At 33.7% G+C, this 72,089-nt stretch overlaps 2 protein-coding genes across 4 annotated transcripts in view; one reads left to right on the forward strand and one right to left on the reverse strand.

Annotated features, from left to right (window-relative positions):
* The first annotated feature begins 32,027 nt into the window (after positions 1-32,027).
* Positions 32,028-35,626, forward strand: LOC131033214 (pentatricopeptide repeat-containing protein At4g02750-like). 2 transcript variants are annotated; one of them, XM_057964376.2, is made up of 2 exons: positions 32,537-32,650; positions 32,752-35,626. In XM_057964376.2, the coding sequence occupies exon 2, from the start codon at positions 32,776-32,778 to the stop codon at positions 34,900-34,902; it is 2,127 nt and encodes a 708-aa protein (XP_057820359.2). In that variant the 5' UTR covers positions 32,537-32,650; positions 32,752-32,775; the 3' UTR covers positions 34,903-35,626. The 2 variants fall into 2 exon arrangements, with proteins under 2 accessions (XP_057820358.2, XP_057820359.2); XM_057964375.2 differs by having other exon boundaries at positions 32,028-35,626.
* Positions 35,627-71,516: 35,890 nt separating this feature from the next.
* Positions 71,517-72,089, reverse strand: part of LOC131033209 (uncharacterized) — a 4,877-nt gene continuing 4,304 nt past the window's right edge. For both annotated transcript variants that reach the window (XM_057964368.2, XM_057964370.2), the window contains exon 9: positions 71,517-72,089. This exon is cut by the window's right edge and continues 79 nt beyond it. In XM_057964368.2, the coding sequence (XP_057820351.1) occupies positions 71,681-72,089 (409 nt within the window). In that variant the 3' untranslated portion in view covers positions 71,517-71,680.

Below are 72,089 nucleotides of genomic sequence, written 5' to 3' on the forward strand. Positions count from 1 at the left end.
GGAATCCTTACAAGAAGAAAGGTCAGAGAAAACTCATGTATGATCTCTGAATTTGAGCCTAAATCATTCAAAGAGGCCCATAAAGATGAAGACTGGATCAAGGCAATGAGAGAGGAACTTGACCAGATAGAGAAAAATGGTACATGGTCCTTGGTACCTAGACCGGAGCATAAAAATGTCATTGGTACCAAATGGGTTTTTAGAAATAAGTTGAATGAGGATGGCATAATGATTAGGAACAAAGCCAGATTGGTGTGCAAAGGATATGCTCAAGAAGAAGGAGAAGACTATGGAGAAACATTTGCTCCTGTAGCCAGATTGGAAGAAGTCCGTATACTTCTTGCATATGCAGCTTTTAAAGGTTTCAAAGTATATCAAATGGATGTAAAATCTGCATTCCTAAATGGTTTACTTGAAGAGGAGGTGTATATTGAGCAACTAGATGGGTTTGCCCTATCTGAAGATAGAGACATGGTATGTAGGCTACATAAAGCCTTATATGGTTTAAAGCAGGCACCTAGAACATGGTATGAACGTCTGCATTCCCATCTTGTGAAGATTGGATTTGAGAGAATAACTAAAGATAGCAATATCTACTTAAAGTTTGAAGGAGATCAGATCCTGATTTGTGAGGTATTTGTTGATGACATTATCTTTGGTGGAGATGACAAGATGAGTCATGAGTTTGCAGATGAGATGAAGAAAGAGTTTGAGATGTCAGGATATCAGAGAAATAAAAGGAAACGATTGGCTTACCATCCATCAATGAATTCATATAATCATTATAGTTGGTTGCAATTTCAAACATTTGAGAGCATTTTTTAGGTAAGAATGAATGAAAAAAAAAAACATCAACATTTAGTCTCAAAATTATTGCAGGATTAAACAATTGAAAACACCTAATTCTTGATTTGAAAACCCAAAACTTGCTTTCTTGTTTAAACAATTCCTTGTCACAAAAATATTTGTAATTTTGTGTTTAGGGTCTAAGAGGGGAATGAAAAGAAAAGACTTAAACATTTTTTGTGTTTAGGATCTAAGAGGGGAATGAAGAGAATATGTTATATTAAAAAAGAAAGTAAATACCTATCTAGTCAGTTGATGTAGTTGAACATTTTTTGAATTCAATTATCTTTTCAAGAACAAATTGAAATATTAGGCAATCTTTTTATAGTCCCTTAGTCTCTATTTTTTTTTCATCTACTAGCAAAATAGAGGCATGGCAATGCTTGAAGACTAATACTTGAATATAAATTAAATCAAAATACATCTGTTGTATGCATTTGTAACTGAATACTCTTGCATTTCCATATTTTTAATATTAAATTTTTACTTCAACATGTATGTGTAACTGTCAGTAATTTTAATCAATTCTTTCTATTTACACGAAATATTCCATCATGTTGTGGCTGTAGAGAACACCTCTCAGCACAAAAATAGATTTAACACCCTATATAGATATCCCACAATCTTATCCCTCAACAACTTCTTCCAACTTCGAAAACTAACCTCATTGAACCTTTTTTGGATCTGATATCAAACCCCTTTCAAATGATGAGAATTTCCCTCATAAAGGCAATATACATGCAAGGAATTACATATCACTAATAACGTAACACCTGTAAATTGAATCCTAACATAATTTTCCTTGTGTATAACTACTCATGACACCTATTTTAAATTGGAGCATTCGATACCCATAGATAAAATGGAGGAAATGAGATCCGTAGTCTAATCAATGCAACCTAGAAGATCTTAATCCTTTATGACATTAGAGCATGAATAAGCCTAGCTACTATCTTTAAGGGAGAGATACGTGTTGGCATTTTGTTCCTTTATTGCAAAAGATTGAGATAGTGAAGTATGTGTAAATGAACCAGGCTAACAATGGCAATAATAGATAAGCTTGGGAAAATGTAGAAAATATAGTATAAAATACAAAAATAGTAAAACATATATCTAGGATGTAAACATAGAGAAGGACTTGGCACTAAAATTTGGAGCTGACTATTTTGGACATAAGAATGGGGCACCTATGTATGAAGGTGACAAATGCTTAGAAGACTATATCAAAAATAGAATTAGGAAGCTATACACACCTATCTCTTGAAAATATTGGTCAAACTAGCAAGACAAGAATGTTAGGTACCTAGGCAATCTTAGGGTTTTTGTCCATTTGAAGTCTAGCAATTTATATCAGTGTTTGTTCTACCTATCTATAAAATTTTCACTATTAAATTTGAACCTATGCACATAGAAAACAAGGAAAATGGTTGTGTTGTATAGGGGCTTACCTAAGTCAAACCTCATGTTGGTGTTCCCACCTTCACAACAACAATGATGGGATAGAGTGCATGCCCTTGTAAGGACAAAGGCTAAATCAATGAGAAATGTTAAAATGACAAGATTACCTTAGGTATGAAACCCACTCGTGGAGCTCCACATAAAAGGGGCGATGCAATATTCTTTTGTAAGTCATAAAAGTGTTAGTGTAATAACATAATTACAACAATAAATGAGAAACAAGAATTGATACTTGAGTTTAGCTTCACTATATAATGAAATTGTAGATGTAAAGTGTTGGTAACTTGTTTCTCTATAGTTTATAGATCATTCATTGTGTGATTTTTCTAGATGTTATGAAGGATAAAAGATTCTCTTTATATATGTATCACAAAGGTTAGTTTAGATGTAGGTTAATAAGTAACAATCAAATGCAAAGATCGACACTCCTTATATGTGTATCACAAAATTTATTTTAGGTGTTGATTGACAAGTAACAATCTAATACAAGATCAACAACAAATCACTAAATACAAAGGCTAACACTTACAACACCCCAAACTTCAGCCCATTTTGGTAGGACTAGGGTGATGGGCACTTGGGTCCACCCAAAAATGAGCCTTTGAAATGGAGAACCAAGATTCAAGACCCTTAACATGAGACTTAGTCTCATATATTCATGTTTAATAAAGATTTAAGCATAGGATCATTGAGAAAACTTTAGGGTAGTATAAAACATATAAATGGTCTTTAAATTAACTAGGAGAATGCACACTAAACTGAGTATCAAATGGAGCATGAGGTTGTTAAGGTAAACAATTGACAATGCCACATTAAGCCCCCTCTTTAGTGGGGGTATGAACTTATGCTTATACTCATAGTAAAGAAAAGAGTAGCTAAGAGTAAGGCACTTAGAAGATAGGATAGCACCAAGTTGAGGGACATGTGAGCCTCCAAACTTAGGATCCTATCAACCCACAATGTCACACATATAGAGCACACAAAATGGGTACAAGATACACACATGAAGAGTAACATATGACACACAAAGCCTAAAGTAATTATAGAATAGACATAAAACAAACAAAAGGAAAATAGGAAGCATACATGAAGAATACATGAAGTAAACATAGAGTAAACAATAAACACAAAGCATACATAAAAAGACACATATACAATAATGCTAGTAGTATAGCAAACAAAGGTTCCAAGTCAACTACGTGAAGAGACCTCAATGTAAAGGTTGTCTCAATCACTAAGTATCATCCCCAAAATGCTATTCTAAACACACAAGTGAACTTCTAAAAAGAGGCAAGATCATACACCAACAAACAAGGTTCCATGGTCTACAAGCTAGCAAGTTGTCTTATGCTAGGGGTCCATAAACATTCCAAGCTACATGAATTCCACTAGCTAACAAGTCATGTTATGATGGGTGATTCATGTATATGACATGGATTTCTTTGGCCTACAAATTATTTTATGTTGGGTGATCCTTTTGTTTTCATGTCTAAAATCATTAGGGAAATCAAATCTAATTAGAGTAAAAGGAAAATCATGAATTGCTTAACTAATCTAACAATCCTCAACATAAATCAATGAAATAGATGCAAATTGAATAATTAAACTAATGAAAAACTCCCTATTCGCATCATGGATTCCATTGTCCTTCTCCAATATTGTGTTGTGTGTGACTCTCAGACAAATATTTTCAAAGATCGTGATTGAGAGAAAATGGAGAGATATGTTGCTTTTATAGATTTTTGGGACAAATTGGGTGAGAAATAGAACTCAAGTGTTGATTGATAGTTAAACTGATTTGATTGACCAGTTAACTTCTTTTGATTGATTTGTTAAGTAGATAGATTGAAGAGATAACACAATTAATTGGATTGATAACTAGATAGATTAGCTAGTTAACTAAATTGACAAGGGAGATGACTGAATTGATTGATTTATTAGAAAAAGGTGATTGGGTGTTAAAAGTGGAGATTGAAGAGTTAATTGAGTTAACTGATGTGATTAATCAATCATGATTTTCAACATGTGTTGTAGGACTTTTGAATTGAAATTCAATTTATTACTAATTTGAATTTGAATTTTGATTTTCGAATGATGAAATTGAAATGCACATTAACTTGAAATTTGATGAAATTCAAATTTGGAAACATGAAATTAGATGAAATTAATTGAAAATCGAATTTGGGGATTTGGAGAATTAATTAATTAATTTTTTAATTTAAATAAAATTATTTAATCATTAGAAATAAAATTAATTAAATAATAAAAATTATTTAATTAATAAATTAAATCATATTTAATTAAAATATGAGAAAGAGTTGAATGATTAATGCATTGAGGAATGGAACTTGAATAATTAGTAATGTGAAGGATAATGAATAGGGTGTAATTTAGAAGAATTTAATTAGTTTAATTAAAGAATTATTTAATTAATAAGACGAATAATTAGTATGTTATCAATGAGACATTTTTAGGTGTCTACACCTTTTATCACAACACTCTACATGACTACCTTTCTCTGCCATTGGGATCATGTATATCCACACAAGCTCATGGGCTATCAAGTTGCATTATGCTAGGTGACCATGTGTAAAACATGCAAACTAAGAAGTTGTATTATTATAGGTGGCTTTGTAAGGTTCATAAATTCACACAACAAGTTGTGTTATGCCAAGTAAACATGTACAACAAACAATATATCATATAAATTATACATACTTGTAAGTTGTGTTATGCTAGGTGGTTCATAGACAACAAAAGTTCACAACCTAGCAAGTTGGGTCATGTTAGGTGAACACATATTTTCCAACAGTAAGCCACACGAGTCCCACTGGGTTACAAGGTGTGTTATGCTGGGTGATTCATAGACCATGAATGCTACAAACAATGTAGAACATATGGGATCACAAACTAGCAAGTTGTGCTATGCTAGGTGATCAAGGTGAATCATACAAATGTCACTGGCTAACAATTTTTTCTATGTTGGTTGATTCAAACACCATCAAGATTGCAATAGATAGGATTGATAACCACGCCTCAGGGGGTATTATGAAAATATAACCACTACAAAGGGGGAAAATTAATGAAAAAACCAAACAAAAAGGAGGCCATATGTCCCCATTAAGATGTTAGCATATTTCTATGCTAATATCTGAAGGTAAAGAATCGAATCCTTAGGAAGGATACAAACCTCCCAAACAAGGGAGGAGGGGATCCTCACTTAAAATACACTCATCCCAAAAGAATAAAAGGGAATCCTCAAACAAGTATACATACCTCTCCAAAACAAGGTATCCTTTCCCCTCAGTGTATAGGCAAGTATAACCATACATGAGGACTAATGTGTTGCTACCATAGATAAAGTATGGTTGCATGTAAGATTGTACCACCACAAATAATAATAAGCAAACACATAGAGAAAATAATGTTAGATAACCAGGAGCAACACAATAGAAGAAATTATTAATTATAAGGGACAAGACAAAGGTGCAACCCAGTGTCACTTGTCATATGAATGATACTAGGTTTAATAAGTTGTTATATTTTACCTATCAAAGTCTAGCATTCATTGGTGGAATGACCAAGGAATCAATGATCTGCATAGAAAGAAAGTTTGGTTTGATTATGTTTATGCAATTTCTTACATTTTAGAGGAGGAAGAGGAAACACGTGGGCATTGAAAAGTATCAACAAGATCTATTCTTTCTTTTGTATAGGATGAGGAACAAAAATAATCCTTTATCTTGTGAAGAAGGGTTTGATTGTGTACAAGATGAATATAGAGATATTAGACAATGGATGAGGGTGTGGGCAAAGCAGAAGATAAAAAACCTAAACCTCTTTTAGAAAAGTATGACATAGGTTTCATGAGATCCTTAACCTCTTGTTCCATTCACCCTAAACCACTTCTCGTGTATCCAAGTTTAGAAATAATTTTGAATCTGGTTCCACAACGTGTCTCCAAATTGCATGGAGGTAGAGAGGTCACACTACTAAAGAGGGATCATTCCTTTTGGAAGAATTCAAATCCTTAGTGGTTGTTGAGATGTTAAGATGAGGATGGTCAATTTTAAAATTGGTCTATGAAGGGTGAAATATAAAGAGCTTCAATCATCATAAAAATATTTGTTAGAAGGAGAAGGCACACCCTTAGTAGATTTTATTTGTTTAAAATAAATAGAAGCAAATTTTGGGGTCTTTGGTTTTGATTGTGAGACTTTATATTCTCTAATAAAGGAAGGTATAAAATCTAGAGAACTCTAACAATCACCAAAGAGCTCACTCATAGATGAATTACAATCTGTATCCACTATATTGTAATTAACAATAGGTGGTGGATCCATTAGTGTTGAAGATGAAATCAAAATGCTAAGAGATGTGGATATAGGAAGTTGACAATCAACGTCTGGTTGTATGAAATTGCTCATATTATTATCAACCTCAATTGTATGAATCTCATTGTTATATAAAAAAATTATATTTCAACGAAGAATATATTAGAGTGCCCCCATGGTATGAATCCATGACCTACTAAGAAGAAGAATGTATGAAAGACCTCCAACCATAGCATGGATGAGCATGGGTAAAGTCATGAGAACCACCTGAACTGGTAGTGTGATTTTACCTAGCAACTATCAACCCACATTATCAAAGCCATTAATAGAAATATATTTAGGAATAATGAGAGACATATCTACACCAATCTTAGGTAAAAGGTATATGATACAAAAATTAAGACTGAGATCTATTTTCAATTAGAGAATGTTTTATTCTAGTTCAATTAATGATGACCATAATCAAAGAGGATCACAATGATTTTGAACTTCTAAAGAAGGTAACTCATGTGATGAGAATATTATGTCCACCTTTCTCACATGCATACAATCAAACAAGGTCGCTACATAATCGATCTAACAAAAGGTAGAACCACTATGTTTTGTAGAGCCTTTTGGAGTTTCCTGTTGTAGGTATGAGAATTTTGTATTAATTCCCAAAGTGAGATCTTAGTTGAAGTATCAATAATTTGTTAAACAATATCATATCCTTTGTGAGTGTTATATGTGTGAGAAACCACATAACAATGAGGTGGTTGTGACACATGTTGACTAAGATTATTATTTTGAGTGAGGTGTTTTGCAAAATTTAAAAAGTAACCAAGAGGTAGAGATGGGTTTTTAACACCTCAAACAATAATAACAAGCTTATATTATGGTAGAGGAACATGAGAATGAATATGGACAGCACGTTTAGGCTATAGGTTCTTGGTAGGAATCAAAATCATAAATTATGTTGACTAGATTTTGATTGGCATCTATCCTCAAAGAATTCAATGCGAGTAAAGATTATGTATTCACCAATGCTTCATCTCTACAAGACAGAGCACTAAAGTGAGTAGGAGGTGAAGTAACATTGATATAATCCTCTTGCATCAAAATATCCTCATGAGTAAGACAAATATTGAGAGAGGGATAATACTCTTTAGTCACCAATGCCTCATCCCTGGAAAGGAGATCATTAGAATAAGTGGAAGCTAGAGTGGCATTAAGAAAAAAATGAATGATATCATCCTCATCCTCTTGCACGAAAAATGTCTTGATGGATAGGAGGAATTTTAGGATAGGATTAGAGTGACATAAGAGTAGTGACAAAAAAATTCAAAGAGATGTCCACTAAAGGTCGTGCTATTATTCCTCTTTTTGCAAAAGGAAAATATTTTTGATATATTTCTTTTTGAATAGGTTTTGAAAAATCGATAGAAGTGTTTAAATAATAAACACCATGTAGAAAATGAGAATAAGGTATGCAAGTGTAAGCTATATTGGATTGACCAAAATGAGATTGAGGAAATGAGATCCCTAAACCAATCAATACAACCTAGAAGATCTCAATCCTTCATGACAGTAGAACACAAATAGACCTAGCTACTATCCTCAATGGAGAGCTAAGCATTGGGATCATAATCCTTTATTGTAAAATATTGAGATAGTGAAGTGTTTATAAATAAACTAGGCTAACAATGGTAATACTGGCTAAGTTTGGTAGAACGTAGCATATATAGTATAAAAAATAGAAACAATAAGATGGATATGGGATGTAAACACAAAGAAGAATTTGGTAATAAAATATGGACTTAATTATGTTAGACAGAATCATTGGGTGACAAATGCTTAAAATATAACCAAAAATGGAATTAAGAAGCTCTACACACCTCTCAACTAAAATTATGGGTCAAACTGGTGGGACATGGGTGTTGGTTGCCCTAGTCTTAGGGTTTTCATCCATTCAAACTTTGGCAATGTCTGTTGTGACTATCTCTAACTTTCCAACTATTGGATATAGACATACACACAAAAATATAGGATAAAATGGTTGTGTTGTATGGGCATTTTCCTAAGTCAAATAATGTGTTGCTATTGCCACCTCCACAACAACAATGATCAGACAGAGTGAAAGACCTCACAAGGACATATGCTAAAGCAATGATAAATAATGAAATAACAAGATTACCTTAAGTATAAAACCTACTCAAGGAGATCCACAGAACAATGGTGATGCAATTCTCTTTTGGAAGTCCTGCAAGTGTTAGTGTAATTACATAATGACAACAATCAATCAAAAACATGAAGCAATAATTGAGTGTAGATTTGTTGCAATGAAGTTGTATATGTAAATTTCTTGTGTCTTGTTTCACTATCAAGTTTGATAGTTGATTCCTTATATGATTTCTCTATATGATATGAAGGATAAAATATGTTATTTATATAAGTGTCCCACAAAGGTTATTTTAGGTGTAGGATGATAAGTAATGATCAAATATAATGATCAAGACCAGATTACCAAAGACAAAGGATGACACTCATAACACCCTAAAATTCAACCCATTTTGGTGGGACAAGGGTACTTAGGTCCACCCAAAAATGGGCCTCTAAAAGGGAGAACCAAGCATCAGGGCACTTAACATAGGACCTTGTCTCAAATTTTGAATTTCATGAACATTTAAGAATAGGATTATTAATAAAATTTCACGGTAGCATAGAACATAAATGGTATTAAAATGAACTAGGAGAATGCACACTAAAGAAAGTGCCAAACATGGCATGGAATTATTATGTTAAACTATTCACGACACTATAATAAAGTGCCACCTTTTTGTGATGGAATGAGCATGTTCACAAGTATAGCTCAACATGCAACTAACTTCAACTTGAAAAAATAAATATTCCCATCATTGGCTTGAAAATAATTTGTTTTGCTCTTTAATCAACACTTCAACACAATTATAGCAATTCATCAGAGGTTTGAAGTCAACCAAGAACAAAATTAGGGGTTGCAGGGGTTCTTAGAACACCTAGAATCTCTAACTCTTAATTTTGTTGTTTTGTTTATTGGTCCTTTTTAATCTTCATTTAATGCCTAAGTTATGTTTCCCTCATTTTTGTTTCCCTTTGGTTAGGAGTTCCCATTTCAATGGGAATCGAGAGTTATTCCTCTTATGAAAGGTTCCTATCCAAGTAGGAATCATTCCTTACCTTATAAAAATGTTAAAGAACTTACCTTTGTTTTACTTCATCAAGGATTTTCACCCTATTAGGAACTTTTATTGGCCACTCAATTTTTCCCTTTGTATTAGCTAATGTGGACCAATAAAAACTTCAATGCAAGAAATAATCTTAGTGCAACTTCTATCTTGTGAAGGCCCACAAACTTGCATTCTTGCACTATCCTTCCATGTGGCCCTTTGAGTTGCTATTATAAAATTTATTTACCTTTTTGGGGTTTTTCTAACATCATAAATTACACCCCATTCAATTCTACGCTACATAAGTGACTTTTCTTTAAGTTGATTAGAGAGTTCCTTCACCTTCTTGTACTTTTGTTCGCTTGGCTTTCCCCAACACCCTTGCTTTTATCCTTTTTCTATCTCTATTGATTGTCTGGCTCATGCATGCCTAGCCACCATGGAGACATCTGCACGCTATGCTAGCATCCTATGAATATGCAGTCTGAAGGTGGTCATTGGAGATTTACACTTGCGATTGCTAGAGTTTTTAATGCCTCCTGTCACACACATCGATGTTGATTTCGCTTCCAAGCTTCATATCTTGCCTTTATAGCTTCATTTTGGCTCTCTAATTTTTTTGAAGGAATATCTCAACTTTCTAGCAATTCTCTAAGCTTTCTAATCACACTTTCCAACATTCTAAGCAATCTGTGAAGCATTCTTTTGGCTCTCATTGATATAATTCATGTTTGAGACTCATTGTTCCATGGAGGAATCCACGTTTCTTTTCCCATTTGGCAATCTCTTCATTTTTTGGTGTAATCAGGGGAGTTCTTCTCTTCTCATTTTACACATATCATTTTATTTATCTCCATAGCATATTTATTATCTCTTTTTATTTTGTATCTCATCTATTAGTTTATCTGTCTATCTACCTAGCTATCTGAAGCAGTCATCGATTAGGAGGGACCTCAAAGAGATCAATCCGGAACGGTCAGCAAGAGTAAATACAATGAAAACACAAGGATATGCTGGAGGTAATGCATAAAAAAATGAATTATATCATGAAAAATGATTACAATCAACCGGTAACAATCGGATTACAGAAACCGACTCATTGGCATGCTAAAACATGCTCAATTATAGAACAGGTCATGACCGAGACCTCAAATCTTAAGATCTAGCTTCTATGTTCTGTCTATCACTTCTATCTGAATTATAATACTTAATTACAATGATATATATGATCCAAGGGATCCGGTCGGCTCAAAAGGATCAAATATCGAAGAACAACACCTAATGTGTAAAAAACAACAAGGTCGACCTCCACCAAAGAAATTCCTCTAGAAAATCCAAAGGATGAAGTGTAGATCAAAGGGAAGGTCAACCACATGCCAAGTAACATTGGAATCAATGCTCAAGGCTTCGCAAGCTACAGAAGGGATCCGATAGGTCACAAATGCAAATAGGTCCAGACAACCGGTACCAGAAATCTGTCTCGGAAACTGGTAGGATAACTTGCCGAAAAATGATCTAAATGCTCCATGGTTTGGGAATAAGGTAGATGATCAAGTTCTTAAGAAAAATCCAACTGCTCAAGATCTGGTGAGCCAATGCTAGAAAATGTAGAATGAAATGGTGAAACTGAAAAACAGAAAGCAAAACAAAAAGGAAATATTTTTGGTTGATGCAAGAGTGCCAAGAACCGGGGATGCTCCCGCATCAGACATCCGAGGTTGTTGAAAAAAATGAGCCTCTCACTTTGCTGGGGTCAAAGGAAAACCAAGGCGATCTACCTCTGCCTGAGAAATCCAAGATGAATCTTCAACTGGTCTATCCTTCCACTTTATAAGATACTCCTTATATTGACTGCTCTTGGTACTACGACCAATCCTACTATCCAAAATGTCTTCAATCTAATCTGGTTCCTTCTGAGGCAATTGTTTCTCCAAGTTTACAATACTGTCCTCACTGAATTCTGGTTCATGATACTAATGTAGATCAACAATGTTGAATATAGGTGAAATACTCAGACTATCTGGTAACTCCAGTTCATATGCATTTCTTGAACTGAACTTTCTCAAACTCTTGCGAGTTCCAAACTTCCTCAACTGCAAATTGTTACAAGTTCCAACCGGGAATCTCTCTTTTCTCAGATACACCATCACTTCATCACCAACTTCAAATTCCTTATGTCTCCACTTCTCATTTGATTTCTCCTTATACTTGTTGTTCATGTCCTCCAAATGTTGCTTAACTTGAATATGTAAGGCTAACATGTGGTTTGCAAAGTCTTCTTCTTCTGAACTTCTCCGGTCTTCACTGTTGATATCTCTTAATTCTGATATACCTCTAGGGTGTTCTCCAATAACAATCTCAAAAGGTGTCCTTCCGATGCTCCAATTTACTGAATTATTGTAGGCAAATTCTGCTTATGCAAGAAACATCCCAACTTCTGATTTTGTCTCCAACTAAGCATCTTAACAAATTTCCCAAGATCCAGTTAACTACTTCTGTTTGTCCATCAGTCTATGGGTGAAAACTAGAACTGAACTTCAAATTTGTCTTCATCTTCTTCCAAAGTTTTCTCCAAAAATAACCAATAAACTTAGTATCTTTGTCTGAAACTATGCTCTTAGGTAATCCATGCAATCTCACTACTTCCTTGAAAAATAGGTCTGCTATATGTACTACATCTGATGTTTTCTTACAAGGTATGGAATGAGCCATCTTCGAGAATCTATCCACTACCGCAAATATAAAATCATTTCCTCTCTGTGTTTTAGGCAATCCTAGTATGAAATTCATGCTTATATCCTCCCAAGGTCTCTCCAGTACTGTCAAAGGTTTATACAATCCCACATTTTGACTACTACCTTTTGCAACTTGACAAACTCTATAACTTTTCACATATTTTCTGAAATCCTTATGAATATGGGGCCAAAAGTAATGCTCACTCACCAATGCTATTGTTTTATCAATACCAAAGTGTCTGACTAATCCTCCACTATGTTTCTCCTTTATCAGATTCTCCCTCATAGAACTCTTAGGTATGCACAACTGAACTCCTCCTAACAACATCCCATCCTAAATGAAGTAATCCAACCACTTGCTTCTATCCACCATAACTAATTCTCTACATGCTCTCCAAGGTTCTGCAAAATCCGGGTCATCATCATACAAGGTCTTCAACTCCTCAAATCCTAATATTGTCACTCTCATATATGTTAGAAAAATCCCTCCTTCTACTCAATGCATCAACAACTTTGTTAGATTTCCCACTTCTATGCTTCAACACAAAGGTGTAACTCTGCAAAAATTCTACCCATCTCATATGTCTCTGATTCAACTTACTCTGACTGTTCAAATACTGCAAAGCTTGATGATCCGTATACAACACAAACTCCTTAGGCAAAAAGTAATGTCTGCACTTCTTCAAGGCTTGAACTATGGCATAAAATGCATGATCATACATTGAATATCTCCTCTGGGCATCATTCAATTTATCACTAAAATAAGCTACTTCTCTCCCTTCTTGACTCAAGACTGCTTCTATTGTTGTTCCACTTGCATCACAATCCACTTTAAATACTTTGTTGAAATCCGGTAAAGATAACACAGGCTACTTAGTTACTTTTTGCTTTAGCAATTCAAAACTTTTGTTTGCTTTAGCAATTCAAAACTTTTGTTTGCTTTGGTGGTCCACTTGAATTCCTTTCTATATCCCTGTAATGTCCCAACTTCGCAAATCTAAGAAAACACGTAAACAATGATTTTTAATGACTGATTAACTCATCTAGGGTATAATTTGTCTAAATTCATTTGAGTTTATTAGTTATCAATAAGTCAACTCCATATTTAATTCCTAGTGGAATAAAAGGGATAAGCTACCTTAGGATGCCCGTAGCGCTTATCAGGCCCAAGGACGGTACATACCCCCTTGGCCCTCCTGCCAGAAGCCCTTTGTCAACTGCAGTGGGTGGGCTACCTGACAGAGGCCTAGTTCCTGCTATCCCTGTTGCCTAATTCCTCATCTACCCCACTAGGTTTAAATATGTAATTGCTTTATTCATATTGTTCATAATTTAATAGTAATGCATATTATATCTATTAACCCTTAATTACATAATGATGTTATTTCCTTAGTCAGGAGTTGTGGTTTATTAATTAGTTCGTTTATTAAACTGTTTACTAACTTGTTCATTCATGATGATTTATTCATATTGTGCAAACATATATACGTATATATATATATATATATATATATATATATATATATTTATTATTTTTATATTCACTATAATATTTGTCTATCTTTAATATAACATACAATGTATTTAATGAAAATCTTATCCTATTATTTAACATTAACATTCTATATATATTCTATCTGAATTACTATTTTTTTTATTTTACTTTTACTATGAACTAAACTCCATGGTTATCGGTCTTACCTGATTCCTGCGCGCAGTCTTTTCCGCCCAAATTACACTTGGTGGTGTGTTCTGCCTGCGTTCCTTTCTCCGCGTTTTTATCTTCCTTGCGTTCCTATTTTCCTTCTCCTTTTCTTTTCCCCCTCGTTTTCCGCCGCGCATTAGTTCTTTAATACCCTACGTGAGGGTTTGCGTGGACCCATCCAAGAGTCGCGACCCCTGAGGGTGAGGTGGCATTTTCGGGGAGTCACCCTGGTTCTCCCGCAACCCATTTAGGCGTCTTAAAACGACGCGTCGTGTCTGCTGATCCTTCGTTGTGTGTCATGCGAGTTGCACATACCCGATAGTGTAAGGTTTTATCGATATTATAATGTGTCTTGACTTTTTAATAAACATCCTTTTTAAATATGTTAATATCGCATTTTATCGCATGGTGATAAGTATTAGTCTTGTGTATTTTTATTATTTTATAGCACCCATTATATAATAAAAAATTATTAATAATTATATTTTTAATAATAATTATTAGTCTTGTGTATTTTATATTTATTATTTTATAGCACTCATTATATAATAAAAATTATGTATTAATAATTATATTTTTAATAATATTTTATAGTAACGTTAATTTTAAAAATTAGAGCATAATTATTAAATAATGAATCATTTCTTATAAATGGAAGGTATAAATAATTACAAAATGTGGGGTCATGACAATCCCCTCATTGTCTCAGTCATAGGGTTACAAACATAACTGAAATTTATGATAAAATTCTGGTAGAAACTAGCCAATCCATGAAATGATCTTACCTCTCTAATGCTTTCTGGCATAGGCCATTCAACAATTGATTTTACTTTCTTAGGGCCCATCTTCAAACCATCCTCATATATCACAAAACCCAAATAGACCAACTCTTCCTTCATGAAAGTACACTTCTTAAGGTTTATCAGTGCAACTTTTATTCTCTCAACCCCTGCAAAACTTATCTTAAATGCAACAAATACTCCTTTTTTGTCTTATTGAAAATCAAAATGTCATCCAAATATACAATAGCAAACTTACCCAATAATTTATTCAATACCCCATTCATCAACCTCATGAAAGTACTTGGTGCATTAGTCAATCGAAAAGGCATCACCAACCATTCATACAGTCTTTCATTTGTCTTGAATGTTGTCTTCCACTCATCTCCTTCTCTGATTCTAATATGATGATATCCACTCTTCAATTCTATCTTTGTAAAGTATTTGGCTCCACTCAAACAGTCCATTATGTCATCCATCCTAGGAAAAGGAAACCGGTATTTCATTGTGATCTTGTTTATTGCTCTGGAATTGGTACACATCCTTCATTATCCATTCTTCTTAGGTTCTAATACTGCTGGTACTGCACAAGGACTCAAACTTTCTCTGATCAAACCATTCTTCAATAGCTCCTGCACTTGTCTATTCAACTCTTCATTCTTTGCCAGTGTCATCCAGTGTGCAGCTTTGTTAGGCAAACTAGCTCTAGGAATCAGGATCATGCAATGACTGATACTTCTCACAGGTGGTAATCCATCAGGCACGTTATCTGATATGATGTCTTCATACTCTGACAACAACTCTTTTATCTCTTCTGGTTGTTCTTCTTCATGCTCTGGATTCTCAGTCTTCTTAAGAACTAAGGCAAAACACACATTCTCATGTCTTAGCCCATCCAGGAATTTCCTTCCATCCACCAAACATATTCTAGCATTCGTACATACTTCAATCTTCAAAGGCTCCTCCAAGGGAAAAAATGTTTGCTTCATCTCATTGGCCACAATAGTGTAAATATTCTTTCTCCCATCATGTATTGCATGTCTATCAAACTGCCAAGGTCTACCCAACAAAATGTGACAAATATCCATAGGCATACCATCACACAAGATTTCATCATGATAATTCCCAATTTTCAATTTTACCAAACATTTCTCACTTACCAACAACTTATGTTCATCCTGAATCTATGCTATCTGATAAGGATTAGAGTGTTTCAATCTTTCCAAATTCAACTTATTTGCCATCTCTTTTGAAACAAGGTTATCTGAACTACCACTATCAATAACAACTTTATAACACTTACCATATACCTTACATTTGGTCTTGAACAATTTTTTCCTCTGCAAGGGCTCCTCATCTTCTCTGGTATGACACAAAGCTCTCCTCATCATCATCAGTTCTCCATCTTCCAGTTTGTTAGCTGATCCAGTGGGGTTTTCTTCCACCACTGTTGTTCTCCCAGTGTTCTATGTCTTCTTACACTCGAAATCATGATGTCCTTCTCCTCCACACTTATAGCAAGTTCCTCTAAAGACTCTCTTCTCTTGTTTTCTATCATATTTTCCAAAATTTTCATTCTGGTAGCCATCCGGTTCTCTCCTTTGGTAGAAATTTCTATCATCCTTCCAATATGAATTAACTTCTTTGCTTACTTCCTTGTCCTTGTTCTAATCTATACGGGTTCCTCTTCCTCTAGTATATCCTCTTCCTCCTTGAAATCTTCCTCTAGAAAACCTTCCACCTCTACCTCTCTGTCTCTGCTCATGTCTTTTGTTTAGCTTCTTGTATGCTTTCAGGGCATACTGATAAGCTTCTTCAACACTCTACAATTTGATCAAACTGATTTTATCTTGTATACACATTCGCAATCCATTCAAATATGCAACTTGTTCAGCTTGATCATCATCAACATGTCTGGATTTGATGTTCAACTTGTGAAATGCTTTGGTGTACTCCTTCACACTAGATTCCTTCTGCTTCAAATTTTGCAACTGCCGGAATAGATTCACTTGATAATCAACTGGAATAAATTTTGATTTCAACTTAGCAATCATCTAATCCCATGTCTTTGTCTTCTCTTTACCTCTTATGGCACATCTTATGTTATCTACTGGCACTTGATAGCCTCTGTTCTTCGTGCTTATCCCAAGTGGAGAGGTTGATTAGTGAGTCTCCGAGAGGTTATTATCCACCTGTCAGAGTGGTTCACTTTTTCCTCTCTACATTTTAGTGAACCCAAAGTTAAGGCTTGTCTTGTGTATGTTTAGTTGGTTTTGAATACTTTAGCATCTTATTTAAATATTATTTCAATATCTTGCACATTTCCTTATCTCTGCATCATCAAACCTTGATTTGATTGGTGGCCCATAAGTTAACATGGTCACTATCACTTTGATCTTTCCCTCTAGCCAAAGGACAAAGAATAATGATATGTATTTTACACCTCTAGATGCTCCTTATAGTGAGGATCTTGCTGCATTATAAATCCCAACTAAGATAAATAGTCACATTAGTACAAGTGTGATTGTCAATCCCACATGCTGAGTAGATGTCATTGCAGAGAAGACTCTATTTATGAATAGTTTGTACATAGAGTGAGACATGACATGTGATGTGCCTTTTTTTATATGCATGACAAGTTGTACATTCCTCCTCTAGGTAACACCACTTTGATAGTCCTTGTGGGGACCAGGGCGGTGTTGAGTATGTTTGCTGTCATTCCTAAGTTGGACTTGTTTCGGGTTAGGCCAAGTATCTCCTTGCTAATTACCATGGAAGTAGTCCCATTGGTTATTCATAAATTCTTGAAGTTCACACACGAGGGCACAATGATTATTGTCCAGAACACTGAATTTAAGCCATTGGTTGCCCATGAGGGCTTTTTGTTAGATAATTTTTGGCCTGCTCCAATTGGGCCTATGCTTCCCCATGAAGACCTACTATATAAAGCTTATTACAAGTATAAAATGGGGGAGATGGCTTCTAAGTTAGTCCATCTTGTGGTTTCTCTATCTCCTCGTGCATCACTTTTTGCTCCTCCTTCCCTATCTAGTCTTGTATTGTAACAAGTTGTGTCTTTTAACCCTTCTTTATCGGGAGCTAAAGATAGGAATATTCCTCAAGGTATCCCTTCTCGCTCACCTAGACACCCTCAATGGTCTCTTTTATTCCTACATCTCCACTCGGTGCAAACAAAGGAAATATACTTGTGTTGTTAATGTCCACAACCTGCCCTACCTTTAAGATTTCGATCATCACAAATATCCATCATCCTACCTGGTACGGTAAGGGTAGGTATTCACCTTGAGTTCATCTATCACCTCTAGCTCCTACATCACAACCTTTGAGGGTACCCCCTGTTCCTCAGACAACTCCTAGTGGAAAACAAGGAAGGGTGTCCATGGCTGCAGCTAAATCATAACCTTTGAGAGTACCTACTGCTTGATCGATTGGGCCTTCCCCTTTTCCAACAATGGACCTATGAGCCTCTCCCATGGAGTATGATGTTGTTGAGCCTTCCTAGAATTTTGTTCTTGGTCCCTATTTGGACCTGAACCAGCGTAGGAGTGAGCATAAGCGTCATCGATGAGTGATGGCCTGGGAACGTGAGGCCACCTTGAAGGTTGTGGTTAAGTTGTTGGTGCCTACTCTTGCTCCTATTTTTTCCATGCCTACTCCTACTCTCATCGCTCATGTTGCATATGTGCTTGCTCCATCTTTTTTTCTACTGCTTGTCACTCTTAGGACCATCAATGAGCCTTACCCAAAAAAGGTACATGTTTTCATTACTCCCTCCTTGGAATCACCCCTCGTCACTTTCTTTCCTGATGTTCCTTCGTTCTCTCAACCCGTTGACAGGTTTCATACATAGGTGTGTCTAGTGCAGTATTGTCTTCCTCATTTGTTTCACAGTCTCACCTTCATCAGAGTTTTCCTGGGGCACTTAAACCCGCTACAATTGATTGGAGGCATTTTCCTCTGTAAAAGCCTAAGTAGAAGTTTGAGCTTGGCCTCATTCTTGAGTTTGTTCATTAGAAGCCAACTTCAACAACCTCTATTCTTTTTTCTTTTTCTATCTCAGTCCTTGTTTCTTTGTATGCATCTATTTGTGTTGTTGAGAAGGTCCCACCTTCTTCAGAGTTTGTCTTTGTCCCTCTCCTGAAGATCTACAGTGTGATTTTTTTCGCTGTCTCAAGCTGATTCACATGCCTCCTCTATTAAGGAGCATTTGTTTAAATATTTAGAGGATTCTAGCATTGTCTACGATCTTCAGACAATTGTTGACACTTACTTGTTAGGAGCTCTAGGGTGAGGATGTGGAAGTTGTATTATCCCTAACTCTTTTCGTTAGAAAAGTGCTTGGTGCAACCCTTGCAATTGTACCTCTTTAGTTTGGTCCTACCTCCTCATATGATCAAGATTGGGAGGATGATGATCTGATGGTGGGCATGACAACTAGGACAATAACCTTCTTATCTTGTAGATTAGGGTGTGCCTATTTGAGTTCCTTTGTGTTTTCTTTATATGTTTTGTGCCCCTCTGAAGGAACCAATATACTCTGTAGGTACTTGGAAAAAGGGGGTGATGACTATATTTATGTGTTTTTGCTCACTTGGAGGACCCAAGTCACTTTGTAGGTGCTTAGAAATAGAGGATTATATGTCGTGAGCTTCCTCTATTTGTCAATCTCCCTTCTTCTATTTATCATATCTTGGTTTTCAATTTTAGGGACAATGAAAAGTGTTGGGGGCATTTAGGCTTCATTCCATGTTGACTCGAATTTTTATTTTATCTTTCTTTTCATGTGCCTTCTTCATATCCGAAAACTTTGGGACCATGATGAATAACTCATATGTAGATATACAAAGTATTAATCTTTACTATTGTGGGTTCTTTTAATGCAAAACTATTGGATCCCCTTGTCTATTTGTGTTTTTGTTGATGTTGTGGGTATTATGTGTCATCTGTTGCAAGGTGGCATTATAGGGAAACATCTTGTTATGTTGAAGTGACACAACATCTCTTCTCCTTAGAATGACATTTCAAGCATACCATTCTAAGGGGAGGCTATCATATCTCTGCATTTGTATCATATTTATCTCAATATCTATTTATCTAATGATCTTATATTGTATCTTATTATCTTATAGCCTTCATGGAAGCCAAACCACTTGATCTTTATCACCTGTGTCAAGGGAAAACCACTTGATCTTTATCACCTTTGTGGGGACCAAACCACTTGATCTTTATTATCTTATTGCCTTTAGGGGTCCAAAAAAACTTGGTCTTTATCACCTTTGTGGGGGCCAAACCACTATCTAATCAATCTACAGTTGCCCTACCATATCGCTATCTAGCATAACACAACTTGCTACCCATACTGGCAAAATATTTTTATTTTATTTTATCTCAGTGATCACTATCTTGTTATCTTTGTCTGATTGTATTATTTAATAAAAAATAATTCTTTTTTATCTAGCATGTTTGTCTACAACTAACATGTTTGTGATGAAACAACCTAGTGGAATCTCACAAAGGTCCAGGTCTCTTCCCTAGGGGAAACGCCACATGGTTAGAGGATTTTTCTTCAGCTTCGTATCTCAGACCATCTTTTTAACTCCTTCTAATTTAGCTCACATCTCGTGATAACGATATGCTCACTAAAGTGGGGGAAAAATTTATCATTGTTAATTGTACCCCAAGCAAATCCACACTACATAAGCGCCTTCACTTTAAGCTAATTGGAGAAATTCCTTCACCTTATTGTCCTTTTGTCTACTTGGCTAACCCCGTCACACTTGCTTTTGTCCTTTTTTTAAACTCTGTTAACTGTCTAACTTGTGGACACCTGTGTGCCATGAAGATATCCATGTATCATGCTAGTGTCTTACAAATATTCAATCTAAAGGTGGTCATTGGATAGTTATGCTTACAATTGGTAGAGTTTTTAATGCCTCCTATCAGACACACCAACATCGATTTCACTTCTAGGCTTCATATCTTGCCTTTTTACCTTCATTTTAGCTCTCTAACAAATAGGAAAGAATCTCTCTAACAATCTAGCGATTCTCTAAGCTCTCTAATCACACTTATTAATATTGTAAGTAATTTATGAAGCATTCTCTCGGCTCTCGTTGATATACTTCATGTTTGAGACTCTCACTATTCCGTGGAGGATTCTATATTTCGTTTCCCATCTGAGAAGCTCTTCATTTTTGGGTGTGGAAGGAGAGTTCTTCTCTTCTCTTTTTCCATTGATGATTTTATTTATCTCCATAGCATATCTATTGTCTCTTTTCATTTTGTATCTTGTCTTTTGCTCTATTTATTTATCTACTTGGCTATCTGTCCACGACCCGCTCATGTGTCCTCGAGTAGAGAATTGATAAAGGTTGTTAGAAGATCTTTGTGACACATCTGATGTTATTTACTGGCAGTTGACAACCCCATGCTTTGTGCTTACTATAGCATCATAAAATTGCGACCCTAACAATTTTGATCACATCTTAGGCCCTCACTTATGCAATTGCATCTCTCTACTCGACTGAGACCCCTCTCTGCACCTTCATCCTAAGTCTTCTCCCATCTCAGCCCTGATGACACCTCAGGACCCTGTCTAGGCCCCAAGATAGGATAGGACAGGGGCGTGGCACCCCTGTCCCCCTTGGATAGGGGCATGGTGCCCCTATCCTTCCTCTTAGGTTGGCCCTAAGATGGGTCCCTCCGACCCTTGAACCCAGTTTGTTCCTCGGGGACTTAAATCCTCCAATGTCAGCCTTTAGTGAGATAAAAATAATCCTCCTAGGCTAGTATAAAAGGGGATCTAGCTCTCTCATTTGCATAACAAGGAATAAGCGAAAATATACAAGCATAAGGAGAATAAGCGAAGTTCAAGTGGAATGTCTCCATTATCGTCATCAAGAATCTATCAAGTTCTCTTCTTCATGTGTCTTCTTCATTAATCCATTGGAGCAACATTGCAACATTCATTTACAAGCATGTGTGTGTGTTAGGGTTTTGTCATCTTACATGCCATTTCATACAATATTTATGATTACATCCAAGAAGCAAAGCAACAATCATCAATCAATTGTAGATCTACAAGGTATACATTTCCATTATTTACATTTAAGCATTTGCAATTACTTTCTTTCAAGGTTGATTCCTCAATCGGGGTTTGACTAAGGCAAAACCCTATCCACAACCCTTTTCCCCTTCTTTTTTTTTGTGTAGGTTGTAGGTGCGCAACTATAATTGCAGGTTTGGACTTCATTTGCAGAGACGAAAAAACCCTTTTCTATGCGCGGGTTTCTCGGAGGACCAAGTACACTTTCAACTTGGTCCCGATGACTTTTCTCCAAATTTGCAGGGCAGATCCATAACAATCTAAATATCTCGAATCCAAAGTTACAGCGCAATCCTAAACTGGTAGCTTTCTATTTCATCCATTTTTGTCTCCTTTGCTATATAGTCAACAAGTCAACATATCTATTTACAAAAGAGGGTAAATCAAATTCCAACAACTTGCAATCCACTTGGTATTCACATCCTTATTTCCCTTGGATTTGGATCTAGTGGATTCAACCCCTCTTTTGAATGTAAAGTGTTTCCCAAGTGAAAATCCTCCTAGTGGTTTCCTTTCTCTCTCCTAGGTGGGGAACCACTAGGATCCAATTTTCCACTTTACACTTACCCCAAGTGGAGAAGCTAAATAGTGACTCCCAATGAGGTTGTCATCTGCCTATTGGAGTGGTTCATTGTTTCCCCTCTACAATTTTAAAGTCAACTAGAAACAAATGGAGACTTGCACATCGAATAAGAACCAAGAGTTCCTAGAACACCTAGAACCTACAACCTCCTCTTTTTCCTTATTCATCTCTTCTTTTAACTTCATTGTTGGGCTTGGAAGGAAACCAAGAACCTGTTAGACCTTGCACTTTCCTTCACTTCTTCACCATTTTTTTGTCTTCAATATTTACTTAACTACATCCCCTTTCTCTTATTGAGGGTTCACCTATTTCCCTTTATTGATGGTAGGGGTAGTTCCAAGAATTGCTATCGATATCGATGGTGGTTCCAAGAACACTTTTCCTAGCTAAAAAATGGTTTTGAAACCTTAAGAAACCTTTGATTTCCTAACTTAACCAATTTTTCTTTTGTCCCTTTTTGTGGTTCTAATCCTAATAGGAATTATGACCTTTTCCTGTGTCGATGGTTCACCAAGAAGTAGGAACCCATTGTGGGTTCCAATTATTTCTACATGCTCTAGTTGAAGATAAAATTAGCCATTTTTCTTTAAACTTCTCCAAATTGAAAAATAAAGCATCCCATTATATTCCCACTTTAACTTTAAATTTTAATGACTTGCATTTTCAAACTTAAATTTGCCTTATTAGGGTTTTTTACCTGATTAGGAACCATGAACTACCCCATCCTTCTCCAAGAACTCTCCAAAGTGATTTTGTAACTAACCCTTCCCTATCTTCTCTTCAAGTTTAACTTTTTCCATTTTATGTGGTCAAAGTTTCATCAGAAATAGGAAGTCCATCAATGGTTATTATGATTCTTGGAACCAATGCAATCTGCTATATCACTTCAATATTACTTTTTCTAATATTTCATTCAACATTTAATAATATTTGCTTACATTGGGGTCGAGGAAGAGAAGGAACTAAGAACCACCCACTTCATTGGAGATCATCAATTGATCAAGAACTACCACAATGATTGTTGAACTCTACTCTTTGTCGATACTAGGGATGTTTCAAAGAATTATTGTCAATGTCAACGATGGTTACAAGAACCTTATTGGGGGATAACAAAGGTTCTGGAATCCTTTGAAAAGGATTTGATACATAACCAATTTTTTAATGAACTTGGCAGGAGTCAACCATCTAGGATGCATAATATCTCATATTTGAAATAGACACAGTGAAAGAAAACACCAACATGTTGATGGAGCAAGCATTTAAAAGATTTAACAAATAATGATTAGGGCTTCAAAATCTAGAGAAAAATTATAACACATTCAATTAACAACATGAAGGTAGAGAGGAAAGTGATAGAACAAAACTCTCAAAGGAACTTGGTGGTCAAAGGCTTGTCAACACTTTTATTGGGATCGAGAACTGATTAGGGGTTCCAGGTGTTCTTGGAACATCCAAAATCTTTAACTTGTAATAATTTCTCATTGACCCAATTTCCTTCAAATTTGAAATGGAGCTACCCATTTGGTTGATTTACAAGATAGGAACCTTGTTAACTCTTATAGATAAAATATTGTCTTTTTAACTTTAGTGATTAGGTATGGAAATGAACATGGGGGCATGAAAGTTTGGTTTTACTATCAAATTGGAGATCACTTAACATGTGATGCAAAAAAAAAAGATGCCAACACCTGATCTACATCAACAAAACCTTGTATGGACAATAAATTTCACACACTATTTGAACCATGATAGCATAAGAAATAATCAATTTTTTTCTCACAAATATCTAAATGCCCTCTTACTATACGTCTAATGTTCTTTACCTAGGGTAGACATGAACCTATTGAGAATTCTCATTACTTGGGAAAATATCTAATTTAGTACAATGCATATACACATTTGACTACAAATAACATAGAATGAGGAAATTATATATATCCTCAAAATATTCATTTAACTTAGGACATATATTTAATGAAATATTAATGCCTACATGTAAAGAAACACTCACTAGTTTACAATCATGCATAACAAACCACCACAAAATAGTGTTAACATACTTACATTGAATAAGCCAAAGCTTTATATGAACTTGATCGCTACTTTGTTCTATTCCTAGTATAAATTTGTATGCTCCTATATCTTTTATTTTAAGTACACTAAAAGCTAACTTTCAAGCTTCCCTGATCACCATCATGTTGTCACATTTTCTTTATCCTTCATTTTCAAGCTCTTGAACTATCTTCTATGAGTTTAGAGCTTGTCCTTCTTTACTTTTTCATCACCTTCATAGATGTTTTTAAAAGTTTATCCCACATAATTCTAATAGATAGTGCATTAATTTATCAAAATTTGATCTTTCCAAACAACATAAGATGGCATCTGTGGCTTTTGCATTGTTTTCACTAGCTTTGTTTCCAATTGGATTTGTTGGTGGGGTTGATGGTTTTGATAACTAGTCACAATAGATTGCCAAATATCAAGCCCTAGATCCCTAGAGCCATCAGATAAGTCTACATCCTCACACTCCAGAATGCATAATCTAATCCATCATACAATGGAGCTCTATAACAGGAGAAACCTTCTTGACAAGTCATGTGTGCTTTAGATATCTACCTTTTAGCTATTAGGCTACCCAATTAAAGGAATTCGATCTAATACTGATTAATGAGTACACACTTATATTGAGAGGGGGTGGATAAATATAAGGTAATTTTTTACTAATTCAAAACTTAGCAACCATAACAAAAATAACACTAATGACACAAGATCCACACAAAGTGTTAGGAATTGCATGCAGAAAATATCAATTATATGAAAATAAATTATATTAAACAGAGGAATGAAAAAACACAAAAATAATAATAGAGAGGAGACAATATTAACGTAGTTCACCCAAACTCAGGTTACGTCCACCAAACAGAGAGTCCAATATTATTATCCAATAAATTGAACCAATTATAACAAACAATCTCTTGCAACTCAATACCGCTGCAAAATACTACAAAAATCTCTCTAGAAAACCCTAACCCTTAGTTGTTTTAATAAGACTTATGTCAGTTACAAAAATAGGGTTAGCAATGTCAGCCAATAGAAAAATAACTCTCGATGCCTTTATAAAATAATAAGTCATTTGAGCTTTCGGGGGCACTGCCCTCGAAAACCCCCACAAGGGGCGCTGCCCCCAAACCCCCATTCAATAATCTGAGGGGAAATTGCATCGATAAAAGGAGAAAATTTAACCTCTGAGTCTAATTAGGCTCCATACAACAAGACAAATAATAACACCAAATGTACGTGGAAAACCTTTTGGGAGAAAACCATGGAGAAGAACTGCTTTGATCTACTATCCAAATCCAAACTCACAAAATGATAAAAATTTCTTGCAATTTTCATAGGCTCCAACTACTAGAGACACCAATCACCACTTATAGATTTTGCAAGCAGTGATTTATTGGAGACAATGATCCCCACAATTAAGCACCAAATCAAGAAGAGACACCAATATCATTTCATTTTAGGAGGCACCAACCTTAGAAATACATGGTTTCATCTCCTAACATTGCATCTTCAACAAATGATGAATATTCTGCGATTGCAACAATATTTTCTATATTATCTATGAGTCTGGTCCAATATGCTCTACTTTAATTTGTTTTGTATTAATGCTTCTCTACTTTGCTCATGCAATTGATCTTACATTTTTTTGTACACTTTCTTCACTTGCACAAATTGCCTGAAGACATTCTCCTTTATATATCAAACGATGACTTAATTACAAAGATAAATCAACCTCAAAAATTAAATTAATTTATAGAAATGTGTCTTATGTTGGTCTAATAGAGATAATCTAAAAATTTGTCCATTAAACCCTTAAGTCGTCCAACAGAAAATAATCGACTGTAAAAATAGGGGCATTAGGGAATGAGGTTCACTCTTTCCTCATACCAAAAGTGACTGAAATGTTGAACTACTAAACCTCGTCGAGGATTGGGGTTCTGGGTTTTAGCATAAGTATTTCCATCGTTGACCAAACTTGTAATTCAAACATGTTGATTGCAAATTATCAAGAAGGTAGACCATTTCGAGGGTTAGGCCTTGGTGGTTTGCCTTAGCCTCTACAAACTTCAGACGTAGTGAGAAGACTCGATCATCGATTATGGATATCTTATTGAGGGTTGGGGGTTGGAAGTAAACCTTACCTCATCCACTCCAAAAATTTAGGCTTTAGACCAAGTTGTTGAAGCTTGAATATTGATATAGAACCTGATAGGCACCTATTGGGAGTTGGGGGTTAGGGGGTTGGGGTTTAGGGGTTAGGGATTCCCTTTACATCTTTCTTCACAAGAATTGAAACATGAAATAATTGATATGAACCCCACTTGGTGGGATCATAACTTTTAGCTTAGTGAACAAAATTTGAATTTGTTTACACTGTTAGAAAGGTCTCCAAGAGCTCTAATTTTAGTCCCTTTTTAAAGGATTGACAAAAGTTTCAATGCCAAATTTTGCTTTGAAGGCCTTTGAAAAATTGGATTTTTTATTTTTTCCATCTCTATTGGTTCCAACACCTCCTAATGGCTCCAGATCAAACACTTAACAATACTCATCTTTTTGACTTAGAGAAAAAGTGATTTGACATTAATGACCACTAACATTAAATAAAACATTAATGACAAGCCTAATAATCCTTACAACATGCTTATTTGACATCAATGACAATATTTTCAACATTGAATTAACATAATTGATCTAGCTTCACCATATTTATCAAGTACAAGGCTCATTCTTATAACTTTGACAATCAAATGCTTATTTCTATAGCTTGCAAAATTAACTTCTCAAGAAAACTAAAGAATTTTAATGTTTTGATTAAGTAAAAATAGGTATTTGAAAGGTACCCGAACCTTTTACAAGCTAGGAAAACAGAAATGCTAAAAAAAGTGCTTGATCACTTCAAAAAGTCAAAATGAACCCACTGGAAGGGCACAACTTAATACATCATTACATAAAACTCGGAATAGACAGCAAAAGGAAAGCAAAAGATAGCAAAGAGACAGAACCAAGGACAACAACTGGAACTAAATACTATTCAGAATCTTCTCAACGTGAACAACCATTTGTTTCATGTTGTTCGCTAAGGTCTTCATATCCTCCAGCTCACGACCTTCGATGTCGACCTTATTCTTTGTGTTGGCTCTGGTCCTCCTTTCATGACCCTTCTTGTTCACCTGCTCTTTATCACCATCCTTCTCTGCATTATTCTCGTACCTGTTGATAAAGATGTTCATGTTGTCCACAGAAGATTTAAGGATTTGGAAATTTTGATCAGCAAGCTGCTTGACATTGTGCTCTAGCTTGTCAATTCTGCTACCAAAATCTTTTAGTTTGTTGTCCATTTCCTTTCTATCTCCCATCTCATTGACCTTTTTCTCTGTGGCTAAGATTTTTCCAACCATACATTCAATAGCTTGCGCATTATGCAGAACGACCACTAACTCTTTAACATGCTCTGCCAAGGGCTTGTCACCAACTGTAATTCTTGCCATGGCCTGTTTATCAGTTTTCAAACTATTAATATCCTTCACCAAAGTAGTAATGGTCTCACAGAAAGCCTTAATGGTATCTTTGTCACCACTATCACTTTGACCCCCTTTTTCCCCGTTATGCAGACTAGTGGTATTCACGGTCTCCACGGTTTCCAAATTATCCTTAACCGAGTTACCCTCCCCTTCTTTGTCCTGACTATCAATCCTCTTATTGTCATCATCCTCCTCCTCAAACTCAACCAGAACATAATTGAGATCAGAATTGCTACCCTTTTTAGTGTTCTTTTTCTGAGCCTTCTTTCCAGAGGCTTTCCCTTTCCTCTTTTTAACAGGTTTTTCCTCAAGGGAATCAGTTTCAGAGTCCGACATTTCAAATTCCACAATAATCCTCCTCTTCTTGGCCCTAATCCTCCTTTTTTTGCTAGTTTCTTCCAACTCTCCCTCAGTCTCAGAATCAAAGTTGAAACCACTATCCTTACTTTCCGTAGTCTCATCTCTGGCATTTTTGCCTTTAATAGGCTTTTCAATGCACTTCCCCTTTAGCATTTTATAAACCAGGACCATAAGCCCCTGGTGGAGGGCATGATCGCCTTTAGGGTCCTTCTGGATCTCCTTTATAGTATGATCCATTGAATAGGCCAGGTAATAGGGAAGGCTAACCCTTTCTCCATGATGGAAATGGTTAAGAAGGATGAAGTGATGCCCATAAGCCCTGGTAAACCTACCATCTAAGGTAATATATTCAATAGAAGCAAATAAGACAAACCTCCATGGCCTGCAAATTCTCTTCGGGGAGTGGTAGGAGTTGTCAATTTTGATCATCTTTCTTCTCTCACCATCCGTAACAGGAAACTTGTCTGCGGCTTTATCTGATATCCCTCTGTCCCTGTAAAATTTCATACCCTCGATAGTCATCCCCATGGCCTCAGCGATAACCTCTTTGTCTACATTCATCATATGTGATCCAATCAGAACTTTTCCATTTTTCCAGTTCTTGATGAAGTAGCTGGTAATTGTGGGGTCCTTCCCATTCAGTCATTCCATGAAAACATTGAGACCCCCCTATTGAAGGATACTCCAGACTTCTTCATTCTTTCTCCATTCAGAGCAGGAAGCAGGTTCAAATCTCTTCTTGTTTCCTCCCATTTTTCCAGCACCTTCCTTGCAATGCCTTCTCTCATTTTGATAACTTTTCCTCTGGTTTATGTGGTTATTCTGTAAGAGCGCCCATAATTTGTGCCAAATAATGATGATATGACACCTATTTAATAGCTCATTATCTTCAAGAAAGCCCTGCATCGAAAAAGGCGGAAAGGTCATTAGAAATAATGATTAAAAGTACCACATTGCCTTGTATAGCTTCGGTCCTAATTGAGCAAGGATTTCATTTCACTTGCAATCTCCATTTCACCATAACTACTGATGATGTCTCCCGATTGGCAAGCCAGGTTGGCTGCCCAATCAACGCAAGAGTTGGCCTCCCTATAAACATGTGTAAAAACACACATTTCAAACTCTTCATTGATTTTCCTAGTTGCTTTAATAGCATTACTAATCGACCATGACGGTGGGAATTTCATATTTAAACAATTGATAATGTTTAAGGAGTCTCTTTCACACCAAACTTTAGTGCATTTGGCTTCTTTGGAAAGGATAATCCCATGATAAGCCACCATGGCTTCGACAACATGGTTGGTCTGTTTTCCTATAGGAATACATTTTATGATTTTACATATTCCCTATTCATCCCTTAGGACCACTCCACATCCTGCAACCCCCGGGTTTCCCTTGGAGGCCCCATCAAAATTGATTTTCATCCATCCCCTAGCGAACTGGTTCATATCACTCCCTCTCTAGGGTTACTCTGGATACTCTCTTGAGCTTTTAATCTCCATTTTTTATAGACAAATTGATCCTCCTTAGTGTTAGGATTATCAATACCACCTATAATATTCATATTTAAAGAATTTTAATGTTAACTCCACTATAAGAACAATATACTTAGATAGCTTATACTTCCTTTCTTTCCCACATGTAATAGAAAATAAAATATGCAAACATAGTTCATCCAAAAAATATATACTATTTGACATTTCTCAAAATGTATAGTTGATCTTTTAAAATATTATTTTCTCATATGCTAAGGATGGACCTATAGATCACACAAGTGAACTAAATGATGTTCCTATATTTGGATACATTGTCCAAGAAATGATTGGTGTTGTGGTCAATAATTTGCAATATCTATTGGTAGAATAAAAATTTGTTCACAAGGTACTAAATAATATTCTGTCACACCAATTCCTCTTCAATTTAAATATTAAAAAGATAAGAATTATGTGATGATAATAGACTTACTAATAGTATTATAAGGTTTCAACAACTATATTTCATAGACTTGAGTATGCTCCTTCTAGTGAAATTTTCAAAATGGCTTCACTTGCATAATGTAAACCCCATCCATTGTATACTTCTCCATGTAATCATATCATATAATAAGTACATGGTATATCATGTTTCTTTTATTTCAAGTTGTCTAATTAAAAGTATCTTTTATATTAATAGAATTCAACGTTTTCCATCCAAGTCTTCAAATTAGTGATTTTCATTTATTAAAAATTTAAAAGATATTTTGTAATGAATTTAATATTAGACATTACAAATCCATTGTTTTTTGGATCCATATTATTGCATTTACTAGATGTACATTTAATCTATTCAATTGTTATATTATATGATTTACAGTTCATCTAGAAAAAGAAGCGACTTCCAATTTATTCCATTTTAGACTTACTATGTTCTCTTAATATAGGGGTACGGTACAACCCTTATGATATTAGATTTGTCTTCAAATATTTTCTATACTTAAATCAACTAAAACTCTTAACTAACACGGCCTTGTCAACTAATAAATGCATTCTTAATACGTGTAATTTATATTGCTATATTTATAAATATCTTACTCTATCAAGTTTTCATTTATGTGCACTCATAAGTGCAGAGAAACATATTTCTTGTTTTTTAACTAGCATACGATTTTTTTTGTATTGATTATAACATGTTTGAGGATGATTAATTACTATAGTACAATATTCTTTGTAGTGATATAAACATGTTGAGGGATTGTTACTAGATTCATTGTATTTTTCTACTTTTTTTCTTATAATACTTTGTAGTTTATTTTTCTTATGTAAGATTTAATATGATAACATATTAGATAATGTGATCCAAAATGTTATAATTTTTCACTCTATTAAGTTATGTTTGTATAAGGTGATCCATATATATGGTGTGTCTAACACAATTGTATTTTAGATCAAAACAAATGCTACTTGATATCTTTTTATTACATAAACTTTAATATTGTAATATATCATCGTATGCGATTAAAAAGTACATGTTATTACAAAACAATTATAAAATATAGATATAAAAAATAACTAAATATATTATACTTTTTCGAAAATGATTCTAAATATTTGATTGAGTACATTTCATTGTGTAGACATTGAGACCAACTACAAGATTCAACAAGAACAATGTTCACACATCATCTACTAGAAAATATAGAAATGAATTATTCTATATATATCTTGTAAAAAGGAAGAAATTAGTACAAGGTTTCCAAGAGGTATGCAATTGTTTGATACAGAGTAATTCAGTAAAGATATCAGTGGTCCATAATTCATGACACTTCATGTTGTTTCTGAATTTGTTTTAGTCTGTTTTTTCCATCAACGTGTCAAATCACTTAATGATCCATCATGAAAAATGTTAGAAAACTCGAGAAATAGAAAAATAGATTGTTACAATTATTTGACATAAAGTAATGTTTAAGAAATGCACAACTCTACATTCAATGGTATTCCAACATCAGATCATTATTCCAATACCTCTAAGCTCTAATCCCATGACCTCATACATGTTTCACAACTCTGATTACATTGCAAGGCACAAATGCTTTTGTTTAAGAATAGATAAACTATCAATCATGCCTGCATGTTCTGGATTTGCATAGAGAGATACCTAAGAATTCTTTGGCAGGGGTTTTTCCCATGGATGTCTGTCGCAGGGGACTTCCATTTTGCTCCAAGACTTTATTACAAAACACACTCATCATCATGTATGATAAGTGTGGAAGTTTAGTTGATGCCCGCAAAATGTTCGATAAAATGTCTGAAGCAAACGTCTTGTCATGGAATATGATGATTGCAGCTTACAGAAGACATGGGTTCCCTCAAGAGGCATTAACGTTGCTTCAGGCAATGCAACGAGCAGAAGTCCAAGAGAATCAATTCACCTCTGCGATAATTCTTTCGGCTTGTGCCAACCTGGGAGCACTGGGACAGGGTATGGAAATCCACCAAAAATTATTTCAAAGTGGTTTTTTATCAGACGCTGTAGTTGTGAATTCCCTGATGGACATGTATGCAAAATGTGGAAATATGCAGAAGGCGCACCAATTGTTTGAGAAAATGCATAATGCAAATGTGGTCTCATGGACCACCATTATTACAGGATATGCACAAAACGGTGACCTTGACAATGCTCTAAGGCTTTTCAATGAAATGCCTCAACGCACCGTCGTCTCCTGGAATGTGATGATTGCAGCATATATCCAAAACGGTATTATTAATGAGGGTTATAAGCTTTTTAAGAAAATACCTCAACCAAATGTGGTGTCGTGGAATGCCATCATTACTGGATATGCGCAAAATGAGCTTGGTGAGAAGGCTTTGGAGATTTTTAAACAAATGCAATTGGCTGGTGTAAAACCAAACTCGGTAACCATTGCTAGCATCCTTCCAGCATGCATGAAAATGAGAGCTTTGGAACTTGGAATGGAGATCCATCGAGCAACACTTGAAAGTGGATTAGTATCAGATGCTGTAGTTGTGAATACCCTGATAGCCATGTATACCAAATGTGGAAGCATACAGAAAGCACGTGAAATGTTTGACAAAATGCCTACACAAAACGTAGTCTCATGGAATGCAATGATTGCAGGATATGCACAAAATGGGCTTCCTGCAAAAGCTTTGGAGATTTTTGCGCAAAAACAACAAATAGATGTCCAATCCGATCAGTTTACTTTTGCTACCGTCCTGCTAGTGTGTGTCAAAATGGGAGCTTTAGAACAGGGTATGGAGATCCATCAAAAAATAATTGAAAGCGGATATATGGAGGATGTTGTAGTTGCGACTGCTCTAATAGACATGTATGCGAAATGTGGAGCCATACAAAAGGCATGCAACTTATTTGAAAGAATGCCACAGCGAAACACGGTCTCATGGAATGCGATAATTGTAGGATTAGCACAAAATGGTTTTTTATACGAGGCATTAAATCTTTTCAAAGAAATGCCTCAACAAGATGCTGTCTCATGGACTACACTCATTTCTGCATATGCACAGAATGGGCTTGTTGGCAAGGCACTAGAAATGTTTAAGCAAATGCAATTGGCAGGTGTACAGCCAAACTCGACAACCTTTGCTAGCATCCTCCCTGCTTGTGCCAAATTTGGAGATTTGGGACAGGGTATGCAGATCCATCAAAAAATAATAGAAAGTGAGTTTTTGTCAGATATTGTAGTTGCAAATGCCCTCATAGACATGTATGCAAAATGTGGACGCATACAGAGGGCCCGCAACTTGTTTGACAAAGTGCATAATGCAAACTTGGTCTCATGGACTACAATGATTGCAGGATATGCACTGCATGGTGATAGCAAACATGCCTTTGAACTCTTTGAACTAATGGGGCACTCTGGATCTGACCCTGACGATGTAAGCTTTGTCTGTGTTCTATTTGCATGCAGCCATGCAGGCCTCGTGGATGAAGGCTGTAAATACTTCAATCTCATGATTGAATCTTATTGCATCATGGCTACAATTGATCATTACGTATGCATTGTTGACCTCCTTGGCCGTGCTGGCTATCTTGAGGAAGCTTTTAATTTTATTATTAAAATGCCAATAAAACCTGATGTGGTGGTGTGGGTTTGTTTGCTGGGAGCTTGTAGATCTCATATAAATATAGGGCTAGGAGAATTTGTGGCAACACTTCTATTTGAGTTGGATTCAAAAAATGCTGCACCCGATGTTCTTCTCTCAAACATGTATGCAGGAGAAGGCAGGTGGGGTGATGTCCAAAAGGTAAGAAAATTGATGGAAGATAGAGGAATAAAAAAGATGCCTGGATGTAGCTGGATTGAAGTCCACAAAACAATACATGTTTTTTGCGTAGGAGACAGATCACACCCACAAACCCAAGAGATCTATGCAAAGTTGGAAGACTTATCTTGGCAGATGAAGACAGAAGGCTATATGCCAGATAAAAGACATGCACTTAATGATGTGGAGGAGGAGGAGAAAGAATTATTCCTCTGCCATCACAGTGAGAAGTTAGCAATTGTATTTGGGTTATTAAATACATCCACTGGAACAACTATTAGAGTCTTCAAAAACCTTAGAGTATGTGGTGACTGCCACACTGCAACGAAATTTATCTCCAAGATTGTTGCAAGAGAAATTGTTGTGAGAGATTCAAGTCGGTTCCATCATTTCAAACATGGTCAGTGTTCTTGTGGAGATTACTGGTAATGCTTAGTGAAGCAAGCTATAAACATAGCCTTGCATTATAACAAGCCTCATGGGTTCAATTCTTGCTTAAAGAAGTAATCAGATTTTTCTCAGTTTCTGAAGAACTGTTGGTTGTAAGTGCTTGTGGTGCTAGCCATCCTGATGACTTGATGAAATCAAGTTGCTAATTGTGTCACTGCCTAGATATACTGATGCGGTATTTGCTATCCTCTGTAGCAATTTCAGGAGGATACATAATCGTGAACTGTATGGCTGTGGAAGTTAGAATGGGAGGCAGAAGAACAGAAAATGCCGGAAGAGAGGAATATGCTTGAAAGAAATAGAAGGCTGCTTTGCCAACACAAAATGGGAGAGGTGGTCTTATAATAGAAGATCCATCGCATTGGGACATTCAACATGAGCATCTTGAGTAATCTGTTTGAAGAAGAAAAGATACAAAAGTTGTAGATTTCCTGACCAAGATACACAGTATGAGATCCAAGATATAGAAGGAACAAGAAATCAAGTAGGCGTGGTGCCACTGGGCCTTTTTGGGCTTTTCCTTCTTATCTGTTTGCTGGCTATCTGTGGGTCCCTAAGCTGTTTGGCCTCGTGGACATTATTAAAGCATTCATTCATTCGATCAATCAATTTAATCCTCAGAGGTTGATATTTCTTTATTGTTCTGTATAAGTGGGTTTTTTTATTTTGATTAATTTGGCCAATAGGCCATTATACAATAAAATTTGCAAGCAAAGAAAATTTGGTCATAAAAAATGATCTTTTAATATAAAAATAATAAATTTGGTAGAGCACAACTTTGACCAAGAGACTATTTCAACTCCCATGATTATAGATCTCCTCAATCATTCAAGATCTATTCCTAAAGTACCCAAATTCAATTGAAAACGACACATTTTATATACCTCATTAACGCATTCAAGAGTTTAACAATACCGAATAATAGATAAATAAAAACTCTGTAGATGTTCTCCCTACAACATGTAGAGAGATAAAAAAGATGTGAAGCTTCTTATAGCTTAATAAAATTTGTCACGTAGATGTTATGGAAGGACTTAGTAGTTGAGCACCCTAATTTCGTGCTTCTCAAAATCATACATGGAAATTTCAAATCACTCCCAATTTTTTACAGCAGCTTACTTGGCAAGTCCCTTGCTTATAACAAAGGTTTCAGGGCCACATCATCAAATATGATGCCACATCAGCATGCTTTTTGCCAAGGTGTCCAAAACAACTCAAAAAACAAAGTGAGACCGATACTTGTGCAGTTGATGTGGCATCACATGATTTGTTGCTTTTAGATCTAAGGGATACATTTCATTCAATTATGGGTAGTCATCATCAGCAATAACAACTTTAAAGTCACAAGTATTGGTGCAATGTTGTCAAAGATATTAGGCATTAAATCAACAAGTGTGGGTATTAAGTTAACAATTGCTATCACAACCATTGGAACATGCTCAATTATTGGGTCATTTCCCCTAATTTGTCACCAATCAATGAATACAACAAGGAGGAATTGATTATAATAGCATTCCCCACTCTATTCTTCATAGGTCTTGCACTTTTTAAATAAACATGCATCAAAGACATTGAAATGCATGAATATGTTCTAGATCTTATATGATATGAGATAATAGATTCTTTCAATTGACCTATGTCTCTACGTGGAAGATTTGAATGACGATAAACTTGCCGTCCACCTTATGCATTTTTGTTTGAATCTATGTGGAACAAGCCCCTTTTAGACAAGGTGTACAATACATGTATCAAATATGATCATCCAAGTCAATTATACAAGTCTTTCATTCACACTAAGTGCAATAGATACCAAGTGGCCAAATTTAAATAGTGCAATGCCTATCATAATACCACATACTAAACCAACATAGGCCTATAAATAGAGTATCAAAAAAATAATTAACAACCTACATCTTACTATACACTTCATGAATATTAGGTTCACAACCTTTAACAAAATACATTGGAGAAGCTTTTACGTCTCTAAGGTTCTTGATATAGGTGAACTTGATTGATCTTCATTCAAATTTCATAATACTATAATTATTCAGCTTGGCACATTAATTATAACTCTAATATTATATCGTAGGTAAAAGTAGCAACATAGAGGATCTACTTATGTTTATGATTTCTTTTGGTTGCAAGTGCCTTACATTGAAAGCATGTATTTGAATGGTCTAGAAGCAACTCATAATATTGTGCATACATCAATAGGTATGTTTCAACATGCAACCCATGATGAAATAGTCAAAGTGAAAAAATGGTGCACCACTCCATCCTTAATGACCCTTTATTGTTGGTCACACTAGTAATCCTTGCATTCAACCCCTTTATATATTACACACACAGTAAATCATATTCAATGACACACTAAATCTAGTGAATAAACATGAATGCAAAGAAAGGGATTATCATTGATATGCCATTACAAAGCTCCTTGGGATTTATAAGTGTTGTCTACTTTGGTTGTAAATGATAGTGGCCACACAACATTCCTACCAATTTGAAATGATGATAGGAAGAACATCCACAATTGTCAATTTGGTGTATAATGGTTGATTGCTAGTATATTTTATCTCACCACATAGTGCTCAAATACATTTCCAAATATGCAGAAAAAGTAAAGAATATGTTTCAAAGTTACTACCAACATTTGAAACACATGTCTAGAACTATTGACACAAAACACAACATTGACTCTGTTTTGAGAGTATTAGTGATCATGATATTAATGTATAAGAATCTTACCACTTTTTAAAACTATAATTAAAAATATATAGTCGTTATTTTTTTTTAAACGTGAATAGGAATATCTTGTGTCATGTACCTTCAACATGAGAATGTATCATAACTACATCAAGTTTTCCTTAAAAATATATGACTTCACCTATAATATTAGAATCATTGTCATCTATTGAAGCAAGGAGGAATTGGAATTGTTCAAAGTCCTAATTAATCTAGAAGTTAAAAAAAGAGATTCCAAATATTGTTTGGGTTTCATCACATTTCCTAACTATTACTTATAGATATACTAACATGTCTGAGTCATTATGTTAGACTGAGATTATAATAAGTACCTCCTTGCAATATTCTTGTATGAAATGTTTCATGTATACAAGATGTCGTCACTTTCTAGAAAGGCATAGCTACTACCTACCGTACATGTCATGTTGATCATACTCCACTAAATCAATTATTGGCAATGATGAACTTATGTTTGATGAGCAAGAATACTTAGAACAACATGATGCGATGCGGTAACTTCTATTCTACATACACCCATGGAATGATGTTGTTATAGATGATATAGGAATGCTTGGAATTTGACTTTGACACATGCCATAATTGGGATGCTAGTATATTTCCCCCCTACTTGATGGATATTGTTATTGCATTCATTGACTATAATAATTTGAATCAGCAAGTTGAAAAGATTGAAACTAGATCAAGTACTACATAGGATATTTTTTCTTTGAGCAAATCAACATTAATGTTTTCAAAATTATTATGAACCATTCTTCTCGGGTTGAGATGTAACCACCACTCCTAATGATCATACAAAGAAAGTTACATGACATGTACAATATAATTTATTAATAAAATTCAAGTAGCTATCTCCCGAAACGTACCCCTTACATAAAATCCTTGCTTTTACTTGACCTAGCAGGCGTGGATGCTTTCAAAATGCATCACCCATTCATTCAACACTTCATATACCAATAAAAGACATGGAGCCTCTTCAAGGTCAAGCTCTATCGACTTTCTAAGAAAGCATGCATTTTGTTCATTATATTCTAATTGATGAAATGGGCTTCATTGGACCAAGGTTGCTATAATGCATTAACAAGAAGATTATGGGAAGCATTTCCATATCATAATCGAAGTCCACTTGGTGGACACTCTATTCTTCTTGTTAGTGACCTGTGGCAATCACTATTGATAAGTGGCATTTCAATGTTTGTTGGATTGTCACATGGGATAGCAATTCATAGAAGATTTTAGATAATGGTCACACTAGACACAATATCTTGATAACATGGGGATGGACTCGTCCCAATCAAATTTTGCAACATTCTTAAAAATATTAGGAATGTCAAGGCAACACATCTAGGTTGGTAATTCTTCATGTCACACACTAAAGACAACAAATTAACAAATGAACAAGATACATTCTATTTTTCCATACATTTGTTTGCACCACAACAAAAAATGTTCAAATTAATGGCCACACTAGTGATATGCAATGTTACTAAGAAAAAAGGGGCAGACTAATTTCAAATTTATATTATGCACATCTACAAATAAAGGTGTTATCATGCACTAGATAATAATTTATGCTAAATGCATATTGGTGGGTTGTAGTTAGACTTGTTAGTGGTATGATTGGCAAAGTAATTGTTATTATCTATAAAAATGAAAGTAAACCACTAGATCTACCCTTCAACATTCCATTGTACTTGAATGGAACAAACATACAAAAAGTGGTTCCAATTGCTCTAGTCACATGTGGTGGCCATTGAGAAATCCCACTAAAAATGCATGGACACTAACAATCCATAAAGTAGAAGTCCTAACTATGAATAGAGCAATAATAGACATTAGAAACATTAATTGTTAAGAACTCACCTTCAAGTAATGTCAAGAATAAGAAGTTTGTCGAAGATACAAATATTCTCTACATTTTTATTCCAAAATTATAAATCTATGAAAAAAATATATGTATGTAATCTTACATAAGAAAGAGGGTTGTCTTTGAAAACAAAATGTCTCCAAAAAATCTCTAAAAATCAAATTGATAAATCTATATTTGAAGTCATTTTGAATTTATTATCCACTTTCATATGTGAAATTATAATGAAATTGTCTTTGATTTTTAAAACTCAAAATTTATAATCTGTGAATGATTTGATAAACTATTATCTAAAATAAATAATAAAAATAATCATCTTACTAAACTATTATCTAAAATAAATAATAAAAATAATCATCTTATTGCTACTTTAAATATAAACCACATTTTTCAATGGGTCTTTTGGTTTGTTGGTGAATAATGGTTCTGAATGAGCCTACCAAGGGTCAACTCTTGTTGAGTGCAAGGTCCTTATATCGTAAGAGATGCCATTGAGATTGTACCTCAAGCAACTTTGGCAAAATAGATATCCCTCAGTCAACTCTTAACTGAAGATGTTTCAACCTATAACTCATACTCTCATATCAGATAACTAAACAATTTTGTATTTAGTAATCAACTGCTTCTGGAATAGATTGTGTGTAATTTTTTGCAAAAATTTACACAGAGCCTATTTCGGAAGCAATTGATTACTATCACATGGATTGTGGAAACCTAATGTCTATTAATTTTGTATTTGATATAAAACCTCCCACTAAAAACCAAGATTTTATATCTTTTCAGTATGATTGAAAACCTTAAAAAAGATTAACAAAATCTTCATATAATCAAAACACTATTGACATATCCTATAAGTCCAATTTCTGGTCTTATAAGACGACATATATATATATATATATATATATATATATATATATATATATATATATATATATATATATATATATATATATATATATATATATATATATATATATATTGTTCGGCGTAGATAAAGTCAAGCCAAAGCTGGCAACATGTCACTATTTATTTAATAAGAAAACTTAAGAAAACACTATAAAGAGAATTATTATAGGCCACCGCCAAAATGGTTGAATTAGCTCCCCCTTTATTAATTTTAAAATAAAAAAGAAGTTAAAAATCATAGATGTTTAACATTGCCACGCCTTGTTAATATTCAATTATAGATTATATTTGTTAATATAATTTTAGAATGCTTATGGCATGCAATGTTATATAATTAATTTATAATAAATAATAAATATTTTCAAACTTTTCATATTTTGTAAATATAAAATCATAAATTTATGAATATGATAATTGTTTTTTTCTATATTGCTTCATATGGTCATGTTAATCATGAATAATCATTATAAAGGACAATGTTTAAAAATTAAAACAATAGTTCTGGATTATGTTTGTTTAAACTTGGTGCATTATATCATGCTATTTTGTCTTTTTATTCAACACAAAATAAAGTGAAGGTTGTAATAAGAACTTAAATTATTAAGTCAATAGAAATTTATACAAATAGATATTAAAAACAATAATTATAAATTTGCATGTTGAGATTAATAAGAATATGTTTCAAAGGATACAAAAACCTTCAACACAATTGAATCCATAAATAATATTAAACATCAATATAGATTGTTGATCGACAATTAATAAGAATAGTTATAATAAATAGTAACTACTTAAGGGAAAAAACATACATTAATCATTATAACCATTGTCATGGAAAAACTAATAAGGGGATGGAGGGACTTAACTCTTAACTCTAAGATTGATGATTGAAGAATAAAGTTGATGCTATTATGAATTGATTCACCATTGGCATGAAATCATTTGCCTCGGTTTGATAAATGTCTTAGATTTAAATTGATATATAAAATGATGTTAATTGGTCTCAATTCTTGTGAGTTTGATCATGATCATTGTGAACTTGATTTGATGCATAGAATTAGTCAATGCCACACGAGAATGAAATCATTGAATGCGTGCCCAAAATGTTAGCTATCATTACTATTTAGATATTTGAATTTGTCAAGGTGGTGTCCAGAAATACCATAATTGAGAAGCTCCTCAACTTGATAGGTGAATGAGCTATCTTATGTCAAAATACTTGGCAAATTGAATTAATTATGTGACAATGATTGAGTTAATAACAATGAGAAATAGCAAAGACAATATTCATATACATAGGTGTTACCTTACAATGATGCATATTTATTTCCTTTTGATTCTCTTTAGAATTCAAATATGCTCTAATTATTCTCTTTTTCCTTGCATTCACCTTATTAAATTAAGTATATATTAAATATCTTTAATTACCATGGCATACCAACATGTCACATGGGACATGTGCCAAGTCATGAAAGCCAACAAATGCCTCCCCCTTTTTTATAGTAAAATCCTTAATGAATATCCTTATGTGAATTAACCTTTAATCCATGTGATTATTACTTACCTAATTAGTCCCCCTTATACCATGCAAAACAATTTTAATTGATGATATTCTACTATCATAACATCCTTCACAAAATACCCTAAGTGAGATCATACATTTTTAAGTGTATCTAGTACAATAATAGGTGGTTATCATATTTGAGCACCAATAGTCTTTGACATTCCTAGTGGGATAAAACTAAGATTTCAACATTTAGTTTTCCTACAATACAAAAAATAAAATTCTATATTATATGACTTGGTGAAAAAACATAAAAAACCCTTCTTCAAGGAGCATACACTATCCACCTAGTGATTTCAATAGGATACTATTTCTCTGTTTTGATAGACCATGCATGACATTTAACTCAACATTTCTAGCCTAAAATGTGAAGGCCAACCCTAGAAATTAATCTTTTGTAGCTTGGAACTCAATTGGACCTTTATGATTCCAACAATAAACCCATGTTGAAACCAACTTTAAGACCACTGTTTTATTTTAATGGCGATGACACAATACGTACCATTGACCATATTTCAAATCTGGTAAATTTATGCATAATGTTCCTATTAGACTGTTAGCTTCATATTTAGGAGGAAGAGCATTGGACTGGTTTAGAGGGTTGGCATCATCTTCACTGGGATCATCTTGAAGATTTGTTGCATAATTAATTCAAGGGTAATGTAGACATTTGGTTATTGATCTAGCATCTCAACATAATAAATAGAACTTCTATTGATCACATGTCTTCTTTCAACCTCAAATTCAGGAGGATGTGGGAGAGAATACTTATTGAGGCATATCCTTTACTAGGTTTTATTTTTCTCTTTTACCTAAAATCTTTTGATTGTAAAATTATTTTTACGTTTTATTTATTAGGTGATAACATCCTTATTAGAACATATAATATAGGTATATTGTTAGATTATATAAGAATGAGAATCTAAACCAATCTATTATTAGTCATCAATCACACATACTCTAGTTGATAGATGATCAAAGATCAAAATAGAAAAATGGAGAGAATATCCTAAAAGGTGGCTCAAAAGATACATATGTAAGATAATTTTGGTAATTATCACATTACTCCGTCTATCTAGAAAATATGAGGGTTGTAGATAGCAAAATAGAGGGATATACATCCAAGGGGAGTAATAACTCCAACAACCAAAAATAGGTGGGAACTTTACATACTTAATAAATGCCAAAATACATGGTTGCACATGTTTAGATAAAGATAAATAAATGGTTACACGAGGTTGTTAATATATCCAAAAGTGTGAGAGTTAACTACCCAAAGTGGGTGAGAATGATACATATAATTGATGGAATATGTCATGCACTCTCATAATAACCATGTCTAATTAACCTAATGAAAACCTACACAAACATATATTAGACGAGAAAAGATTCATACAAGAAATGATATTGTCCCTTCCAATTTTCTTAGTTCCTCAAACATAGAGAAAACAAAAACCTACACTAACATATATTAGATGAGAAAAGCTCCATACAAGATAAATAAGTGTTCCTTACAATTTCTTGAGTACCTCAAACACACAATCCTCCTCAAAACAATTTACTGTGGCATAATGAAAATTTGAAGTCCACCCCCATATCCCACCAAGTCCTTTGCATATAAGGCATCTCAACCTTGAAATCTTAATGTTCATGTGTAGTCTTTTGTATATATCACTATTTCATCTTTTGTTCCTTTTGTTTCCACCTGAAAAATTTGGCATCTCATATTGAGTGGCACATATTTCATCTTTTAGTGGATCTTTTCCTCTCATGAGGATGCAGGCACTCCACTTTGGTCTTGTCTTATTCAAACAAGTGTCGACATCTCGGGAGATGTATACAAGTATCTTGACTAGTCTTCATATGGGTCACATATGGGGAAATCTAATAACATGTAAGAGATCATAAGAGGGAGGTTATATTGGAATCTTGACTAGACCTATGATAATGTTTTGACACTTGTCATGAAGCATCTAATACATGAATAATAAGAGAAAATTAGACAATGAAGTTTGTCAAATATTCTATGTTATGGCATTGACATACAAGGACTATACTAATAATAGTCAAAACATTTTACAACAAGGGAAGTGTTGGGATTTGAATTTGACCAATTCAAGTTCCATAACTCTCTTACACTTGTAAATAGTTTCCAAAACCATCTTGTGGTTTCACCTTGTAATTCTTTTATAAATTAGATCTTGATCTAGGAGGTTGTACAAGTTGAACATATTTGTAGCTTGTAATAGTAACAAAGTGTTACATGATTTTAGAGGGAGAGATTGTATTGGTGAAACTCATTTGGAGGATTCATACAAGCTTTAAATCTCTTCAAGTGTGAATTTTTTGAAAGAGTTTCTTCATGTATATCTTGTGTTATGGTTTGTATCTCCTTTATGGTTATTATAGTTTTACTAGTGATTTATCATAATTTACATATACTTGGATACTTTCTCTCATTTTTGTCCTTTACCTTTTACCATGTTCATGACTAGCATTTAGTATTACTTTAGGCTTAGCTAAGGTACAAAGAAAGTAAACACTTAAGTTGTTGTAAATAACTAAATGATAATAAAAAATGTTGTAACAAACAAATAAGTGAGAAAGAAATCTTACTGCGCAACTATGACTGCAATATGATGCTAATCCAGAATGCCTTGGTCTTCTAAGATTAAGTTTTTGTCAAAAGATCCAGATCATTTGAATGTCTAAGTGCCACCACTAAAAATTGATATTTAATTATGAGGACCAGGGTACCGTAGCCCCTTGGTCTTGGGACAGGGGCACCCCACCACCTTGGTCCCTAAAAACCATGTTTAGATTCCAGCGACAAACCTGTAACAACTTCTTGATGCTTTTTGAGGCCTTTCAACTCCATTGGGTACCTGTATCTACACACAAGAGGAAAGAAAGGGGGTTGTGGATAGGGGTTTGCCTTAGGTCAAACCCTGGGTTTGGAATTAGCTCTATAATTGAATTAAAATTAAACTTGAATTAAATTAAAAAAGCTTTCCTTCTGAGGGCAAGGCTAGATTTAGAATTGAAATGCTTGAATGTAGATGATTATACCTTCAAAAGGTGATGCAATGTTCTTACGATAAGTCGTTCATGTGTTGATACAATAACATGATAAATCATTAAAAAAAAATCATGAAATCATAATATGAAGATGTCTTGATGTAGTTTGTTGCTCCTTGAATCAGGTCTGCTCTTGAGGAAGAAGAATTGCTCTTGAATTGGATGATAATGTTAGCATAAGATAAGATGGTCCTAGATGTCAAAACGAATTGAGAGAGATGCCTTATATAGGGATTTCATTAAAAAAATCACCTTTAGGTTGACTTAGATTTGTGGTTTATTTACACAAAGCAGAATTTGAATTAAGATAGGACCGACAATCTATCCTCCCAAAATTCAGGGAAAAAAGTGTAGGGCCATGGTGGTAGGTTGCCCTGGTCCTTGCAACATTTTTTTAACTTTTCAAGAATGCAAGATAAAGAGGTTCTAATGTTGATTCCAGCTCAGTGGCTCAAACCATAATGCATATATATGCAAAATATGCTTTGAAAGTTGAAATTGGGGTAGGATTAAGGATAACTAGGGACCTAGAATTAAGGGCCCAAATAAAAGTGTGATGATGTAATTGCAACATCGTAAATTGTAACCTGTATAATTCACACCTCATGTTTGTGCTCCTACCTTAGTGTGTCCTATCTCCATTCCCCCTAGGTCTGTTTTGGTCCTCTTTACTCCAACCTTGATGTCACCTATTGACACCTCTAAGTGGGCCCCATCCTAGAGTTTCCTTCTCTTGGTTTCTAATTTGATGGTCTTGTTTTTGGAGGAATAGGAAATAGAGCGCATATGTCCTATACCAAGGTGCCCCAAACTACCCAAGTCCCCCTTAAATAGGACCCAATTTGAATTTGGGCATGTGGTCTCCATCCATGATGGATTTTGGTCCCCGTGGCTACACTTGACCGTTTGAGGTCGACCTAGTTGGTAATTTACCTAGGTAACCCTATATAAAGACATCCTATCAATTAATTTGAGCATAACGAACATACCCCATCATTCATGCATTTGTTAAGCATTCATCAACCATCATTCTCAAGCATTCAAGGAATCATTTTATCCTTCAAGGATTATGGAGCAAAGTTACATCAATCTTCATGCAAGCATGTGTCTTTGATTAGGTCATTCATGTTCATGTGTTTTTCATGCCATTATATTAAACATTTGTGATTAAATTCAAAGAGCATTGCATCATCAATCTTTCTATCAACCATTGCAAATCTGAGGTATATCTCCTAGATTTTACTTCAATTTTACATTATTCAATTCAAGGTTAATTCCTAAACTGGGATTTGACCCAAGGAAAACCCCTATCCAAAAACCTTTCTTCTCTCTTTATGTGTGCAATGAATTGACTCAAGAGTTGTACTCAAAGATTCTAATAAAGTTAACAACGAATAGGTTTACCTTTCGACGAAGCAAAAATCGAAGTACTACGGTGAATCTTTGCTATCTGCTCTTGAAAAATTCACCCAAACTTTTCAAAATAGGTTTTGAATCTCTTCTTCTAACCAGATCCCTATTTGTGGCTCTGTTGGATATGCGTAGCAATATGTTTTTACTATTTAATCTCAATTATCCCTTGTCTTTCCCTAATTTCACAATTCACATCCAAATTTCAACTAGAAAGAGGGGGCAAAGTAAAAACAAATGATTCTAATCAAAATTTCAGCCCTTTTCTTATTTGGATTGTGGTAGATCTATTGGATTCACCCCTCTTTCAATGTATCGGTCTCATAGGTAAGATTAGTGGTTTTATTATCTTAATTAGTGAAACCCTAACTTTCTACACCTATACATTTTGGTGAATCCAACGCTTCTTACATTGGATTAATTCTGATTTTCAAATATGATTTGGGGTGTTTAGAAATGGAATTTACTAAATCTGATTAGTTTTCTATTTCACATATGATTGCATTGCTTCTTAGGTACATGTATCAAAATCACGTGTTGGATGATGGTTTCTTTCACTTTACATTACTTATTTTCATCAATAGCACTCTTTCATATTGCATCTTTAGAATTTCAAAGATATTTCCTACTTGCAAATCATCTCTCAAAGCTTTTATCCATATTGTATGTTTTTTTATGATGATATTTCTAAGTAAATGCATTACATATGTAGATCATAGAAAAGCTTTCCTAGACAATGATAATCTTAGAAGTTATAATGAAAAAGACAACACTTGTACCTCTCCTAGGGTATCTCTTGTGAAAGAGGAAAGAGTCAATGCTCCTATCAATGATCTCTCTAATGGAGAGAAAGCATTCAAGATCAACATGACACCATATTCTTCTCATGTGCATACTTTAGTGCAAGTGGGGAAAGATCAAAGTGTTAGTGTATCAATCTCTTTAGATCATCCTTATTCTCTTAGAGCTTGTCTTAATCATCAACATATTTGTAGGGACGATGATGTTATGCATTTTATTCATGAACTTTCTCCTCACATAACATTAACTAAAAAAGAAGATTTAGATAATAAGGACCCTACTTCCAAACCTATCAAAGAGGACATGAATGATGATAGAAAGGATAATTTCCCTACAAATGATATGCCTTCCTCATATAATTATCCCTTTGACTCCTTTATGTGTCCTTACACTACAAATTTTAAGAAATTCATGATAATGGTCCTTCTTCTTCACAATTGAAAAAATATTATAGGAATGGTTATAATATAATCTCAAAGCAAGGTTATAGTAGACAAGGACTTGGAGAATATAAACAAGGAATCCAAGTCCCTACAAACCCTCCTTCACAAGCTAGTACAAAAGGTCTAGGAAATCCTCATCATTCACCTATGGATGATCTCCTTAAAGTTCAAAGGCTTAAGGAGAATTTTGCCAAACGTAAAATCTATTGTCCATCTAAATGAGATTTTTCCTCAAACAATCCTTTATGCACATATCATCAAGCTAATGATCATCATACAAATGAATGTCCTGATTTTCAAAATAGAAAACAAGGACTCATTGATAATGGAGCTCTCAAAATAATAGAAAATAAGCCTTCTCATTATACTAGTACACCTTTTCCTACATCTCAAGGGACAAGACCTACCCCTATTTACAATCAAGACAAGTTAGCTACAAGAATATTTTGAAGATTGAAGTATGATAAGAATGTTGTTTTTCCTTTCATAAGATATAACAATAAGAATAAAGAAGGTGATGAGTATTATCTTTTTAATCGTTGTTATTCTCATTCTCTTGGAAATTGTAATTTAATTATAAATGATGTTTTCAAGACCAAAATGATCGAGCTCACATATCTATACAACTAATCTTGTAGTTTTTCTTGGTGAAGAGGTAGTGCCATAGCACTCAATCCGCCTTATTATGTTGCTCCTCACCCTATGGTACTAGTATTTTAACCTTATTGGGTGCTCTTTTTCATGTGTGGTGATGCATCTTCATTCATATTTGAATGGAAACATAATTTTTCCTTGTCTCCTCGCTTGGGGGCCAAGGATAGTGTATTCAATCCTCTCTCCTTTCGAAGATTGCCTCTTCTTTTGAGTCGTATTTGCATATCTTGATGTATTTTTCTTGCATTGAATTTTCCTTCATGTGTGTTCCTTGCTTAGTACCTTTTATTTGCTTGAAGTGCTACATCTTTTATGTATAATATCTATTTGGAGGTTGTGTAATCCTTCTCTTTGTCCCTATGCTTGGGGGGCATTGATTTCTCTTATCCTTATAAGGATCCACTTTTCCTTTGTCCAGTGGTGTTTGTTTATGATACGATGCTATTCCTTGTGTGAAGTTGTTTTTTTAATCGAGGATTCTCTCTTATACAATAGGTGTGTATCCTTAAGTACAACCTTTTCTTCACTTGGCAATTTATGTCTATTATAAACAAACCCCTCAATTTGGGTCAAAAGTGTGTTATCCTTCATAAATAATCCCTTTTACCTAGTAGTAGGAGGAAGGTATGAGTTCTTGTTCTCCTTCCTTTTGGTTAATGGTGTTATTTTTGTTCAAAATATCCTCATGGAGGTAGATGTATTCTAGCCAAAGATCTCTTCCCCCCTCTCCTCCAAAGGATCCCATTTGCACTTGTTGCAAGATATCTCTTTTACAACTATATTTTCCTTTCTTATAAGAGTCATACCTCTTTAGCTTGGATTTATGTACATTATTTCCTAAAGGATATATCCTTCATGTTGAAGGTTTGTATCCTTGTTTCTAGCTTCCTTAACACATCAACATACATCTATATTGACATCTTAAGGGTGGCCATACATATCGCCATTTGTACCATATTTTAATTTTGTATGTCTTATATGAGGTGTACATTCTCGAAACCAAACCTAACTCTTATATGTGATGTTCTGAAAACCAGACATATTTGTTTTTCAACTGCATGACTTATAAAAGATGTTGCATGCTTGAAACCAAACCTAACTCTTAGACAAGATGCTTAACTCTTGAAACCAAATGATGACAAACGCACCAGGGTGAGCTGAATAGCATAACATAGCTTGCTAGACCTTTCATCTCTTCCTTTGTCAAGATGAGTGGAACTAGCATAATACATCTTGCTAGATTATTTTTACTTTCCTTCTTTGCATGAATCATGCAACACAATATAGCTTGTTGTCCTGTCAGTATTCATGTTCTCGTGGGTCACCTAGCATAACACCAATTGTTAGCTTGTCAATTCCATGGCCTATTTGTCTCTTCTTCTCATGGATTTCCTAGCATAACACAACTTGCTAGCATGTGGCGTCCATGTTCTCTCTTTTATCCTCCCCATGAGCTCATAGCTTTTCTATTTGTGGATCATGAATCATGGCTTAATACATGCTCTTGATCTTTTTATGTGACCACTTGTATTTTTGTGATAACATTCTAAGAATGATATTAGTGGTTAAGACATTCCATTATTGAGGTCTCTTCAACTAGTTGACTTGGACCCTTTTTGTTTTTACTACTAACCCCTCATGTTCTATGTCTTTTGTTTGTTAGGTTTTTTGTCTTTGTCTTGTTTTGTGTGTCCTTGCACGTGATTGCATGAGTTAAGATCCTAATATTGGGAGCTTGGTTCCTCAAAATTAGTGATGTCATATCTCATTGTGATCTTGCTCCTAGTTGCTTCTCTCTCTCATATTTCTACTTTACCGTGAGTATTTGCATAGGCTTATACTCTCATTAAAGTGGGGGCTAAATGTAGCATCGTAAATTGTAATCAATAAAATTCACACCTCATGTTTTTGTTCCTACCTTAGCATGTCTTATCTCCATTCCTCCTAGGTCTGTTTTGGTCTACTTTACTCCAACCTTGATGTCACTTGTTGACACTGCTAAGTGGGCCCCATCCTAGAGTTGCCTTCACCCGATTTTTGATTTGTTGGTTTTGTTTTTGGAGGACCAGGGCATGGAGCACCTTGGTCCTAGACTAGGGTTCCCAAAACCAACTTGGTTCCCCTTAAACAAGACCTAATTTGAATCTGGGTGAGCTCTCTCCCTCCCTGATGGATTTCGGTCCTCATGGCTACACTTGATTGTTGGAGGTTGGCCTAGTCAACAATTTACCTAGGGAACCCTATATAAACACATCCTATCAATTCATTTGAGCATATGAAGATACACTATCATTTGTGCATCTGTCAAGCATTCATCATCCATCATTCTCAAGAATTCAAAGCAACATTTTATCCTTCGAGCATTGTGGAGAAAAGTTACATCAATCTTGATGCAAGCATGTTTATTTGATTAGGTCTTTCATGTTCATGTATTTGTTATGCCATTACATTCAAAATTTGTGATTACATTCAAAGAGAATCGCATCATCAATATTTCTATCAACCATTGAAAATCTGAGGTATATCTCCTAGCATTTACTTCAGTATTTACATTATTCAATTCAAAGTTAATTTATAAACGGGTGTTTGACCCAAGGCAAACCCCTATCCACAACCCTTTCTTCTCTCTTTTTGTATGCATGGAATTGACTCGGGAGCTATACTCAAAGATTTTGATAGAATTGACGATGACAAATAGGTTCAGCTATCGAATGAGCGAAAATTAGACCGTGGAGAATAACAACTACCTAGTCCCAAAAAATCAACCCAAAATTTTGAGAACAGGTTATGAATCTCTTGTTCTACCCTAATCCATGTCTGTGGCTCTATTGGATATGTGTAGCAACCTGTTTTTATTATTTCATCTCAATTATCCCTTGTCTTACCCTAATTTCATAATTCACATCCAAATTTCAACTAGAAAGAGGGGGCAATCTAAAAACTAGTGAATCTAATCATAATTTCAGCCCTTTCCCTATTTGGATTGTGGCTAGAACTATTGGATTCACCCTTCTTTCAATGTATTGGTCCCGTAGGTAATATTAGTGGTTTTATTATCTTAATTAGTGAAACCCTAATTTTCTACACCATTACAATAATAAAGTGGAATAATACCCATAATATTAATTTAAATCAATAAAGGTCTCATAATGCATCGAGGAAAGGGAAATACTAAAATAAGTGCTAGGAAAGTTTGAAATTGGACACACCACTAAAGGTGTACAATTTACAATACTAGAACTAGGTGACTAATTTTTATGGTTTTCAATAAAGTTATCCTATTAATTTATGATTTTATTTTATTACTTCATATATATTTTCTCTTAGCATTTACTTCCTTAGTCTATTCCACTAACATTCCTTAAAATTCATAAGGATTTTGATTCCTTTTCATCTCCTATCCTCCCCTTTTCTCTTTCCAAGCTCTAGTTTTATAATATTTTTCCATTTCCTTTAAAAGTGTTAGGAAATAATTCTTTAAACCCACATTCATTTAATCCATTTCCTACATAACCTGTGAGATAAAATAATTCATACAAGCTTATAGAATCACCATCATGCAAATATCAATTGGAAAAGCCACAATATAACATAATATATACCCTAGGAAAACCTTCATAAGGGAAAAACCTAACATCCTAAAGAATACATACTCCATCATATTAATTAGCCAAAAAGAAATACAAAACACTTATGGACTTACAATGAATACCCTCAAACCATCAAGCCCTCCAATGCATTCACACGTGTCCAAGCATGAATCCGCACATCCCATGCCATGCTCCACAAATACAACTAGTGGTAAAGTAAAACCATGTGCCACAAAATCATGTGCTAAATAACCCCTTGACCCAACATTTAATATTGGGTACTAAGTTTTATCTTTTTAAATATCTTTCCCCAATATTAAATAATTACAATACAATATTACAATGTTACAATACAACATCATAGTGGCCCCAAGAATATTCCAAATGAATCTCTACATGTTACACGTCCATGTGCAACATCACATAATAAATAAAATATTACAATTATAAACATTATTATGCAAGGTCTACAACACCTTATTTCCCAACAAAAATCTTACCAACCCTACCGTTCCCACATAACTTGCCTATCACAACTCCACTTTTTTTCTTTTTCCTCTCTAATCTTGCCTTTTTTACTTCCAAACCCTATTTTTCCTTGTTTTGTTTTCCTTTCCAATTTTTCTTCAAGCTAAACTAAGATTTCCCTAAACCTATGTTTTCCTCCACAATTTTTGTCTACTTCAAATCCATATTAGTTCTCTTTTTTGTAGGAGCTCTAATACCTTTTAGGAGTTGTAGACTCCAACATCACCTACAAAAACAATTATGCCTTCCACAAGAGAGTATGCAAGATAATGAGCTTGATTGAATATTATATGGGGTATGATCAAATTATGATCAATGGGATATATTACAATGTACAAGAGCCTTGCTTATTATATAGACAAGGTGTGATGCAGTATGGCTAGGTCCCTTGAAGCAAATATAAAATTCCTAGGTAACTAAAAGTAAATGAGGTGAACATGACCTCATTATGACTAACTTATAGAAATGAAACCTTGGACCTAAGTTAACTTAACATGTGGATATGTCCCCTTACTAGGAAAGTACAAGGTATAGGACATTTACTTGGTACAAGACATTGTTCACTCTAACATTTTTCCATGTTTCATTGAGTATTTGCAATCTATCCCCACCCTTATTTGCATGATCTCCTCTTTACCATTGTTCATTTCACAATAGGTTTTGCATATTTATTCTTTGAATACAAATGACTTCTTAGCATAGATTATATTTTCATATTATAAGTCATCATATTTTTTAGTGCACATATTTTATGAAATCCCACAAGAGAATTGATTAAGACGTATTCTCCTCTAACTATTTTTTTATAGGGTCTTCATATATTTGGATGTTGTAGTTCAAATATGAAAAAATAAAGATAAAACTGATTCTTTTTAGAAGTGACCTTAGAATCACCCAAGGAACCTCTATGCACATTTTAGAAATTTCTATGATACTAGACAAGGTTGACCAATTAGGAACATGTGTGCTTGGAGGTTGTGTCTTCTTGATAAAATCCTTAATTTTATTAATTTTTGGTTCAATTGTGTAGTGGTAAGCTTCGTTTAGTGTATGCACCCCACATCCACTCATAAACTAGTAAAAAGTTTGGTGAAAAGTGTTTAATCTTTAAATTTTCTTTCCATTTCTATCTAGTAAAATGTTATACCATTTTATGTTGGTTTTACTATTTGTTTTGGTAATTAGGTGTCTTTTTTAAGGATACTCTTATTTATTGTTACCTCGTAGCTAGGTGAAATAATTTTGTTTCTCTTTCTCCTTTATTTTGTTTTTAATTCTTCTTAATGATACTTTCCTCCAATTTCATATCTTCTTTCGATATCTAATAGATGCCCACTTTTGGGAGGCCTATATACACTAACATAGACCTCCATAAAAGAGCTCAAGTTTGTACCATCTCCCAAGAATAGGCAGCCCCCACAAGAAAATTGTTGCTAGATCGAGTGTAGGTCAATACCAAGCTATTAGGTTGAGTGTCCTTCGTAGAGTGATTGTGTCCTTTTGATTACAAAGCTCTAGAATTAGAGGACAACATCTTAACACATTATAAGAATTTTCTTGTTAATTATCTTCTCTCCATAGGTACACCTAAGCTCCATTTTCTCCTTTTAAGTACTTAATCATTAACTTTTCAAATTCTCATTTCTTGGTAGTATCTCTTGTTGATTTATTAGTCTTAGCTTTATAATTGTTAATTGATGTTGCGCTCGTTGGAGATATTTTTGGCACAAAAATTCTTTGTATGATAATCATAAACTAAAAACATCCAACAATTTTTTCCTCCATCTCCTTTTCTTTCTAGGTTCTTTCACGTAGGAAGAAATTAGGTCATTTAGGATCTACTAGCTTCACCAACATGTAAAGGAGTATTTGTCACAACCTTCCTTTATCACTTTTGGATTTAAATCACAATTTTATTTTATCTTTGGATAAGTTATTTAAATGATTGAGTAAATGTTATAAAAAGAATGAAAAATAATAAGACACACATACACACATGGAAAATACACATTATTTTTATTTATTTAATTTCCACATCCAATTATGGCACATGTTGTAGGAAGAATAAGAAGCTTCTAGAGGATTCTCCACCACCTTGCATGTAACTCCTCCACTAAGTCTAATCAATTTGCATGAAGTCCAAAATTGGGAAAGAATCTCCTTTTTAATTAAACTTTCTAGATAGTGGAATGGAGGGAATTTTCTTATAAAATTATATGCAAGTTTCAAAGAGGGGAGTTGATTATGTTTTGAAGGAAATTTTCCAAGTTTTAGAAATAGATCTTTTTGGTAGTCTCATTTTCGTTGCAGGAATTTTAAGTTGTTGTTTAGGATTTCTCTCAAGTTGCAAGGAAGGATCATAAGGTAGCTAGTGGATTCAACATCAAGCTTGATAAACCAGGTTCTCTCCTCGTTGTTTATCTTTACATTTACTTATGAGGAATTCATATTATCAATAGTTATAGATCTTCCTTTATATAAAGAAACTCTTTTATTATATTTTAAATCTTTTATTGAGGATAAATAGTAATGATGATGCTTTCATATAGTGCATGTAAAATATAGTTATTTAAATTATTTTATTTCCCTCAAGAAAATATGCACATGATCTTGCTTTTGTTTTTCTTCTAAAAATTTTAGCAAAAGAAAATCATATTCCTTTATTTGTTTAAAATCTCTTTTTCTGAAATCAAAATTCTTCCTGTGTGATTTGAATCTTTATTCCTCCCTCTGATTCTTTTCTCTGGTTCTTCGAATGGAAATCCGAATCTCATTCTTTAATCCCTCTGTGATTATCTTTAAAATCTCTCTGTGATTATCTTTAAAATCTCTTTGTGGTTATCTTTAAAATCTCGCTATGATTATCTTTAAAATTCTTTGTGATTATTTTTAAAATCTCTCTATGATTATTTTAATCTCTCTGTGAATATTAATTAAAATAAAATCTCTCTGTGAAATGAGTTGAATAAAATCTCTGTGAAATGAGTTGAATAAAATCTCTCTGTGAATATTGGTTGAAACTTTGTGAATATCAGTTGAATAAAATCCTCCTGTGAATACTGGAAACGAATTCTAGAAATAAACAATTCCCCTGTGAAATCTGGAACAAACCTCCTACCTGTGAATGCTGGAATAAGCTCTCTCTCTCTCTCTCTCTCTCTCTCTCTCTCTGTGTGTGTAAATGTCAACCTCCTGTTTACTGTAGAATCAATCTAAAACAATTGTTTGGTCATCTATTTTATCCACGTTCTTGTTTTCATAAATAAATTATCTTTTGTTTTTATATATCATTAAGTAATTGGGAATATGAAACCATATATATATATATATATACATATATACATATACATATATATATATATATATATATATATATATATCTATATATATATATATATATATATGTATATATATATATATATATATATATGTATATGTATATATATATATATGTATATGTATATATATATATACATATATACATATACATATATATATATATATATATAGACATATATACATATACATATACATATATACATATATGTATATATATACATATATATATATATATACATATATGTATATATATATATATGTATATGTATGTATATAAAGAAAGTTTATATTAAAATGTATTAGTGTTGCATTATAATTATATTAATTTTATTTCAAGTTAAAATATTTTAATGCTGCAAGTAATTCACGGACTTCGAAAATTATTTGCATGATGCACAGAGACGTCAGGGGCGGCAGTTATTGTAACCATCGGAGGGGACAGTGGTACCCCCCACTACCCCTGCGGTCACTGTCACGGCAGTGGCCGCAGGGGAGTGGAGGGGCCCATGGTGTCCCCTCAACCCTGCGGGACTGTGCATGCAGGACCGCAGGGGTGATGGGACCCCGTGGTCCCCACCCCCCCTATTGATTATTAAACATTAATCATTCGCCATGTTTTTTTTTGTCGTTATATTATTTAGTTTTGTTTTTTTGATAAATGTATAAAATACAATTTAGAAATTAATGTATAAATTGCAAATTTGAAATCGTTAATTTTCTTTTCCTTGGTATAAACTTTAAGTTATTAAATTAACTTACAAAATTAATAAATATTGGGGATTATTGAGGAATGAATTCATGATTAACTTATCTATAATAAATACTTGTAAATTGTATTATATCAAATGTTATAATTAGAATCATTCGATCTATTAAGATCCATTGGGCACTTAGTTGGCATTAAGCAAATAATTCACATTAATATGATTTGAACCAAATGCCTAAATTTAATCGCTATTTTTGGATTGTTTAATCATGCATGCAAATTACTTATAAATTAATTACATTTATTGACGTTTTCATGCAAGTTGCACTATTCTTATAGCATGCAAATTTCTTATAGATTAATTACATTTATTGACGTTTTCATGCAAGTTGTACTATTCTTATAACATGCAAATTACTTATAGATTAATTACATTTATTGGCATTTTTTTTCACATGTAATTATTAATATGCAAGTTTCATGATGGTCATTGTTATGCAAAGTTATATTTCAAGTTTTGAGTAATAAATAATGTTAGTCATGGTTTTTATTCCATGTAATTCTTCAAGTAGTTATTTCAAGTAATTGAGCTTTGCAATGTCTAAATTCATAATTATTTTTCAAGCACGATGTTTATCATAAGTCAGAAAATTAAATAAAGGAAGTTGGAAAATCAAAACCTAGTAGTGTTCAGTATATACAGTGCCTCTGGGTCACGCTTACGGGTAATGTCGTGGTGTTGAACTACTGCACTTAACGCCTAATAAAGCTACATCAACGACGTCTATGGCATCATCCCTATAAATCGTCGGGGAGTAATAAGGGACACTTGGAAGTTAAAATCCAAGGGGCGGGTAATCCCCCTTGGATCGATAATTTAATAAGATAATTCTAAACGATCTTTCATCCATGAGTTAAACTATAGTAAACCCCTATAGGGATGTTGAGTGAAATGCTTTTATGAAATTGTTTTAATCTTGAAGATTGTTGTCGATTGACAATTGGTCAAGGGTGACGCTCATGATAAGAATTAGGATCTAGTTGTTTTAGGCCACAAGCAATAGGCCATCTTGAGTCTTTGCTTAAGCGCTACCATCGTGGGTAGCAACCGCAGAGAAATTATCTGGGACATTGACCCTAGAAAGGGTTGCACACCCACTAATCAGTTTACATCAAACCATAGAATAGAAAATAGAACTACATACTTTACGCCTTGATCCCGTGCCGAAGTGGGTATGTAGGCAGTCTTGGGACGAAGTTGTCCCTCGTACTTAGGCGTTCGTGGGTGGGGTCTAGGCTTGGTAGAAGAAAGAATGAGTAAGAATCCTATTTTGAAAGATAAGATAATTAAATTGGAAAAAGTAATTCAATGCATACTTGGAAGGAATCCCATATGGATTCGCTTGACTTCCCGAGGCTTTAAGCCAAATTCCGAGGCGGAATTCAAGCTTGTATTATGTTATTTAATTACTCATAAGGATGGCGACCTTGGTACACTTCTGTTAGAAGAGTGTAGTACTTAGTGAGTGGCTGAAGACCCGAATGGTCCCGATGAGTCTAAGTCTCTGGCCAGAGCACCTCCTATCCCAATTGGATAGATGCCTACCTAGTATGGGTAGATGCCTATCCCGTATTGGATAGATGAAATCTTATGCCTACCCCATATGGGTAGATGCATATCCCGTATTGGATAGATGAAATCTTATGCCTACCCCATATGGGTAGATGCCTATCCCATATTGGATAGATGGAATCTTATGTCCTATATGGACAAATGCCTAACCCATATGGTTAGATGCTCATCTCGGATGGATGAATGCCTAATCCAAATGGATGGATGCCCAGAGTATGCAATTGAATCAAACACAATGATTAAATTAAACAAAAAAAAAAGAATGGTAAATTTTGTTGGGTTAATTAAGGTGGGTTATTACAATATTTTTTTCTCCTAGGTTAAGCATACACTAATCAAATGAAATGGTTATAACTTACCACAAATCAACTCAAGCTAATAATAGTGTTGTGGTATTTTTGTGTGCTAATGTAATAGATTAAATGTTTAATATACAAAAGTAAATGCAATGAAATATTAAGAATGAATTATCTTTAATACGATGTAGAATTTTAAGTTGTCTTTGACCTAAAAATGTTGTCTATCTACTAGTGTAATGTATTGGACTGTATGTTGAGATCTATCTAAGATTGAGTCTACAAATTAAGGTATTTTTTGCATCTATGGGCCATTTCTTTGTACATGGATTTGATCCTACTCATTATGTACTTCTACTATACTACACATTTGATTGGTCTGTCATTACTTTTCTATTTTTTTAGATTAAAGATTGGTAGTATTTAAAAACACTTTGGAGGCCTGCCATTGTGTTACAAGAGGACATGTGCAGCTAGGTCAACTCTTGGAAATATGTGTAAAAGTTTGACAAATAGTTAAGGAGCACCCTAGAACGATGTATAGAGATATGTTGCTTGTTTTAATGCACAAAGCTAAAGTTTTTCACCCTTATTTACTCCTTGAATGCTTCTAGGATAATAGAGCATGATCAGATGTGAGAGGATCCAGAAGGGATCAAAATGAATGCCTTTAAATACAAACACATAATATCAATTTGCACGTGTGTTTAGCTGGCTCACAACAAATAGGATAATAATGGATTAAATTTAAATTTAAATTTTGAACAAGAAGAGGTTGAATCCATGTTTGTGGGGTTGACCTTATGACTAAAAAAATGACCTAAGATAGACAAGGCGGGAAATAAATATTCAGATATGAATGGTAGAACAAATAAAGAGTGCATAAAAAATTATGTAAAGATAAATTAGACACAAATAAATATATAGAAATTTATGTCTATAAAATGAATAAAGATAAAAAAAATAAATTTAAAAACCACCACCTTTGTACAAAATTACATATTACCTATTATATATATATATATATATATATATATAAAATAATGTGAATATGTAAAATTGAATATGCAAATTTTAATCCATTTTTTTCTTAGGATTTTTAGCTTCTTATCTTTGTATGGAAATAAAGTGCCCCCTAATTAAAAGCATATGATACGCTGTCTTCCTTTATGTAGGATATGGGATGCATAAGTTTTTTTATGAGATTTTTTTTTTTAATATAAAGAGAATATTTAAAAGCACGAAGCTTCTATATTTTAATGGGCTCCAAAAATTATCGGTCAAGCAATGCTTCTTAATTATATTAATTATTGAACTTTAAATTTTTTTAAATTTCTTTAAGAGGTATTATTGATAAAAGTATTCATATTTTAGTGAAAAGATGATTTCTAATTTAGATGTACGTTCTTTCATAATATTCTAATATATTATATAAAGATGGAGATGCTAATATCTATAAAATCTAATTATTTTTATTAAAAAAAAAGTGAGATTGAATTGTGATATTTTATAATAAAAGTTGCAATCAACCTGTTTAAGATAAAAGTTTTTCTTAGTTATCCAATTAAATAAATTATAGTCCTATTTCTACTTATTGAAAATTTAAGGAAGGTGATTGATACATTAATAATATGGTCACACCAGTTTAACATCATGTAAAATAAAAATAAAGAACTTTTAAAGGTTAAAATGTTTAAGATGTTGGGTAATGGTGAAATTTGCATATTCGTGACAATTTCTATCTAGTTAAGAGAATGGCTCAATGCAATCACATATCAACAAATGGTGTACTCTTATGTGAAGTTGAAGTTGGGCTCTTTCTGCTATGTTATCAATTATTTTCATTACGTCAATCCACATACATTTATCCCCACTTTATCTACACACGCATGTATTGATCATTCATCCAATTTATTTATTTATGTCACATTTTCACACACTAGTTCCTAAATATTCCATTACCACATCGACTTTAGCATCTACCTTTGAATTTGACCCCTAAAATTTTACAATTCAAAATCAAATTTTAATTGACTCTTGCCCATTCCTTTTATACCTAGATCCAACTAAACACACATTGCATAATTTATTCCTCCATCCTTAAATTTATAAGCAATAATGCATTCATTTGGCATCATATGCATATTTGATTGTTCTGAGAAATTATTTACATAAAGTTATATAATCATTTCAAGGCATCTACATGTTTGAAGTTGGTTATTTACATGATCCTATCTTGCCTTATAAAGCTGCATCACCTAACAGACTTATTTATAATGGAGGAGAATTTATGTACCTTTACTAATATCTTCAATCCATGTGTTTTTCATTATTCTCATTTGATATGTCTTACTTGTTTGTCCAATTATGCATGCATGGCACTTATTAATTTACATAATTCATGTACTTATATGCTTACATCATATTTTCTCTTCATTATTGTTTTCACTCTCCTTCCAATTCCTTATATCTAATGCATAAATCAAATTGAAGGAGGGGCATATTCTTTCACTAACATATTTATTTAAGGATGTAGGTAGTTGTACGTGCTTATATGCAAAAAAAAACATTACTGGTTGGTCTCTACTATATACACAAGGTTGGCATTGTATATCAATGCATTCATCTTAATTGGAACACCCACACAAAGTAACCTAGTATCCTAAGAAGGGGCTCATTTAATTATTGACCAAGGATGCATCTACTTCGATGATGTTGGCACTATATGTGCAGCAAAGGATTCTTAAGCCATCTATCAGTTGCATAAGGGAAATACTATCTAACAGAAGCATAAACAATATTGGAATGGAAATCTCATTTATATAGCAGTTGTTGTAGGTAACTTGAAAAGTGACTTAACAGTGGTTGTGGGTAAACAGTACATTGAATTGCAACATGGATTGTAATTATTAACTATAATAACATAACATTAGAAGTAATTAATAATAATTCTAAAGAAGTAACAATAATCCAACTAATACTTGTTAGACAACTCAAATAACCAGAGGACAACTGAGAGGGGGGGTGAATCAGTTGTCACCGGATTATAGAACTTTAAGCATTCAAAACCTTATGACCGAAACACATAAACTCAATACCGGAATTCATAAAACAAATACCGAAATAACTGATATAGCAATTAAACATAAACATAAATCACATAACAGTTACTATCCATCCAAAAAACATGACACCAAGATTTGTACGTGGAAAACCCACTAAAGGAAAAAACCGCGGTGGAAAGCCTACCCACAGTCAAATAATACTTTTGTACTAAGTATGTGATACAATATGAGGGGCCTGCATATGCAGGAAGGCCAACAAGTTAACAACCTAGAGCGCACTGCTCATCACAAAAGGAGCCTCACTGACTACAAAATAAATCCAGACTACAATCTAGAATGAAGATTGAACTGCAAAGATATCATCTCCTATGCTTGAGATAGTTTTTGTTAAGCTCAGTACCAAAGGTCTTAAACCTCTCTTACCAACCCAATTCGATCACCTATGATCGACCAAAACTCCTGCATATGATTACATAATTATTTGCACACAGATAGTCCTATATCCCATTACCATGATCTACAAAGAGATCTTACATCCTATTTATACCAACCCGGGGACCTAAAAAATTAGGTCAGTCACCTAAAAGATAATACAATGAATTCATAACATAAACCCGCAATCCAATTATCAACCAAGTTGACTTAGGCCGAAAAAAATGTAAACCAATCATTAAATCCCATCGGTAACGCATCGGGAACATCCTCCAACACGTTACATAAATCGGTCCATAACCTAGATAACGTCAGACCCAAAATAGGTTGCCATAAACCAAATCCAACACCACCGATCAATAGGAACACGAACATGATGACCATCAGCATCTTGAGAACCATCTAGAAGCCGCACCAACACCACTTATCACATGCATCAAAATATCTTCAACAAAACTCTGTCGGTAAAACCCTTACCGGTGACCAAAAGTCTTACTATAACAAATTATAGCATCTAAGTCATCAAATCTTGAACCAAATGATCATGATACACATCTGAATAGCATGAATGACAGATCCAAAACAATTCCACAAACCAAAGCATACCAGATCAATATCATAAACCAACCACTCTACTGGAACCAACCGAAAACCAGTAAACAACCAAAACAACCGGTGTTGACATCAATGACAAAACATCAATGCAACACATAATCAATTCTCCAATTGTACGTAACTTGAAAAGTGACTTAACAGTGGTTGCGAGTAAATAGTACATTGAATCGGTTGCAACATGGATTGTGATTATTAACTATATTAACATAACACTAGAACTAATTAATAATAATTATAAAGAAGTAACAATAATCCAACTAATACTTTACATAAATAAAATTTACTAACTATAAAGAAAGAAAAGGAGAATTATACTACCTCAAGTGGCCCTTGCTTGAGAAAATGCAATCTCGAAAAAAAATAGTATGTTAACTCAAAGTGTAACAATCATTTCTTTATTCATATTCATCAGTTCATAACAACAACAACAACAATATTCAAAGAGCCTACACAAATAATCTAGAGACTTGAATCTAGTCTGCGTCATACATAAATGTTCAACTACTAAATTAATCAAAAGATGATGAAGAAGTTACTCAAACAAAAATATCTTTTAAAACAGTCTAAGAGAATGGAGCATTTAGTTCTTTAGAAGTAACCTAAAACATGTGGTGTTCCTTCATAGGACAACTTATTTCGAAAGGAAACTACAACATCAATTAATTCTAGTAGGAGTCCTAGTCTAGAGTGGACTCTTTATTAAATGACAACGTCAAATCAAGAACATGTGTAGATGCATGGAAAGGAAGTATGAGGTATTTCCTCATCATTCTTTAGGCCACTACAATTCCTCTATGTGTTTAATTGTCAGACAAAGTCTATAGTGCTTCAATATGGCCACATCTCAATTAATAATCCATTGTCTGCTTCTACACAAACAACAGGCTGAGTCTTGCTTTGGTTGTAGGTTGACCGTGATCCCTCAAACTGCACGTTAGTTCCTTGAGACAACCATTCATCCACATAAATAATCATTTATAACATATTGACAGTATATCAATCATAAAAAAATACATAGAATATTCATATATCAACATGTCATATATATCATTAGATGGATGAAAGTATGGTTCATGATGTAGTTAAAGCATATAAAAAGCAATAAACAAGTAAAAACATGACAATCCCAAGCCTAATCAATTATCATGTTGAAATGGATGTTGACCATATGATATGCTCATACCATCATAATATTGGTGCATTGGAAAATTTTCACCCTTCTCTTTCTCTTTTGTACACACACATTTTTCGTAGACATTCATATTGGCTTATGATTGTACTAATATCTACTTGTACAACATAAGCTATTCATTGTAAATATTTTATTTATTTTACAAGTTCCTCTAGAGTATGCATTCTGAGAAGGAATACATGAAGAGATTGAGTTGGATTAATTAATTTGTATGGACCTAATATCATTTTATACATAAATATTTAATTTTATGTGTGATTGTGTGTATTGATTACTTTGAAATAAATGCATTTTAGAATTGAAATACTCTTCAAAGTGGGAACAAAATGTAATGCTGAAATTTACATACCATATCAATTCACATTTAGTTTTGGACCCATCTCGATGGGATGGAAAGTAATACAATTACATATAAATAAATGACACATTCTTGTGCAAATTCAAACTCATTCATTGATCCTTAATCCATCCTCATTTACAAATACTTCCAACTATTCAACCTTATCCATCCTTATTATTTGTTTCAATGTGTTGATTCCACACCTTGATATCCACACCTCCTAGTCTAAAGACAATCTTATGGTATGCAAGTTTGCTCTCACACCACACATAATTGGCCTCTAAAATTTAAAAATTTAAATTCAAAATATATTGACTCCCATCTACTTAATTCGTCATTATGAGTTGAATTGATCAATATTTTCACTATTTATTGCTATCTATTAGTATTTGAATTCATTCAATGTGCATTAATCGACATCTATAATTTATAAGGAGAAATCAAGGGCATAAGTCTAATCATTCTAAGATTTTTTGTATTTGGAGCACTAAAATGAACCTAAACCTACATCAACTCCATTGTAGATGTCTACATGTCTAAGATTGTTGTTTTAAATATTCTTTCATCACTATGAAGCTAGTATAATCAAGGAGATTGGCCTAGAATAAAATGAACCTTACAATTTGAAATTTTTCTTTAGGTATTTTCAATACCACCAATCCTTACACTTAATTCAATATTAGATACAACAATGAAATAGTTTCTAGCATTCTACAATCACCTAGATCAATCTTATGAGATTCAAGTCATTTTCATGCATTGAGTCAATATTGTAGAGAGATATTAGCCCTAGATGGCACAAATTTGACCGTTAAAGAATTTAGTGACTAGTTTAAATCCAAGTGATTGATAAATAAGGTGGTTATGCCAATCTTTACCCTTTATAAATATATTTCATTTGATATTAATATCTAAAACATACAACTTTCATTTAATTCAATTATCAAAGGATGAGCTACAACTTTAACATGTGAAGATCACTCAGACAAAGATATCAACATTAACAATGTGAAAAAATAAGTAAAAAAGCATGGACAAATATAAAACAACACAATTACCATAGAGGAACCCGCTTTAGGTTAATTCTAATAAGGAAAACTCCCTATTTCACTAAGAAATAAGAAATCGTAGAGATTACAATGATCAATATAGTTCAGAAGAATCCCTATAAAAATGTTTTAAAAAGCTCTCAATTTCCTCAACAAAACTTCCTTGCTCACACAAACTTTGCATACAAAAATAATTTATCATAGTAGCTCCCAAATTACCCATCATTTATCTAACCTCCTTCCAAACATTAAAATAAGCATTAAAAAATCCCACAAGCTCCCTGTTGTTAGAATTAAGGTTAAATGCTAAAAACCAAAGCATCATTTTAATGGAATGTGATAACTCACTTTTCAACATTTTAGTTAAATATGACATGTTCCATTTTTTATTTTTATAATGTTATAATTGTATTGGTAAGAACTAATAAAATAGTATTGATGTGGAGACCCTTTAACCATATCAATCAAACCCTAGCTCCATTACCTTTGTTATTCTCTTCTCATCTTTTGTGAAAATAATGTGGCTTCGAATTTAACCGGGTGTGGGGGAGCACATCAAATTATTTTGGATTTACACTTTCTTTGGTTGAGTGCACGGCATAGGTATATATATATATTTTTTTTTTGGCAAAAGCACACAAACTCGCCCAACAAGCAAAGATGCAAAACTACACGTTAAAGATTGTGTGTAGACAAAGAAAAGTATATGAATGGGAAAGTATTGGAGGATGAGAGCTTGGTCCCACTAATTTAATTAAAAATATTAAATAAAACATGGTATTGTTATTATTTTTTAAAATTTTGAGTAAGATGTTCGAGAGTGAATTTTAATTTTTTTTTTTTTTTTTTTCGCATATTTTTGTCAACTTTTATTTAATGATATCAAGTTTCTACAATCTATAGTAACTTAATGTAGTGCTTTTGGATTCGATTGTGCTTCTTGATGAGGAAAAAAACTCTCTAACACAATCGAATTCAGTAGCATTACATTAACTTTTATTTAGTTTGGGAGAATGGTTTAAAGTAATGTTTTCTCTTGTGTAAAATTGCCCTCTTCTTCTTATATCATTATTTTTATTATATTCATTTTCAATTTATCTATACACTTTTTTTGGATAATTCACACAATTGGGTTATCTATCACTCCCATCCACATATCAATTCATAAATATTTCATTACCACTTTAATTTTAGTATATTATTATCGTGGATCAATCTATTAGGTACAAGATTGATTATAAACCCACAAACCTAACTCCTAAGATTTCAAAATTCAAATTCAAATTTTAGTCCTCTCGTCCATTCCTTTCTTTCCTAGAGCCAACTAAACATGCATTTGTGTGATATTTTTATTTCCTTGTATTTATAGACAACCAATTGCAATTATTTGACATCATTTTATATATTGTTGTTCGAGGCAATTGTTCACATGTCATCCTAGGAGAACTTCAATTGGAGCACATAACATATAATACTTCTCTTTTGTATTATATAACATCACTATCCTTATTGTACTCATGATGTTCTATGCTATAGATATGAATGTCGTAGGTGAAAACACATAGTTGTGTTCCATTTATGGGACAAAGCACAAAAATGAGTCTAGGAAAGCAAAAAAGATTGAACACCTTTGAATGAAAGTTTTTCTTTGAGTGAGTGTCCTTAATTCAAGGTATAAGGCTTACCACAAGAAAATATGGTTCAAATAAAGGGAGTTTCAAATGGAGGACATTATTTTTAAATACTTAAAAAATATATTTAAAATCTACATGTAAAATCTTAAAAAGCATTAGTTCATCATCTTTAAAATCTTGACAGCTTCTTTTCTATAACTGACAAAAACTGAAAAAGTGGTCAAGAATAATAATTTAAGTGTCCTTTCTATACCATAAAGTGGAACACACCTTTATGCTTCCACTTTGACTAATTAATCTGAAATCTCTACCTCCTACTATGGTTGTTAAACCATCATATGAAGTGTGGACGAGTAAACGCCCCTTTGTTTCACACATTATAATTTTTGGATCTAAGGCTTTTGTTTATGGGTTTAAAGAAAAATGACTTAAGTTGGATTTATTAAACTAACCAATGTATTTTTACTAGTTCTAATTATAGTCTTAAAGGTTATAAGCTCTCGGATCTTCTAACCTTCCAATTGGTTAATTCTAGAAACATGATTTTTAAGAAACTTGGAGTTAAATTTAATTGGGAGTAGACAAAAGAAAAGGGAAAAAAGGTGCATTTTGAAACCAAATTATAGAAATAGAAAATACATAACTAGAAGAACACCAAGTTAGATAGGACGGTGTAAAGGAAGAAAAAGTTTGGATTCAAAGAGTTTAAAGGAATAATAACAAGAGCGTCTTATTACACCTTTAAAAAAAGTCCATAAGTAAATCATACAAATTGATAGGAGTAGCCCTCCACATCTCCATTGTGTATTTGTTTTATCTTGTACTAATAATGAATCTAGATCTATGAAGGAAGCTCTTTATTCAAATGAGTGTAATTCTTGAATGAAAGCCATAGACAAGTGCAAGACTTGAGATCTAGTTGAGTTGCTCAATGAAAGGAATCTCATAGGTTAGAAATAAATATTTAAGAACATATTTAGAGCAGAAAAACTATTAGAAAGGTTCAAGGCATGGCTAGTGGCGAAAGTGTACTCCCTAGTTGAAAGAGTTGATTTTGGTAAAACTTTCTTTTTTCACAAAACTAATTTCTATTACATTCCTAATTTCAATTAGCGTTACTTATGATTTAGAAGTAGAGCAAATAGAACTAAAACTGGTTTTATCCATGAGTATCTTAAAGAATAAATATATGTAATAACATGATGGTTTTATGGAAAATGCAAAGGAGAACTTAAACAAGCATTGTTCGATTTGAAGTAGTTATCTCAAATGTGGTATTCATTTGGAATTAATTAATAATCGATTGTCGATAATTATCTTCTATATTTTTTATTATAAAAGCAACAAAACAAGGGTGTTGGCCCTATACAAACCTAGGTTGATCAGGCCACTAACAGTAGGTCACAAACAAACCACTCTTGGTAAACAAAGGCCAAAACAAACCTTTAACAACACACTATCGGTATAGCTAGGAAACCACCCCAAGGGTGGGAAGAAAAATCACTCACAATTCGGGGAAGAGTTTGGCAGGAGGAAGAACTACCTTTTCACCTACAACTAACAACAATCCAAGCAATACTATTGTTAATAACATCATTATGAGTGGGATCAATAGGAGAAATCCCCTTAGAGATTATGTCAACACTTGGAGCACACTACAGATCATCAACTTCCAAAGACTGGAGCAAAACAGGAGCAACAAGAGTGGAATTCACAAAGCCAAAAGAAGCCACACTAGTAGCAAGAGGCAGAGTAGGATCCACTAGGTAAGAGTAGGCCACACCAATAGTAGGAGGCTCAACATCATCCTAGGAGGATTCATTAACCCCCTGTGAAAATTCATTAGAAGAATAAATCGAAGCCTCGACAACGAAGTGATCACCATTAGCATCCTTCCACCAAGTAGCAGTTCCTTAACGATGAAAGAGAGAGATAAATTCATAGCTAAGTGACCAGTTGAGAAGCATCTACAACATTGAAAAGGGAGGTACTCATAATCTGACAACTGAGTTCATGACCTATCCCCAACCATAAGAACCACATCCCCAGGGAGAGGCATAGAGATGTAAATGTCGATTAAAATGTGAGCAAAAGTAGAATGACCCATGAATGATGCGGTATCATCAACCTTCAAGAAACGTTTGATAGAGTTGCCTATGGCGTCACAACAATAATTCTCCCAAAAATGAAGGGGAAGATTGTGAAGACGAACCCACACCGAATGCACATTGAGTGGTTTAGTAAGAGGGTTAAAAGAAGTTGTTTGGGGTTTGACCAAGAGAGAGAGAGAGAGAGAGAGAGAGAGAGAGAGAGAGAGAGAGAGAGAGAGAGAGAGAGAGAGAGAGAGAGAGAGAGAGAGAGAGAGAGAGAGAGAGAGAGAGAGTTAACTCCCCAAACCCATAGCTTGCTCAACACCAAGTCACGATTATCATAAAAAGAAAAAGAAGCAATAAAAAACCCTTAGCACAAGGAAAAAGCTCAATGTTACCGACAACCAAGGGCTTCCAAGAATCCATCACCCAACAATGTAGATCAAGGACAGAAGGATGGAGACCAACAAATCTACACACCAACCCATAGCTCTTTATTAAAGGAATATTAAAGAATTATCTTCTATGTTGATGACATGATCTTTATTGGAAATATTAAAAAAATAATTAGGGAGTTCAAAACTCAATTATCTAGTGTTTTCAATATGAAAAAGTTGAGGGTTGTGAAATACATTCTAGGTATAGAGATCAACAAGGATTGAATTGGTAGAAAGATTTGGCTCACTCAGAGTATATCTAAACTATCTTGCAACAATTTTTTATGCAAGATTGTAAGCTAGTAAGTACTCATTTTTACGTATTGGTACTAAGTTATCATTACATTGGTGTCTTCAGTAAAATGATGATTCACATACATGTTTAGTACTCTATATGCTAGTGCCATAAGTAGTCTAATATATGAATGGTTTGTACAAGACCAAATATTGTCTAAGCAATGCAAGTTTTTAACAAATTTATGTCTAGCCTTGATAAAGAATGATGGACTTATGTAAAATGGGTTTTCAAATATTTGTGAGAGACTTTGTATTATTATATTTACTATTGTGGGACTGCTAATGTGGGTGGGTTGTTTAATATACATGATTTTGTTGATTCAACTTGCATTATTTTTTTATAAAGAAGTTGTTAATATGATGAGTAAGAAACAATTGATAATTGCATTATCCACTACAGAAGTAGAATAAATTAGTACAACACATGTCTATAAGGTAGCGTGGTTATTGAGATTGTGTTTAGATTTTGACCTCGAGTGTAGACGAATCAAGATTAGATCTCAAAGTTAGACTACCATATATATACTGAAGATCTTGGTGTATCATGCTTACATGAATCATAATCATTTTCATTATCACTTTGTCTATTAGATGATTGGCAATAACATGGTTGTGATATAGAAGGTTGGCACCCTGGTTAATATTGTAGATTCTCCAATTAAGTCAATAAGAATGGATAAATGTCATTAGTGGGGAGAGGTCATGGGCCTCGCCTCTTTTAGCACCTGATTTATATTTTAATTTTATTTTTTCTCTTGCAATGTAAACATAAGTGATGGAATGTTAAAATAAGGGGCTTCATTCATGTTGCAATTTTAAGTCAAAATTAATTGCATTTAATTATGTAGATGATAAATAATGTGTGGTCTCCAAACATATTAGAGAGAACAAAATAAAATGCTCGTGCGCAGATGAATACATTATTTTTTCTCCAAGATACTTAAGAGTCTCAAAACATCTTTTTAATTTGATGAATATAGCACAAATAATGAATGACTCAAGGAATGCGTAAGATTGGGACCTTAATCAAACTAAGCATTGTGACAATGTCGGTGACATCTATGATGTACAAAAGAGGTCTAAAAAGTGTAACATGTGTAAGAGGAATTAGAAACTACTTCATGACATTTGGCCATAATTAGATTTTTGTTGTGGATCATAGTTTTGATTCATTGGTTTGGTTACCACTTGATAGCTTCTTGTTTTTAACTTTTCTATATATTATAAGCATGCAATATTAAATTATAAAGTTCATTTGTAAATACTTTTCTGGTGTTAAAACTATAGTTGAGAGGGATAAATGGATTGTATTTTTGTACTAAATTGTTTAAAATATTAAAACCTAAGTCTTTTTGGATGGAGTTTTTTTTCACAACAATTTCTCCATATATATCTCATTTCTTTACAATTCATATATTATAAATCTATTGATTTTTACTTCTTTTTTCATTATTTAATTGATATAACGCATTGACTTAATCACATTGTAATTAGATGAGACCTCTACATGTTAGTATTTCAATTGTGTAATTCTCAGATTTAACCTTACTTTTTTTGTTAATCTAATCCATGTTGATGAATCATTCTAGGAAAATCTAAGTCGATTGTGGATCATATTAATCATTGAGAATTGTTAGAAATTTATTGAATGAAATCCACACACAAATAACTTTCATTATCATAATTCCTACAAGCATCAAACAAAACTATAATTTACATATAACTTTTTTAATCTTCTAGTGCTAGTTATATGACAACTACACTCAATAAAAAATGGAAGAAAGAGGAGTGGGGCACACTAGGATTCTCCTTGAGTAGAACATGATATTAAAAAAGTACAACGAGTAACATAATTTAAAAGGACAAAACCAAAAAACAATTGTTTTTATTTATTTTTTATATGCAATCTAATAAAAAACGTATAACATTATGGATATTTATTTGTCATTGAAAGACTAGACGTCATCCACCACTTGGTAGACCTTATTACAACAATTCTTTAACATAAAATGAGGGAAGCCCAAGCCATTACCTTGTAGTTTTAACTGTCATGGTCAATCCAAAACCGAATGGAAATAGAGGATCATAGTGACGATCCCCTATATTCATGGGCAATTGATCGACATTCTTCATCCATGTTCTTGAAAGCTTTCCTTGAAAATTGTAATCTCCAAAAATCATATCAGTCACACCTTTCCCTTCAGTTCCAGGAAGCCATGCCGCAACAAAGGCATCCATCACAGGAATATATGGTGTGATAACAAGTGGCCTTCCAGATATCAATATTACTACGCATTTCAAAGAAGTACAAACATTGTTGATTGTTTTTCCCCCATTTAATGGAATAGTTAAATTTGTATTATCCCCTCCTGTTTCAGCATAAGGTTGTTCACCCACTACCACAATACCATATGAGAACCCTTTTCTTTTGACATAG

The sequence above is a fragment of the Cryptomeria japonica genome, chromosome 6, assembly GCF_030272615.1.
Source record: "Cryptomeria japonica chromosome 6, Sugi_1.0, whole genome shotgun sequence".
NCBI classification, from domain to species: domain Eukaryota; kingdom Viridiplantae; phylum Streptophyta; class Pinopsida; order Cupressales; family Cupressaceae; genus Cryptomeria; species Cryptomeria japonica.

Bases quoted from the DNA above. Each gene is read 5' to 3' on its own strand.
- LOC131033214 (XM_057964375.2), top strand. From the start codon at position 32,356: ATGGATGTCTGTCGCAGGGGACTTCCATTTTGCTCCAAGACTTTATTA.